Genomic DNA, 65685 nt, shown 5'->3' on the forward strand with positions numbered 1-65685 from the left:
CAATATATTAGACTGTTCTTTTGATAATGAAATCAATTATCTCTGTTTGTAGTTTATCCAGATTCCCTATGGTTAATTCTGAATCGATCGCCGAATGACGAGGGCGACGCCATGTTTGTTTATAAACAGTGAAAGTAGTCCCTACTTGACCTTTCATATTTGCATCTCTATCCGCGTATGGCCCCAACGGATATCATTTTTATCCGTTGGCTTTATCCTGCCGAGAAACCTTCCCATTATATGATAAATATGCATATATGTTTTATAATATATAAATTAACCAAGTCATCCACACGGCATCGTTGACGTCATTCGAATCGTATTGTGATGTGAGGTCGAAATGACGTCACACTAGAAACGACGTCAGAGCTGAGGATTGTCGGTATCATTCGACAATTGTGGTTCTTTAGACGGCGGTGGTGATCAGTACACTTTTCTGAAGGGGAGCTCAAAGGGATTAAGAAATAGTGTGACATAGATAACTTATTACATACTGAAAGTCGTGTCATCCGAAAGTCGTATAAGAATTCATGTATTCATGCATTACGATTCATTTCGAAAATCAGTATGACGCATATGCCCGTGTAATGATCTATATACATCATATCCCAGTGTGTATTTGGTCTATTGCTGGAGCAGGTATTAAGACACAATTTCTGTAACACATGAAGAAACGTGACACACACTGATTGTGTCTAGACAGATGTTTAAAGACACCACGTCGGGATCAGAGCACACGCGACACTGTTCCTCTACTGTGAGCTCCGTATAGGGCACCCTGACCCAGCATTGTGAATATCTTCTTAAGAGGACATCACATATATGTACATACAGGACGCCCTGACCCAGCAATGTGAATGACTGTTGAGAGGACATCACATGTATATGTTTAACGTAAAAGCACGACACACCCAGAGAAGATCTCTAAAGGAAATATACATCTATGTATTCGAGCAAATAGGATGAATAATAAATATCTTCATCAAATGCACCCCAACATGAGCAGTTAAAATCGCCGAGGCGTGCAATGGGCATTTTTATACTTGTACTCAAACAGGCGAACACAAACCCGACAGACTTGAGAAACGTGTTTGTCAAGGAGTAGATCACTGCAGATGGCGAAGAAAACATTATATGGGACATGACATTGCAGAGTTCATAGAACAGAGAAGAGGGGAAGACATGCTACTGTGGCGAGGCTGACACGCTGTCCTAGGGAGGCAGACACGCTGTCCTAGGGAGGCTGACACGCTATTCTGGGGAGGCTGACACACTATTCTGGGGAGGCTGACATGCTATTGTTGGGAGGCTGACACGCTATTCTTCGGAGGCTGACAGGCTATTCTTGGGAGGCTGACACGCTATTCTGGGGAAGCTGACACGCTACTGTGACGAGGCTGACACGCTATTCTGGGGAGGCTGACACGTAACTCATGGGAGGCTGACACGCTACTGTGACGAGGCTGACACGCTATTGTTTGGAGGCTGACACGCTTTTCTGGGGAGGCAGACACGCTATTCTGGGGAGGCTGACACGCAACTCATGGGAGGCTGACACGCTATTGTTTGGAGGCTGACACGCTTTTCTGGGGAGGCAGACACGCTTTTCTGGGGAGGCAGACACGCTATTCTGGGGAGGCTGACACGCTACTGTGACCAGGCTGACACGCTATTCTGGGGAGGCTGACACGTAACTCTTGGGAGGCTGACACGCTACTGTGACGAGGCTGACACGCTATTGTTTGGAGGCTGACACGCTTTTCTTGGGAGGCAGACACGCTATTCTGGCGAGGCTGACACGCTACTGTGGTGAGACTGACACGCTATTCTGGGGAGGCTGACACGCTACTGTGGCGAGGCTGACAAGCTATTCTGGGGAGGCTGACACTCTACTGTGGCGAGGCTGACACGCTATTCTGGGGAGGCTGACACGCTACTGTGGCGAGGCTGACACGCTATTGTTTGGAGGCTGACACGCTACTGTCGCGAGGCTGACACGTTATTCTGGGGAGGCTGACACGCTACTGTGGCGAGGCTTACACGCTATTCTGGGGAGGCTGACACGCTGTTCTGGCGAGGCTGACACGCTATTCTGGGGAGGCTGACACTCTACTGTGGCGAGGCTGACACGCTGTAGACTGCCTGAACTAAGTATGATTGTATGGACGAACGTTGTGTTTATCCTCGGCCTGTGCACAAGCCTGTCACTGGGTGAGTAGTAGAGGCATCTAACATGTTGCTTGTAGAAACTATCGAGGGTAGATGTTGCTGTTGCAAGTAGCTGTACGGTACAGATGCAGGATGTCGGTGTAGTTATGAGTGTCAAATGTAACGAATACACTCGTTTGTTGTTAATTTAGTCTCCAGTACTCGTATCAGCTGTGAAGGTGTTGCAAACTATTTTTTTTATCTATACAATCCTAGTTGACTGGTTTCGTCTGTCGGTGTCTTCACTAATCGATACGCCCATGCTATCAATGACATCAACACGATGTACACGTCGTCAACAAGCGGTGTGTAAACTACATCAGACCCAGGAGGTATTATCCGGGAATACAGCATATCAGGACAAACACAACTAATGTAAACAATCCATCAACAAAGGGTAGACCTGGTAGTTATCATCCCTTCCTACAACCACGTTCACAGTACTTTCATGTGAATACATAAGACGGTATCAGTAGGGCTGTCATGTGAATACATAGGTGCAGTATCAGTTGGTCTTTCATGTGAATACATAGGTGCAGTATCAGTTGGTCTTTCATGTGAATACATAGGTGCAGTATCAGTTGGTCTTTCATGTGAATACATAGGGGCGGTATCAGTTGGTCTTTCATGTGAATACATAGGGGCGGTATCAGTAGGTCTGTCATGTGAATACATAGGTGCAGTATCAGTTGGTCTTTCATGGGAATACATAGGGGCAGTGTCAGTAGGGCTTTCATGTGAATATATAGGGAGGATATCAGAATGGCTGCCATGTGAATACACAAGGACGGTATCAGTAGGATGTTTATGCGAATACATAGGGGCGGTATCAGTAGGGCTTTCATGTGAATACCAAGGAATGGTATCAGTAGGACTTTCTTGTGAATACATAGGGATTGTATATGAAGGATGTTCATGTGAATACACAGGGACGGTATCAGTAGGGCTTTCATGTGAATACATGGGGGCAGTGTCACTAGGACTTTCATGTGAATACATAGGGACGGTATCAGTAGGGCTTTCATGTAAATATATAAGGATTGTATCCGTAGGATGTTCATGTGAATACACAGGGTCGGTATCAGTAGGGCTTTAATGTGAATACATGTGGGCGTATCAGTAGGGCTTTCATGTGAATACATTGGGGCTGTATTGGAAGGGCTTTCATGTGAATACATAGGGGCGATATCAGTACGGCTTTCATGTGAATACCTACGGGCAGTATCAGTAGGAATTTAATGTGAATACATTAGGGCGGTATCAGTAGGGCTGTCATGTGAATACAATGGGGGCAGTATCTGTAGGTCTTTAATGTGAATATATAGGGGCAATATCAGTTTCGGCTTTCATGTGAATATATAGTGACATTATCAGTAGGGCTAGCATGTGAATAAATAGAGGCGATATCAGCAGGACTTTTAAGTGAATACATAGGCGCGGAATCAGTATGGCGTTCGTGGGAATATACACGGTAGTATCAGTTAGGCTTTTATGTGAATACACAAGGACGGTATCAGTTGGACTTTTATGCGAATACATAGGGGCAGTATCAGTAAGGCTTTCCTGTGAATACCTAGGAGTGGTATCAGTAGGAATTTCATGTGAATAAACGAGGACGGTATCAGTTGGACTTTTATGCGAATACATAGGGGCAGTATCAGTAGGGCTTTCATATGAATACATAGGGATTGTAACAGTAGGTCTTTTATGCGAATACAAACGGGCGGTATCAGTAGGGCTTTCATGTGAATATATAAGGACGGTATCAGTAGGGCTTTCATGGGAATACATAGGGACGATATCAGTAGTGCTTTTATTTGAATGCATAGTGACGGTATCAGTAGGACGTTCATGTGAATACATACGGGCGATATCAGTAGGGCTTTCATGTGAATACGTAGAGGCAGTATCAGTAGGGTTTTAATGTGAATACATAGGGGCACTATCAGTAGAGCTTTCCTGGAAATACATAGGGGGCGGTATCAGTAGGACTTTCATGTGAATACATAAGGACGGTATAAGTAGGGCTTTCATGGGAATACATAAGGGCAGAATCAGTAGAGCTTTCATATGAATAGAAAAGGACGATATCAGTAGGGCTTTCATGTGAGTACATAGGGTAAGTATGAGTTGGACTTGCATGCGAATACATAGGGCAGTATCAGTAGGGCTTTCATGTGAATACATAGGTGTGGTATCGGTAGGGCTTGCATGTGATTACATACGAGCGATATCAGTTGGGCTTCCATGTGAAAACATAGAGGCAGTATCAGTTGGGCCTTTATGTGAATACATAGGGGTAGTATCAGTAGTGCTTTCATGTGAATGCATAAGGGCAATACCAGTAGGGTTTCATGTAAATACATAGGGGCAGTATCAGTAGGGCTTGCATGCGAATTCATAAGGACGGTATCAGTACTGCTTTTATGGGAATATATAAGGGCGGTATAAGTAGGACTTTCATGTGAATACATAGGGGCTATATCAGTAGGGCTTTTATGTTAGTACATAAGACAGTATCAGTAGGGCTTTCATGTGAATTCATAGGGTTGGTATCAGTAGGGCTTTCATGTGAATACATAAGGACGATATCAGTACGGCTTTCATGGGAATACATAAGGGCAGTATCAGTAGTGCTTTTATTTGAATACATAGGGACGGTATCAAGAGGACTTTACTTGGAATACATAGGAACGGTATCATTAGGACGTTCATGTGGATACGTAGAGGCAGTATCAGTAAGGTTTTAATGTGAATATATAGGGGCACTATCAGTAGGGCTTGCATGTGAATTCATAAGGACGGTATCAGTACTGCTTTTATGGGAATACATAAGGACAGTATCAGTAGGGCTTTCATGTGAATTCATAAGGACGGTATCAGTAGGGCTTTCAAGGGAATACATACGGGCGATATCAGTAGGGCTTTCATGTGAATACGTAGAGGCAGTATCAGTAGGGTTTTAATGTGAATACATAGGGGCACTATCAGTAGAGCTTTCCTAGAAATACAAAGGGGCGGTATCAGTAGGACTTTTATGTGAATACATAAGGACGGTATCAGTAGGGCTTTCATGGGAATACATAAGGGCAGAATCAGTAGGGCTTTCATGTGAATAGATAAGGACGATATCAGTAGGGCTTTCATGTGAATACATAGGGTAAGTATGAGTTGGACTTGCATGCGAATACATAGGGGCAGTATCAGTAGGGCTTTCATCTGAATACATAAGTGTGGTATTGGTAGGGCTTGCATGTGATTACATACGGGCGATATCAATAGGGCTTTCATGTGAAAACATAGAGGCAGTATCAGTTGGGCCTTTATGTGAATACATAGTGGTAGTATCAGTAGTGCTTTCATGTGAATACATAAGGGCGATACCAGTAGGGTTTCATGTAAATACATAGGGGCAGTATCAGTAGGGCTTGCATGTGAATTCATAAGGACGGTATCAGTACTGCTTTTATGGGAATACATAAGGGCGGTATCAGTAGGGCTTTCATGTGAATACGTAGAGGCAGTATCAGTAGGGTTTTAATGTGAATACATAGGGGCACTATCAGTAGAGCTTTCCTGGGAATATATAAAGGGGTGGTATCGGTAGGGCTTTCATGGGAATACATAAGGGCAGTATCAGTAGGGCTTTCATGTGAATACATAGGGGCGGTATCAGTAGGGCTTTCATGGGAATACATAAGGGCAGTATCAGTAGGGCTTTCATGGGAATACATAAGGGCAGTATCAGTAGGGCTTTCATGTGAATACGTAGAGGCAGTATCAGTAGGGTTTTAATTTGAATACATAGGGGCACTATCAGTAGAGCTTTCCTGGAAATACATAGGTGGCGGTATCAGTAGGACTTTCATGTGAATACATAAGGACTGTATAAGTAGGGCTTTCATTGGAATACACAAGGGCAGAATCAGTAGGGCTCTCATGTGAATAGATAAGGACAGTATCAGTAGGGCTTTCATGTGAATACATTGGGTTAGAATGAGTTGGACTTGCATGCGAATACATAGGGCAGTATCAGTAGGGCTTTCATGTGAATACATAGGGGTGGTATCAGTAGGGCTTACATGTGAAAACATAGGGGCTGTATCAGTTGGGCCTTTATATGAATACATAGGAGTAGTATCAGCAGTGTTTGTCATTTTAATACATAAGGGCGATACCAGCAGGGTTTTATGTGAATACATAGGGGCAGTATCAGTAGGGCTTGCATGTGAATTCATAAGGACGGTATCAGTACTGCTTTTATGGGAATACATAAGGGCTGTATCAGTTTGACTTTCATGTGAATACATAGGGGCTATATCAGTAGGGCTTTTATGTGAGTACCTAAGACAGTATCAGTAGGGCTTTCATGTGAATTCATAGGGTTAGTATCAGTAGGGCTTTCATGTGAATACATAAGGACAGTATCAGTAGGGCTTTCATGGGAAAACAGTGGGGCGGTATCAGTATGGCGTTCATTGGAATACATAGGGGCGGTATATATAGGACTTTCATGGGAATACATAGGGACGGTATCAGTAGGACGTTCATGTGAATACGTAGAGGCAGTATCAGTAGGGTTTTAATGTGAATACATAGGGGCACTATCAGTAGAGCTTTCATGGGAATACATAAGGGCAGTATCAGTAGGGCTTTCATGTGAATACATACGGGCGATATCAGTAGGGCTTTCATGTGAATACGTTGAGGAAGTATCAGTAGGGTTTTAATGTGAATACATAGGGGCGATATCAGCTGAGCTTTCCTGGGAATACATAGGGGCGGTATCATTAGAGCTTTCCTGGGATTACATAGGTGTGGTATCAGTAGAGCTTTCCTGGGAATACATAGGGGCGGTATCAGTATGGCGTTCATGGGAATACATAGGGGTGGTATCAGTAGGGCTTTTATATGAGTACCTAAGACAGTATCGGTAGGGCTTTCATGTGAATTCGTAGGGTTAGTATCAGTAGGGCTTTCATGTGAATACATAAGGACGGTATCAGTAGGGCTTTCATGGGAAAACATAAGGGCTGTATCAGTTTGACTTTCATGTGAATACATAGGGGCTATATCAGTAGGGCTTTTATGTGAGTACCTAAGACAGTATCAGTAGGGCTTTCATGTGAATACATAAGGACGGTATCATGTGAATACATAGGGGCGGTATCAGTAGGGCTTTCATGGGAATACATAAGGGCAGTATCAGTAGGGCTTTCATGGGAATACATAAGGGCAGTATCAGTAGGGCTTTCATGTGAATACGTAGAGGCAGTATCAGTAGCGTTTTAATTTGAATACATAGGGGCGGTATCAGTAGGGCTTTCATGGGATTACATAAGGGCAGTATCAGTAGGGCTTTCATGTGAATACATACGGGCGATATCAGTAGGGCTTTCATGTGAATACGTTGAGGAAGTATCAGTAGGGTTTTAATGTGAATACATAGGGGCGATATCAGCTGAGCTTTCCTGGGAATACATAGGGGCGGTATCATTAGAGCTTTCCTGGGATTACATAGGTGTGGTATCAGTAGAGCTTTCCTGGGAATACATAGGGGCGGTATCAGTATGGCGTTCATGGGAATACATAGGGGTGGTATCAGTAGGGCTTTTATATGAGTACCTAAGACAGTATCAGTAGGGCTTTCATGTGAATTCGTAGGGTTAGTATCAGTAGGGCTTTCATGTGAATACATAAGGACGGTATCAGTAGGGCTTTCATGGGAAAACATAAGGGCTGTATCAGTTTGACTTTCATGTGAATACATAGGGGCTATATCAGTAGGGCTTTTATGTGAGTACCTAAGACAGTATCAGTAGGGCTTTCATGTGAATACATAAGGACGGTATCAGTAGGGCTTTCATGGGAAAACAGTGGGGCGGTATCAGTATGGCGTTCATGGGAATACATAGGGGCGGTATCAATAGGACTTTCATGGGAATACATAGGGACGGTATCAGTAGGACGTTCATGTGAATACATACTTGCGATATCAGTAGGGCTTTCATGTGAATACGTAGAGGCAGTAATAGTAGGGTTTTAATGTGAATACATAGGGGCACTATCAGTAGAGCTTTCCTGGGAATATATAAAGGGGTGGTATCGGTAGGGCTTTCATGGGAATACATAAGGGCAGTATCAGTAGGGCTTTCATGTGAATACATAGGGGCGGTATCAGTAGGGCTTTCATGGGAATACATAAGGGCAGTATCAGTAGGGCTTTCATGGGAATACATAAGGGCAGTATCAGTAGGGCTTTCATGTGAATACGTAGAGGCAGTATCAGTAGCGTTTTAATTTGAATACATAGGGGCACTATCAGTAGAGCTTTCCTGGAAATACATAGGTGGCGGTATCAGTAGGACTTTCATGTGAATAGATAAGGACAGTATCAGTAGGGCTTTCATGTGAATACATTGGGTTAGAATGAGTTGGACTTGCATGCGAATACATAGGGCAGTATCAGTAGGGCTTTCATGTGAATACATAGGGGTGGTATCAGTAGGGCTTACATGTGAAAACATAGGGGCAGTATCAGTTGGGCCTTTATATGAATACATAGGAGTAGTATCAGCAGTGTTTGTCACGTGAATACATAAGGGCTATACCAGTAGGGTTTTATGTAAATACATATTGGCAGTATCAGTAGGGCTTGCATGTGAATTCATAAGGACGGTATCAGTACTGCTTTTATGGGAATACATAAGGGCTGTATCAGTTTGACTTTCATGTGAATACATAGGGGCTATATCAGTAGGGCTTTTATGTGAGTACCTAAGACAGTATCAGTAGGGCTTTCATGTGAATTCATAGGGTTAGTATCAGTAGGGCTTTCATGTGAATACATAAGGACAGTATCAGTAGGGCTTTCATGGGAAAACAGTGGGGCGGTATCAGTATGGCGTTCATTGGAATACATAGGGGCGGTATATATAGGACTTTCATGGGAATACATAGGGACGGTATCAGTAGGGCTTTCATGGGAATACATAAGGGCAGTATCAGTAGGGCTTTCATGTGAATACATAAGGACAATATCAGTAGGGCTTTCAGAGGAATACATATGGTTGGTATCAGTAGGGCTTTCATTTGAATGTATATGTACGGTATCAGGAGGACTTTCATGTGAATACATAAGGGCGATATCAGTAGGACTTCCATGTGAATACATGCGGGCAATATCAGTAGGACTTTCAGGTGAATACATGGAGGCAGTATCAGTAGGGTTTTAATGTGAATACATAGGGGCACTATCAGTAGAGCTTTCCTGGGAATACATAAAGGGGTGGTATCAGTAGAGGTTTCCTGGGAATACATATGGGCGGTATCAGTATGGCGTTCATGGGAATACATAGGGGCAGTATCAGTAGGGCTTTCATGGGATTACATAAGGGCAGTATCAGTAGGGCTTTCATGTGAATACGTAGAGGCAGTATCAGTAGGGTTTTAATTTGAATACATAGGGGCACTATCAGTAGAGCTTTCCTGGAAATACATAGGGGGCGGTATCAGTAGGACTTTCATGTGAATACATAAGGACGGTATCAGTAGGGCGTTCATGGGAATACATAAGGGCAGTATCAGTAGGGCTTTCATGTGAATACATAAGGACAATATCAGTAGGGCTTTCATAGGAATACATATGGTTGGTATCAGTAGGGCTTTCATTTGAATGTATATGTACGGTATCAGGAGGACTTTCATGTGAATACATAAGGGCGATATCAGTAGGACTTCCATGTGAATACATGCGGGCGATATCAGTAGGACTTTCATGTGAATACATGGAGGCAGTATCAGTAGGGTTTTAATGTGAATACATAGGGGCACTATCAGTAGAGCTTTCCTGGGAATACATAAAGGGGTGGTATCAGTAGAGCTTTCCTGAGAATACATATGGGCGGTATCAGTATGGCGTTCATGGGAATACATAGGGGCGGTATCAGTAGGGCTTTCATGGGATTACATAAGGGCAGTATCAGTAGGGCTTTCATGTGAATACATACGGGCGATATCAGTAGGGCTTTCATGTGAATACGTAGAGGAAGTATCAGTAGGATTTTAATGTGAATACATAGGGGCACTATCAGCTGAGCTTTCCTGGGAATACATAGGGGCGGTATCAGTATGGCGTTCATGGGAATACTTAGGGGCGGTATCAGTAGGGCTTTCATGTGAATAACTAGGAGTGGTATCAGTAGGGCTTTCGTGTGGATACATAGGGAGCGGTATCAGTAGGACTTTCATGTGAATACATAAGGATGGTATCAGTAGGCCTTTCTTGGGAATATATTGGGGCAGTATTAGTTGGACTTGCATGTGAATACAAAGGGTAGTATCAGTAGGGTTTGCGTGGGAATACAGGGGGACGGTATCAGTATGGCGTTCATGGGGATACATAGGGGCGGTATCAGTAGGGCTTTCATGGGATTACATAAGGGCAGTATCAGTAGGGCTTTCATGTGAATACATACCGGCGATATCAGTAGGGCTTTCATGTGAATACATAAGGATGGTATCAGTAGGGCTTTCATGGGAATACATTGGGGCAGTATTAGTTGGACTTGCATGCGAATACATAGGGGTAGTATCAGTAGGGCTTGCATGGGAATACAGAAGGACGGTATCAGTTGGGCTTTCATGTGAATACATAAGACAATATCAATAGGACTTTCATGTGAATACATAGGGGCAGTATCAGTTGGGCTTTCATGTGAACATATAGTGACGTTATCAGTAGGGCTAGCATGTGAATAAATAGAGGCGATATCAGCAGGACTTTTATGTGAATACATAGGCGCGGAATCAGTATGGCGTTCGTGGGAATACACACGGTAGAATCAGTGGGGCTTGCAAGTAAGTACATAAGGGCACTTTCAGTAGGGCTTTCATGTGAATACACAAGGACGGTATCAGTTGGACTTTTATGCGAATACATAGGGACAGTATCAGTAGGGCTTTCATGTGAATACACAAGGGCGGTATCAGTTGGACTTTCATGCGAATACATAGGGGCAGTATCAGTAGGGCTTTCCCGTGAATACCTAGGAGTGGTATCAGTAGGAATTTCATGTGAATACACGAGGACGGTATCAGTAGGACTTTTATGCGAATACATAGGGGCAGTATCAGTAGGGCTTTCAAGTGAATACACAAGAACGGTATCAGTAGGACTTTCATGTGAATACACAAGGACGGTATCAGTAGGACTTTTATGCGAATACATAGGAGCAGAATCAGTAGGGCTTTCATGTGAATACATAGGGGTGGTATCGGTAGGGCTCTGCATGTGATTACATACGGGCGATATCAGTTGGGCTTTCATGTGAAAACATATGGGCAGTATCAGTTAGGTCTTTATGTGAATACATAGGGGTAGTATCAGTAGTGCTTTCATTTGAATTCATAGGGTTAGTATCAGTAGGGTTTCATGTAAATACATATGGGCAGTTTCAGTAGGGCTTGCATGTGAATTCATAAGGACGGTATCAGTACTGCTTTTATTTGATTACAAACGGGCGATACCAGTAGGGTTTCATGTGAATTCATAAGGACGGTATCAGTACTGCGTTTATGGGAATACATAAGGGCGGTATCAGTAGGACTTTTATGTGAATACATAGGGGCTATATCAGTAGGGCTGTTACGTCAATACATAAGAAAGTATCAGTAGGGCTTTCATTTGAATTCATAGGGTTAGTATCAGTAGGGCTTTCATGTGAACACATAAGGACGGTATCAGTAGGGCTTTCATGGTAATACATAGGGACGATATCAGTAGTGTTTTTATTTGAATACATAGGGACGGTATCAATAGGACTTTCATGGGAATACATACGGGCGATATCAGTAGGGCTTTCATGTGAATACGTAGAGGCAGTATCAGTAGGGTTTTAATGTGAATACATAGGGGCAGTACTCATTTATTTGATTACAAACGGGCAATATCAGTTGGGCTTCCATGTGAAAACATAGGGGCTATATCAGTAGTGCTTTCATGTGAAAACATAGGGGCAGTATCAGTTGGGTCTTTATGTGAATACATAGGGGTAGAATCAGTAGTGCTTTTATTTGAATACATACGGGCGATACCAGTAGGGTTTCATGTGAATTCATAAGGACGGTATCAGTACTGCGTTTATGGGAATACATAAGGGCGGTATCAGTAGGACTTTCATGTGAATACATAGGGGCTATATCAGTAGGGCTGTTATGTCAATACATAAGGAAGTATCAGTAGGGCTGTCATTTGAATTCATAGGGTTAGTATCAGTAGGGCTTTCATGTGAATACATAAGGACAGTATCAGTAGGGCTTTCATGGGAATACATAGGGACGATATCAGTAAGGCTTTTATTTGAATACATAGGGACGGTATCAATAGGACTTTCATGGGAATACATACGGGCGATATCAGTAGGGCTTTCATGTGAATACGTAGAGGCAGTATCAGTAGGGTTTTAATGTGAATACATAGGGGCACTATCAGTAGAGCTTTCCTGGGAATACATAAAGGGGTGGTATCAGTAGAGCTTTCCTGGGAATACATATGGGCGGTATCAGTATGGCGTTCATGGGAATACATAGGGGCGGTATCAGTAGGGCTTTCAATCTCTCTCAACAACAACAACGGAGGAGGAGGAAAAGAGAGAGATATCTCTCTCAACAACAACAACGGAGGAGGAGGAAAAGAGAGAGATATATCAGTAGGGCTTGCATAGGAATACATAGGGACGATATCAGTAGGGCTTTCATTTGAATATATATGGACGGTATCAGGAGGACTTTCATGTGAATACATAAGGGCAGTATCAGGAGGCATGGTATCTCAGTGGGATAGCACTCTAACATCCGCATAAGTCTGGTACAAGGAGCCACAGATACACATACATATATACACACATACACACGCACTCACGCACGCACGCACGCACGCACGCACGCACGCACGCACGCATGCACGCACACAGACACACACACGTGCGTGCACGTCACTATATGAGTGCAACAAAACGATTTCGATATCATAAGAAACCTCGTCCTGATGCAGAGTCAGTTGTGCGATTCCTCCGACTTTACCCTAAGCATGTGTACACGAATCTCTATCAAATAGTGATGATACCAACTATCCGCGATAAAGTGAGTAAATCGCGCCCCACCTGTAGCACTGGTCACAAACACATGCAAAGGCAAGTCAGTTGTTCATCTGAAAGATGAACCGCGCTAAATTTAACATTTGAAACCTCACGCTGCGCGTTCGGTTCCAAATTCAATTTAGTGGGGTTAAATCTACAGGTGACCTAGCTCTACATTGAAAACACAGTATGTTGATCACCTAAATATAATATATGTATGATTAACATAGGACATGCATACAGTGAATTGGTGATCTCGTGCAACGCGATGCCTTTTAATAGAGTAGAATATTCACAATTGATTACATTTATGATTTAGTTTCTACGATCGCGTTACCTTTCTATCAACAAGCGTACCATAAAGAAAGCAGATAGATAAGGGTACAAATCTGTAAAAGATATAAATGGCATCAATATGAATTGATGTTTAGTCGAGGGAGCAAGATGGTCTTCACTCGGCTGTACATGTGGCGTGACAAAAAGTGACATTTGAAAGCGTCCACCTCACACCCCGGGTATGTGCACGAGACACTGCTGGTCAGACAACCAGGAGTAGGAATGAGAGAAGAAGAGTACGTAAAAGGACAGAGAGCGCTAAGTCATGGAAAAATACGTGTTTTAAATGTATACCCGGCGACACTTATGTTACTTCTTGGGCAAATTCCCTTGCGATTTGGATCCGAGCAGAAATTCTGATTCTTGAGCATTAAGAAACAGATCAGCAAGAAAGGGAGCGCCATTGGTGTCCACGGGGATGCCGGCGTCTTGCCTGTGTGCCTCACCCCTCATGTTTGTATAGATGTTACTACACTTTATAACATTAGTGTATATCAGTTTGAGTGAGTGAGTATGGTTTTACGCCGCGTTTAGCAATATTCCAGCAATATCAAGGCGGGGGGCACAAGAAAGGGGCTTCACACATTGTACCCATGTCGGGAATCGAACCCGTGTCTTCGAGCGAACTCTTTAACCACTAGGCTACCCGACCGCCCCGTATATCAGTTTGACAACACCTAGACAGTGATACCGATACATATTTGTATTTTAGTGGACTCAACAAACAAACTCAAATCGACTCCACTGTGTTTCAGGTGAACTGGTATCCAGACATGTATGTAGCAATCAGTCCGAGACGTCCACGAGTCTGGAGTGTGAGCACCCTGGCAGGATCCACCTGGTCCGTGTCCTGTACAGGAAGACGTCACCAGGATGTGTCACACAGGACGACACGTGTGAATACCTGCAGGAGACTCAGAAACAAGGGCTGCGGACTGACTGCCAAGGGGCTTCATCCTGCCTGCAGGGAATCTCGAGTTTCTGGTTGACTGACACGTGTGGACCCACAACGTCATATATCGTGACACTGTCATATGAGTGCGTGACGGGTACGTGTGTTTCACGGTGTGACTGGCTGCTTGACGTTTCTTGTGACAGCACTGCAGTAAACAGACGGCTGTAGACCTGACACAATCAGACGGAACACTTGAACCACCGGGTCTCCCATCCCTTGCTGTACACAGACCAGGGCATTTGTCTCAATTATGATACGTTCTTTCATTTGATGTAAGGAGTAACATTGTCAAAGTCACAGATGTTTCATTATCAATGAATTCCTTTTCCTTTCCTCATTATTATTATTATTTACAGATTAAAATATAAAATTCAGAGGCTGAGGCTGTCAATGGGCCTATTCCAAAGAATTTTGTATTCATCATTTTCCATGATGCCCTCTACATATTCCGGGTCGTACCATGGATGGACCTCTGTGTCAAAACCACAAGCATGACGAAGACGGTAATAAAATGATCGAGCCACCCCGTCATGTGGCTTAAGATATTCTGTCTGTGCCAAAGCTGGACATCCACTGACAATGTGTTGGACAGTCTCATTTCATATTCATATTTTGATGCAAAATCACACATTGACGGTTTCGAGTAGGAAGTGACTGGTCCTGAGCAGCAAACAGAAAGCCTTCTGTTTCACTTTTCAGGCCAGACGACTTCATCTAAGCAAAGGACTCTGCAGGATTGCTGATCTTCTCAACCCACTGCACATGAACTTGATGCAGTGGTCGTTCAGATAGCCTGTCCTTTAAAACATGAGTCTGAGCCGACTTGATATGGCACTTCGCTTGGTTGACACTCATTATTATTATTAGTAGTAGTATTATTGTCTCCAATTCCAGATCCCTCTATAGATATCTGTAGCAACACCGCGGTTTCTTCTGGAGCTGGTTATACCCTGTACCTCGCAACTCCCAACTACCCACGTGGTGTTCTCAACACCAGCAACACGTGCGCCTGCCACGTCGTGGGCGCGGCCATGAACGTGTACATCCTGGGACTGTTCTTCAGGCACAGGGAGGGTGACAGAGCCACCATGACGTTAAGGGGAGAAAACTCTGTGTGGAACTCCCACCCTGATCGCTACTTTGTGTACAATACTCAAGCAATGGACAGCGTGGACAGTTTACACCTGAGACTTGCTGCTAACGTGAAAATAGGTCAACATGCCTGGATAAAGATAGAAAGTAGGTGAATGTGTATTTACTTTGTTACACTGTTCACTAGGTATAGTGACCCGTGATGATCCGGGGTGGAATAGGTCTTCAGCAACCAATGCTTGCCGTAAAAAAACGACTATGCTTGTCGTAAGGTGCGACTAACGGGATCGGGTGGTCAGGCTCGCTGACTTGGTTGATGCATGTCATCGTATACCAATTGCGTGGATAGATGCTCATGATGTCAATCACTGGATTGTCTGGTCGATTATTCACAGACCGCCTTCATATAGCTGGAATATTGCTGAGTGCGACGTTAAACAACAAACAAACAAACCTAGGTATAGTAGTGTAGAAACCTTTCTCTGACAAACAAACCTAACAATTCTTGTTCCGCACAATACATCACTGTGTTACATGCATAATATGCATTTATATGTACATTGCTACTTATGGCACGGCGATGGAAGGTACTGATATTCCTTGTTTTAGTATCCGTGGTTCACGGGTTCGAATCCCAAATTCTTTCCAATTATGATCCTTGGTCTGTCAGCACCATATCCATACTCGGGGATTTCACAAAAGAGTTAAGCGTCCGAGACAGACTGTGATGTAACATTTCTAGAACTTATGTAGTTGCATCACCTCTCTGTGTTGGGCAGATATGTGTTGACGTTTACAGCGCGTGGAATGGGAATTTCATGAAATCAGATTTTAGTTCTCGCTACCACTAAACGAAGATCTGAGGACATCCCATTACGGGTCACGTCAGACCGACCTTTCGCGAAGTTTGACCGACCAATGGAATGACTAACAAGAAGTCGACAATAGCCAATCAGAAGGCAGCTTAATCGAGCTCTACGGTACGAGTTTCAAACTGGCGACTGCGCTTTGACATATACTCTCACATTCTGGAATGGCAAACAGATGGTCTAGATTGTATGAATACAGACATAACTGTCGTTCGGAATACCCTGTGTGTGCTTTTTCGAGGTTATACGATAACAAATCACATTCCAATTGTCATTTTCATGATCTGATAAGCGATGCTCTGATTGGTCAGATGAAAGGTCGTTCTGACATGACCTGCAATGGGATGTCTTCAGATGTTGTTTTTTTTTGGCGATAGCGAGAACTAAGATCTGATGTTAATGAAACTGGAGGAATGCTTGATCAATACGTCATAACGATAGTAACTAATAAAACATTGACAGGTGCAGCGTCCATGACAGTCACGTGCAGTGGAGGTGCACCTGCACACACACCATCGTCTTTAAAACCACCTGCAAACGTCAAAGGTAGGTTCATAATAAACTTATTGTACTAAGATAAGTAAATATTCGAGTGAATGTTGTTTACCGCTGTCTATGATGATCGACCAAGCAAACCGGTCGACGATCAACGCCTTCAGTGAAAGATGACATACTATGAGGAGGTCAAACTCCCTAGTTTAGAACCTTCCTGTAACCAGCATCAGGCACCGGGGACTTCATCTCACTGGGGGTATCCCAGCAGAGCAGGTAGTGAATGATGACTAACGTGTAATATTAAATCTGTTGACAAACCGTTTAACATATTACGTTTGAAACGTCAATCAGATTTGACTACTCTCTCTCTCTCTCTCTCTCTCTCTCTCTCTCTCTCTCTCTCACTCACTCTCTCTCTCTCTCTCTCTCTCTCTCTCCTATCTCTCTCTCTCTCTCTCTCTCTCTCTCACTCACTCTCTCTCTCTCTCTCTCTCTCTCTCTCTCTCTCTCTCTCTCTCTCTCTCTCTCTCTCTCTATCTGTGTAGTAGATATGGTAACCCACACCCTGCCAGAGTATGTTGAAAATAACCGCTTTGATGTAGACAGTTGTGACGATTTCAGAAGACACTGCCGTGATAGTAGGAAGTGTCGTTGGAACAGTGGCTGTCATAGGCCTTCTCCTCCTGGTTGCAGCAGTCGTGTATTTGTAAGTAGCATACTCCAGGACGTAACGACATGTTTAGCTACTGAACGGTAACTGTCTATTAACATGCTCATGTGTGTCCCTTAGGGTACCAGAAATCTAGGATCGTGGGTTAGAATCCCGGTTCGACCTAAGTAGGTTTTAGGTTTGTGAGCACCATACAGGTGTTCGTGGGTTTCACAAAGCGGTAAAAGTCTAAGACCTGCATCACATCTGGTTTTTCCTCCCACATGAAGCTGACACGCCGTTATACAACTAGAACACGGGTCAAACAAGACTCACCACTTATTGACAACAATTATTGACAACCATTCGCTGGAAAACAATCATGTGTGACGTCTTAGAGTTTCTATTCCTTACTTCTGTTTCCAGATGCTGTTGTAACCGTAAGGCGACGGCAAGCATGCCTACAAACGAGCACACGTACACCCACTTTGATCACGTGATTGAACCACCTGACCAATCAGAAGTGCCAGTTCATGAACACATGCCAGAGGACTCTGACAGCAACACCTACCAGCGCCTGGACATCTGTGACAGTCAAGATGGCGACCATGACTACAGAAAGCTGGACGGGAATGCTAACTTTGAAGAACTGCTGACCAATCCTCACCAAAGTGACCAAACCTCGGAATTCAGGAATACCATACCTGAAAATATGTTTGTCTAGATGATAAGAATAATGTGCATATTTATAATGGGCCAAATCCACACCCTAAAGCATGTTCAAAGTGTGACATTATTACCGCGGTGAATGGATCAGTGTGCACTCAATTTTCATTCTCATCTCCCTGAGGAGAATACAACCTTTGAAGGTGAACAGTCACATTACATACTGTCGGGTGTTCATTCACTGTTTGGTGAACAGAGACATCTTCGAACAACGTTACTTGATGAATCGACGTTGTTGTACAGTTGAAACTCATACAAAATTAAAACATGACAAACCATTTACTACATGAATTATTTTACGTGGCTGACTTTAACTAACACGACTAAAGGCTTTTTGCAGTGACTAGAAAGACATACCGATGAGTAGGAGAAATTAGTTCTCAGTTAGATCGCGATTTTTACATAAAGCAGGTTAAAGAGAAGTGGAGTAATATCCTGATACACATGTTGTTGTCCTCTGCCGAGGTAAACATTGATTCAAGTGAGCGTATTCCTGAGGGGAGCCGTCTTTGTGTTCAGGGTCTGGCTTAAGCTGCGGCCTGATCACTGTGGCGTTGAAAGTGGGTCTCTACTGCTATGCTTGGTACACCCTTATATAACGTACAATAGGTAATCGCTCAGTCGTCTGGGAATACAGTGAATACAATACTAAAGTGTATAGAACCACCTTACAAAATGTGTCAGTATGGAGACACCGGGCTGTAATACAACACTCACAATACAAACCGTTCCCTATATACATCTTAACTATTCAATACCGCCTCCGTGGTCTAGTGGATAGAGCGTCTGTCAGGAGACAGCATATATGTGCAATAATCTTCAACGCGACGTCAAACCCCACCTCACCTCACTCCCAAACTGTTCAACGTCAGGTAACCAGAACGTGACCTAAAATACATTGTGTGAAACTCATTTCTGGTGTCCCTCGCCGTGATATTGCTGGAATATTGCTAAAAGCGGCGTAAAACCATACTCACTCATTCCCGCATGCGGGCCACTAGAGATGTTACTTGCGGTGCCACACTCTGCTACAAACGGTAGCCAACTGAAATGTTGGATAAAGACGTTCCTCCCAGGGCATTCCGTCCATGTGTGATGCTCAAACGTGAGAACCACAACCCTCCCATGCACGATCTGCTGGTTCTCCGCGGTGTCAGATGCGACTGTTTATGTCTGCAGCTGGACGGTCCTTCCTCCGGGGACTGACATGACCCTGCAGCTTGCCTCCTCAGACTAGCCACGTGGCGCCGGTACACAAGAGACGAAGACCACGTGCATATGTCACGTTACCGGAACTGAGATGAAGGTCACAGTCCTTCAATACTACTTCCGGTCAAGTGACCATCATGACACTGACTTCATGTCGTCATGACACTTGGATATGTACACCAAGCTCAGTGGATACAATGAAATGAACTAGTATAAGTTGAATTCTAGATTTTAGAAATACTTATGATCTTGTGTGTTGTTATATTTGAAACGAAGTTTTACGGGATCAGATTAATGAATGAAAGTATAACTGAAACTGCTACAGACCCCAGACACATTCACACATTCACACAATTAACTCGGGCGTAATGAAAAGTCGCAACCATATTGGAATATACAAAGGACATTGAAGTGTTACTCTAAAAAAGTTCCCACATTTTCTGAAACAGTAACACATCGAGATATTGAATAAACATTGTCATTTAGAAAGTTGTCAAATGTAACAAAAGGTGTATTGGGAATGACACTTTCTCCGTAAAGTACAGTTTACAGCACTTACGTTGAGTCCCACACTGCCGGAGTAGGCACCTAACCGCCAGCACACAAAGTCAGCGATCTTACCCACTCAGCCACCGAGGCTTCCACAAAATGAAAGTCTGATAACTGGAAGTCTAGATCACGTACTTTATTTACCCCTCTGTAAATTGGCACGGCTGAGTGAGGGATTAGATAAAATGTGCTGAAATAACTGTGTAATCGTTATAATGAATATGCTGAAGTACCAGTGTGATCGTTATCAGTATGCTGCAGTACCGGTGTGATTGTTATTGGTATGCTGAAGTACCGGTGTGATCTTTATTGGTATGCTGCAGTACCGGTGTGATCGTTATTGGTATGCTAAAGTACCAGTGTGATCGTTATTGGTATGCTAAAGTACCAGTGTGATCGTTATTGGTATGCTAAAGTACCAGTGTGATCGTTATCAGTATGATGCAGTACCGGTGTGATCGTTATTGGTATGCTGCCGTACCAGTGTGATCGTTATTGGTATGCTGCAGTACCGGTGTGATCGTTATTGGTATGCTGCAGTACCGGTGTGATCGTTATTGGTATGCTAAAGTACCAGTGTGATCGTTATCAGTATGCTGCAGTACCAGTGTGATCGTTTTTGGTATGCTTAAGTATCGGTGTGATCGTTATTGGTATGCTGCAGTACCGGTGTGATCGTTATTGGTATGCTGCAGTACCGGTGTGATCGTTATTGGTATGCTAAAGTACCAGTGTGATCGTTATCAGTATGATGCAGTACCGGTGTGATCGTTATTGGTATGCTAAAGTACCGGTGTGATCGTTATCAGTATGCTGCAGTACCGGTGTGATCGTTATTGGTATGCTAAAGTACCAGTGTGATCGTTATCAGTATGCTGCAGTACCGGTGTGAACGTTATTGGTATGCTAAAGTATCGGTGTGATCGTTATTGGTATGCTGCAGTACCGTTGTGATCGTTATTGGTATGCTAAAGTATCGGTGTGATCGTTATTGGTATGCTGCAGTACCGGTGTGATCGTTACTGGTATGCTAAAGTACCAGTGTGATCGTTATCAGTATGATGCAGTACCGGTGTGATCGTTATTGGTATGCTAAAGTACCGGTGTGATCGTTATTGGTATGCTAAAGTACCGGTGTGATCGTTATTGGTATGCTGCAGTACTGGTGTGATCGTTATTTGTATGCTAAAGTACCAGTGTGATCGTTATTGGTATGCTAAAGTACCAGTGTGATCGTTATAAGTATGCTGCAATACCGGTGTGATCGTTATTGGTATGCTGCCAGTACCAGTGTGATCGTTATCAATGTTACTATCTTCACTTGATTCTCTTCAGACCATTTATATGTCAACACATGGCGACTCACCAATAATGCATGTCAGAGTAAATCACTTGTCAAACACGCCAGTTTCAAACTAAAGTAAGCTACAAGTTTGGCGATGCTACAATTGACAGCTCGAACTCTGTCAAATATGTCGGTCAGTAATTTATCCTGTAAAGTAAGAGTCATGACGTGTTGCTCAAAAGCAAGAAGATCTGTTAATTCTTTACGATCCTCGGCCTTAACGAATCCGATCTCCACCCGGCTGTGTGTGTCAGTATATGGAATAGAATGATTCTCTCTACAAGCTTTTATGGGTGTGTATTGTTACCAGCCTTGTACGGTAAAGAACTTGAAATGGCTGAAGCTACACAACGCTACCTTGGTATGTAGTCAATGAATGGCTTCATAGATAAATGTAGATTACAATTATTAGGAAGGCTCTGCAATAACGATTTTAACTCAATAACAAAAGACCTATTTTGTGCTCACATTGCTACCAATGCTATTGTCAATATTAGCCGTCCAGTAAGCATATGCAGCATCCTTCTATATACTTCTGAAAAATATCATTTAGATAACTATATCAAAGAGCATACTGATTGGGGTTCATTCCCAAATAAAATAACTTGTCGAGGTCTTGGATTCAGACGTCTATCAGAGATTGAACAAAACATTTCACGAGAGAGACTAGCACAGGGACCAGATCTTTCACGGTACCATAACATTCCTAAACGGTTACAAAAGCATGTTCTTTATAATGTAATACATCTATATCAACATTTAAGACAACCCCTGCAACTTTGTATTGAAATCGCATCAAGAGCAAAAGTGTCGAAAGAATGTAACCATTGTAATAGACATTGCCATTACTATGATTGCCATATTATTTTACATCGTGAATATTTTTTGTCTGATAGCAATTGACATTTTGTCTCATGTCTGATTAATCAACTTGATGTTAATGTATATGTGAAAATAGATATGCTTGCATTCTTTATCGGGGCAGATGTTCATGACGTAACTTACGAAATTGATTATCATACGTGGTCTTTCGGCCACTATATATGGAATTTGAAGAAATACCTTATGTATATCTACTAGACACATACATGTATACCTTACTGCTCACAAATTGTATCTTGTAAATTGTGTATTCATGAGCACTGTATGACATGATTTCATTGTATATAGTTATGTAAACTGACGTCCAAAAGAAACTTTTCCAGAGTTTGAAATCAATCTTGCTCGAAAACAACAAAACATACTTGCATGAAGTAAAGTGTATTGAGAAGATCAATATATCAACATACCCAACACTGAAAATGACAATCATACCGCGACCGAGAATGACGTCAGAGCCCCCCAAAGTTGGGTGTGGTACAAAACTCGAGCATTCAGAATCATTGACAATAAGCAGAGTACATAAACAATCGCTCACGTTCAATAACAAGTCATTAGTAGCGTGTGTGACCACCAAATGCCTCAATACACGCAAAAACTCTTCGACGCACAGAAAAAGTCAGTCGTCTGAGGAGATCACGTGGGATTTGACGCCATTCTTCTTGGAGGGCCAAGATCAGTTCCTGACGGTTGGCTGGAGAATGTGGTCGTTGTCGAACACGACCATCCATCAAGTCCCAGAGGTGTTCTATGGGGGGACTTGTCGAGTGAGCGTGCAGGGCACGGCAGGACATTGACGTTGTTGACTGCGAGGAAGTTAGTGACAATTCTGGCTGTATGGGCTCTAGCGTTGTCATCCTGATAAATGACACCACGTGGCTGCTGTTGGAGAAATGTTAGGACAACTGGACGAAGAATGTTATCCATGTAACGCTGAGCTGTCACGTTTCCGTTAACGATGACCAGCGGTGTCCTCTCCTGCCCACAGATCCCTATCCCACACCATGACACTCCCTCCACCATATGGTACGACCTCCTGCACGCAACACGCCGCCGTTCGTTCACCCCTTCGACGGTTAACACGTTGTCTTCCATCAGCCCTATACATACAGAATCGACTTTCGTCAGTGAAGACAACCCTCTGCCAGTCACGTCGTTGCCAACGTTGTACAGTCCGGGCCCATCTCAATCGCAGACGACGATGTTGCGCCGTCAATAGCTGTCCTCTGTATGATCTAAAAGCCCTGATTCCATGAGCCCTGAGTCTCCTGTCGACTAACCCTGTGACGTAAGGCATTTGTCGACGATAACGTCACTGTCAGGAAGCGATTTCGGAGGTGCAAGGTACGCAAGTACCGGTCATCATGGGGCGTGGTCACCCTGGGTCTGCATGTTCTTGGCCTGTCAGCGGTCCGCCCTGTCTGTCAGTTACGTTGCATTTAGTTGGTAACGGCAACACGGGAGTAACCGAAAGTTCGTGCAATATGGGCGTGGTTGGCTCCCATCTGTACCATACCCAAGGCTGGTTCATGTTGTTCGACTGTGAGTCGTGGCATTTCTTTCGTGTTTTTTGTATCACTGTGGATGTCTGACTTGCAGTTGCAATCGTTTTATACCCTTACCCGCACGTGCATTTACAGTTGTCCGTGGTACACGTGTTTTTCACTTTTTCGCGTGTTATCTCTCAAACATGTAACAGACGATTAACATTTTCTGCATACTCTATTGTTGTATTTAGGTTATGTGTTTTAGATAGACTTCATCGAAAATTATACTTTGTCTGAAATTTATATTTTCAGTTGGTAAAGTTTCTTTTGGACGTCAGTTTAGTCAAAATAAAGTATTGTAAATAATGTATTTGCCTATGTAAGACCTTTGAATTCAACTCTTGGGGAAATAAAGAAATTGATTTATTCATATGATTCGAAATTACGCTGCCATCCCCAGGACTGTAGATTATCGGGTTCCATATGAGTGTGGATTTTACGCCGTACAGATACTATTATTTCAGCTTTATAATAACGGATACATAGAGAACACCTTCGAAATGTCTTCAAAATCTACAACAAGTACCCTGCTAGATTAGTAACCACGCCATCAAGGCCACCCTCAACCCTACAGAGAAGACCCCAAGCCAACAAACAGCTCCTTTCGTCATCAGCCGGCCAAACATAGCTGCAGCCAGCCACCCAGTCAGCCGACTTCTTAAACAACAAGCCAACATCGATGCAGTATTCCAGAGAGGGACAACCACTCTAAACATTCTCAAAGACAATGGCAGACCATCAACAGCACCAGCTGATCCTCCCGGTGCAGTGTACCACATCATATGTGAATGTGGTGACCCTTACGTCGGAGAAACACCAAGGGCTCTCCCAGTAAGAATTTAGGAACATCATATTTAATTCCATCCAGAACACATTATCTATTGGAACAACATCAAAGTACCAACCAGACATCATGATCAGGAAACTGCAAGAAACCACCAACATCAACAGACTCCAACCAGTCATCAACATCAACAGGCTCCAACCATCTACCAACATCAACAGACTCCAACCATCCACCAACATCAACAGACTCCAACCATCCATCTACATCAACAAACTCCAACCATCCACCAACATCAACAGACTCCAACCATCGACCAACATCAACAAACTCCAACCATCAACCCACATAAAACAATCACAAAACAAGTTTGACATCATTTCCGTTGTCCTTATATCTTAATCCTTCTCATCCTGATACTGGCTTCCATTCAACCTGTCCATATCACGCACTGTAAGATCACCAGTCTTCATTCCTCAACCTAAGCTGGAATATGAATATCAATCCATCATTATTCAGCCTTGAAAAAAATTAACTTCACATTTCTGTTCATCACATGCTTGATACCGGTGTTAGTATACACCGAAACGTCGGATTCATTGTAATAAAGAAGTTGTATATCCATAGAACTATCTCCGTTGTTGACGACTACATGCCTTGACAATCGACCTGTACGGGATATGTCTGCACTTTCACAGGGACATCGATATCTTACAGGTTAAACACTGCATTTAACTCTATGTTAGTCACACGAAGTTAATACAGTTTGTCCCTCAATACGTCAGTTGGGAGGTGGGTGCGGGGTGTGGCCGCTCAAGGAGTGGCTGGATTATTTTTTTTATTAATATAAGCGACAAATTCCTTTGCACTTTTAATAAGAAATCTTTGCTAAAAGCACATTCGATTGTACAATGCTGACTGTTAAACCTAATGCCCCATTATCATTTTCCGCTTTTCCTTTCAATATTCTCAATATTTCCTTCGTTAAGAAGTGGCTGGAATGGTTTTCTTTTAAATACAAGCAACAAATCCCTTTGTATATTCATAAGAAATATCTGCTAAAACCTAATTGCTTTATTATTTTTTCTACTATTTTTAAGAACAAATTATATTTCAATACAATCCCAGGTTATAGAATATCACGGGCTGACTGTACGACAACATGAAAACAAGTGTGACTTAGGCTTCAGGTATACTGAAGATCTGACATCATGAAAACAAGTGTGACTTAGGCTTCAGGTATATTGAAGATCTGACATCATTCTGTAATCTGAAATAGCCAATCGGTGGAATCGTTCGATTGACTCTGCTTTTAGTAGATTTTTCTAAGGATTATGGGTGGGAATTTGTCGCCTTTATTTGTCTTCGGTGTGTCGGTGTTGTAATAACTTACGCATTTAGACTGCAAATCAACTGCAACACATATGTTGTGTATCGGTAGGTTCACAGCACGCTTACTGTATACTATATTACAAGGAGATGAAACGTATTAAAAATGATTTATGAGTTATTCGATGGACGAGTTCTCTACGTCAGTGTACATGCTGTGTATATAATGAGTGAGAATCGAATCAAGACCTTGGCTCGTCGCCCATGTAAAGGTATAGTGCATATTAAACTGTGGCAGAATCACCGTGAATGACTGAAACTTCTGTGTTATGCTAATCACAACCTATTGACTGGGGTGTGTGCATTCTCTGTTAACGACACACGAAACACCTCTATTCAGATCATGGGAACAAATGGGTAGATGTGAATCAGCGGCGCTATGGGAGACTTTACACGTCCACCTTTCATGTCACAGCTCCAGTGAGAGCCACCCTGCTCGGCCCACTGAGACCTCCTCTGTAGTACGGACAAACTTGCAATGTAAACGCCAGCTGGACAGCCCAACATGCATCTACTGTGGGCGGCCCAGTGAGACCTCATCTGTAGTACGGACAAACTTGCAATGTAAACGCCAGCTGGACAGGCAAACATGCATCTACTGTGGGCGAAGACTATGTTCATCATGGGCTACATCAGATGTCTCGTGGCAGGTGAGATGCAGATTGACGAACAGGTGTCTTCAGTGTGATGTCATTGAATCTTTTATGGATGTCATTACAATTTGACATTAGTCTTCAGTGACCCAGAGTTGTGATAATATATAGAGAAAGTGCCAAACCTGTTATCGCAATTCAGCTCGAAGTTATGACATAGACCACTACGAATCGGTATGTATCTCGTGTTGATTAGTGACATAATATGCCACTTGTACAACACAGACGATGAGTTTCAGCATATTTCTCATGTAGACGCATTTCTGTACATACTCATGTATTACAATGGCTCATTAGTGAAATGTCAAGTAGAAGATTCGCTGAGTGCAACACCAGCCATGATATGCACAGTGATGGTATTTTACGCCGTATGTCACACATGGCTTGTGTTTTGAACGTTAGCCATCATATGAGTTTTCCACTCTGGTACTTGCCTCTTTACAATATTACGTTTAATTCTTTAAAAATACTGGTCTTTCTCGATTGAGAAATTAAAATGCTTGCACGTGTTCTTTCAATTTAGCATTACACTATATTGGAATCATAATATATACTGTATTAATTAATCTTATGTATCATATGCGCGTGCAATTATGTTGTTGCATCGCATCGTGCTGACAGCGTTAAGGTGTCCAAGTGAAGGAGGTCTATATAACCTAACTTCACATTGCAGGTGGGTCTGTCCAGGTGAAGGAGGTTTATATAACCCAACTTCACATTGTAGGTGGGTCTGTCCAGGTGAAGGAGGTTTATATAACCTCACTTCACATTGCAGGTGGATCTGTCCAGGTGAAGGAGGTTTATATAACCTAACTTCACATTGCAGGGGGGTCTGTCCAGCTGAAGAAGGTCTATATAACCTCACTTCACATTGCAGGTGGGTCTGTCCAGGTGAGGGAGGTCTATATAACCTCACTTCACATTGCAGGGGGGTCTGTCCAGGTGAAGGAGGTTTATATAACATAACTTCACATTGCAGTTGGATCTGTCCAGGTGAAGGAGGTTTATATAACATCACTTCACATTGCAGGTGGGTCGGTCCAGGTGAAGGAGGTTTATATAACCTAACTTCACATTGCAGTTGGATCTGTCCAGGTGAAGGAGGTCTATATAACCTAACTTCACATTGCCGGGGGTCTGTCCAGGTGAAGGAGATTTATATAACCTCACTTTAGATGGCAGGTGGGTCGGTCCAGGTGAAGGAGGTTTATATAACCTAACTTCACAATGCAGGTGGGTCTGTCCAGGTGAAGGAGGTCTATATAACCTAACTTCACATTGCCGGGGGTCTGTCCAGGTGAAGGAGATTTATATAACCTCACTTTAGATGGCAGGTGGGTCTGTCCAGGTGAAGGAGGTCTATATAACCCAACTTCACATTACCGGGGGTCTGTCCAGGTGAAGGAGATTTATATAACCTCACTTTAGATGGCAGGTGGGTCGGTCCAGGTGAAGGAGGTTTATATAACCTAACTTCCCATTGCAGGTGGGTCTGTCCAGGTGAAGGAGGTCTATATAACCTAACTTCACATTGAAGGTGGGTCTGTCCAGTTGAAGAAGGTCTATATAACCTCACTTCACATTGCAGTTGGATCTGTCCAGGTGAAGGAGGTTTATATAACCTGACTTCAGATTGCAGGTAGGCCTGTTCACGTGTAGCAGGTCTAAATAATCACAATTTACATTGCAGTTGGGTCTGTCCAGGTGAAGGAGGTCTGCAGCAACCTGCCCCGCGGGTCTGTTAGCCTGGAGTGCGGGCACCCTGGCAGGATCCACCTGGTCCGCGTCCTGTACAGGAAGACGTCACCAGGATGTGTCACACAAGATGACACGTGTGAATATCTGCAGGAGACTCAGAAACAAGGGCTGACAACAAACTGCGTCGGAGTGTCGGTCTGCCACCACGACATCTGGAGCTTCTGGCTGACTCACAAGTGTGGAAATACGACGTCATATACGGTGACATTATCATACCAGTGTATCAACGGTTGGTAGTTTTCAAACATCAATACACGAATAACCAAGATAAAATGTTTCATATGAGTGATACGTCACCATCCTATATCTATTGGGTGGGAATGGCGACCTCTTGGTCTAAAAGCGCCTCGAGTGTACGTGCTGATCTGAGTCTCATAATCTTTCCAGAATCCGTTGATGGTTGCTTCGTAAGATTCACACTTATTGAGATACTGGATCATATTCTTGTTAATTTTCTTTTCGACATCAGGCTCTCCTCCGTGGTCTAGTCTAGAGCGTCTGTCCGGAGAGTAGAAGGTCGGTAGTTCTATCCGCTAGTAATGTCATTCCAAAAGACGTTAATGGTACAGAACAAAGATGGTACTTGTTGTTACCTTGCTGGGTGTTCGGCATTAAGGAGATGAAACAAATACATGTCGGATTGGAGAAAACTTCATCTGGGTGGAGTATCCATGTTAGACTTCTGCATGGTATCTCAGTGGGGTAGCACTATTAAACCAGCCACACAGACGCACGTCGAAACTGAAAAAATGTTAAACCCCACCTCACCTCACCTCACCTCACCTCACCTCACCTCACCTCACCTCACCTCACCTCACCTCTCACATCAAACAGACATGCTGTGATAAATCTGAAATACTCTTCAACCTCTTCATTCCAATATTTAATGTCCATTATTTTTTGGAAATATTACAAATAACATGACACGTTGGTTTAGTTTGAATGAGATACGCTGATTGAAATCGACGTGTTGTATATTTACAGAATCGCCCATAGATATCTGCAGCAGCACCACAACCTCCTCCACGGAAGACTCTACTCTGTATCTTTCATCTTCCAATTACCCATACGAATCACAGAACACATATAACACGTGTCAGTGTGACGTGACAGGGACGTCAATGACGGTGACGATACTCGAACTGTTCTTCAGACATCGTGACGGCGTCAGAGCTAACATAACACTGAAGGGAGACAACTCTATCTGGCAATCTCTCTCACACAGATATTTTGTATACAATACGCCAGTGATGGAAAATGTTTCACATTTTACGGTGACGTTTCAAACATATGGGAAGCAAGGTCAACAGGTGTGGCTGAAGGTCAGAGGTATGTTCAGGTGTCTCGGAAAAAAAGATTTTTATGTTTTTTTCATTTCCCTTATAGCAGATACAAAGCATTGATTGCGCTGATTGATGTTCCAGGTGTGTCCAACCTGACAGTCACGTGCAACGGAGGTACAGGGCCGACATCACCGACATCACCTTCCCCCACTACGTCGTCCCCACACATTGCCCCCATACATACACAAGGTGCGAACAGTAGCATGGAGAGTCCCAAAAAAGACGATCCACATCTGAAGAATATTGTCTGATTGAAAAAACACTTTTCGTAATAATTATCCGCATCTGTATCTTTCAGGGAAGACCAAGATGACACTGATTGTGGCATGTGCTGTTGGTGCTGTTGTGTTTGTTCTGAGTGTAGTCACTGTCATTGTCTGTTGGTGAGTGATATCGTGATGTACTCACAACATCATACAAATACTGTCTTGAAACCGTCATTAGTCTCGTCCAGGAACAGGGACATAACAGCAAGTAGAAAGCACGACATATCAACATTATATCATATTTTCAACTTAGATGTTATTTATATGACATATTTATAATTCAAATGTCCAATATACGTCACATTTCAAAGATGTTGTCTTCTCTTTCAGCAAAATAGTAAAACGAAGAAGAAAAACTAACGGAGCTGAAACAGATGCCACTTATACTTACTATGATCACGGGGTGGACCATGTGCTGGAACCATGTGACATCTCCGAGTCATCGGACCCAGATGGGCGTCCTGACTCCGACACCAACATCTGCAACAACACTGTAAGCAACGCCGACAGCAACAACGGCGGTAACACCGGCAGTCACACCGGCAGCCACACTTACACCAATGGCAGCAACAACATCTACACCAACATCTCCGACCACCTGGAGGGGGGACATATGTACATACGCGGTAACACAGAATGTTGAGAAGCAATGCATCCACATCTGCACACTTTACCCAGCGATGGGGAGATAGGTTAAAAGATGTTTTTCTGACATTAAGTTTATGCAGATTTAAGACGTTGACCACTTGCTGGACCTTTACTAAAGATGACACGTCAGTTATATTCTGTGTCCTTGAAAGAAATCCAACAACTCCAGCAACCTTTGTTGGTGGGTGGGTCCACAAACAGTAAGGGCCAATAGTATCTACCAGGTGGAATAGTTCTTGATATTGTTTTGACACGTTTTGACAAACCAGAAACTGACTCCAATAAATCAAAGAAAGACCGCATGTTCTTGAATTTGAATTCGTGTTCAATTACAGGGAAGTCTGTTGCAGAACGCGGACTTGCCAGCTCATGGTGTAAATTCAACACTTTGAGGCTATCACGACTCCTCATTCCGTAATCAACCGTTTGGTCAAAAATCACCGGTGACGTCTCTATCAAGCCTGGACCAAGATATCGTGAGCAGCCTCCTACCAGTTGAGATCACAACATTCTAATCGAAATTATTACAGATGCTCTGGAGGCATATGCAAAAAAAGGAACAAAAGGGAAGAGGAACCTGTTGATGTTTTTGTGCGTGGATTAATTTACTGTGTGGTGTTGTTATTGGTAGAATGCACGAACAGAAAAAAGGACACAGAATTGGAATAAACCCATTCTTTTCCAGTCAGATGTCACCCTACAAGAAACGTGTTGCCGTTTTCAGTGACAAGACTTCAAATGTCGAGCAGTGTTCTGTAGCTCCAACATTGGTGGCTATAGTTCACATGTTACCATAGGTTTGTAACGGGTGCCATCAGGCGGCTAGGACACGCTCACCTTCTCGTGAACACCTGGTGTCATCGCTATTTGAAAGCGATTCCCAGTCAGATGCGCATGATACAGCCGTACAAAGGACTCTGCTTTTAGCAGAGACTTCCTGTGGCTGAGGAAAGGGGGTTTGTCAGATTAAACATCATCACCGTGATGCGCGATGCTATTCTGTTACCTTCACGTGGTGTTATCACATCTCCTTACTCCAGATCACTGGATCGTGTGGTCAGGGATGGTGACTTGGTGGACAGCGTAGCTTTCTTACCCGATGACGTGGATAGTGATCATTGGATTGTCTTCTCCTGACTCGATTGTTTACAGGCCACCGCCATATAGATCACTGTAGTACATTGACTGACACAGCAAAATACACGAACATCCCTCGTTACGGATGTGTATTTACCGTACACACGACGATGTAATCGATGTCTACCAGAAGTTGATAGTACTGGGTCAGATGCATGTATTCATCATGCTCTCTGTGTGTTTCTTGCTGTCCTTATAAATGGAGACTAAATTGTGCCCTTTCAAATCAGTCATCTAATACTTCTTTCGGTATCGGTTCCACTGAGTAAACCACCCACGTATGTTCCTGTAAAAGGGAGAATAGTATGGAAGAGAATTTGTGGATGTCAACGTCTTTATTATGAGGAACAAAACGTTTCGGAGTACATGCCTACTCCTTCATCAAGTGAATGAATGCCATGAGGCAGAGTGCATATATATGTACATGTAAGGACAACAAAATCAATAAGATAACAAAAGGTGGAAGCTAACAAGGGGTAGAAGCTAACAAGGGGTAGAAGCTAACAAGGGAAGCCAACAGATGATTGGTGCTGATAGATGATTAGGAATAGACAATGGAAGCCAACACTTTACAGTAATTAGCGCTGATGGTATGGAAGCCAGCGCTTAAGTTATCATTGATAGGTAATAGGCAAAAGGCAATGGACAATGGGTAAACGGGAGGCCGGGGGTAATTAGCGCTGATAGGTAAACAAGAGGCCGGGGGTAATTAGCACTGATAGGTAAACGGGAGGCCGGGGTTAATTAGCACTGATAGGTAAACAAGAGGCCGGGGGTAATTAGCACTGATAGGTAAACGGGAGGCCGGGGGTAATTAGCACTGATAGGTGAACGAGAGGCCGGGGGTAATTGGCACTGATAGGTAAACGGGAGGCCGGGGTTAATTAGCACTGATAGGTAAACAAGAGGCCGGGGGTAATTAGCACTGATAGGTAAACGGGAGGCCGGGGGTAATTAGCACTGATAGGTAAACGGGAGGCCGGGGGTAATTAGCACTGATAGGTGAACGAGAGGCCGGGGGTAATTAGCACTGATAGGTGAACGAGAGGCCGGGGGTAATTAGCACTGATAGGTGATCGAGAGGCCGGGGGTAATTAGCACTGATAGGTAAACGGGAGGCCGGGGGTAATTAGCACTGATAGGTAAACGGGAGGCCGGGGGTAATTAGCACTGATAGGTGAACGAGAGGCCGGGGGTAATTAGCACTGATAGGTAAACGTGAGGCCGGGGGTAATTAGCATTGATAGGTAAACGGGAGGTCGGGGGTAATTAGCACTGATAAGTGAATGAATGGAAATAGCAAAGGGCAAATGGAATCCAGATAGATCATAGGCACCGACACAGATCAAAGCAATAAGGTCCAAGCACAAGGCAGATTGTGTTCCTCATAATAAAGAAGCTGACATCCATAAATTCTCTTCCTATAGTGTATCATTTCTAAATGCCTTCAAAAGACTTAACAGAATAGTAGATTTACAATTTCTCTAATCCTTGTTTGATAGCGTTCCTTAGATGCCTAGTAATATTATAAACTTGTTTTACATAGAAGGAAATTTACACATTTATGTACGCAATTATATCCATGTCGCTACCGATGCTGGGAGATATCTGTGATGATTTCATTTACGTAAGATCTTTGTGTGAACTCCATCTAGAGTCTTGTTGCTTGTTGCACTCGTTTATTATTCGGTTTATCAGTTTAGAAGACAATACAGCCAAGTCCCGTTAACCCGACATGGTTAGTTGCTTATGATTATGTCGGATTAACGAGTATGTCGGACACACGAACTCGGACACCTACACGGTAGTTAGCGATACAAACACGTAATAAAAAAATGAAAAAAGAGTATTCATATTGTTATGTTACATTGTCAGCGGAATGTGTTTTCTAATCATGCAATCTCTTAAGATTAACACACAACAACTGTTACGTACTGTACGACCTCTTCAAATTACTTTAAAAAGCATAGTCTGGAATGTAAGTAGCCAGTTTGAAACTGGTACTACAAAGCTTAAGAAAGCTGATTTCTTAGTGTCTAAAGTCGACTTCCTGTTAGTCATTTCATTGGTCGGTCATAGTTTGTGAAGATTCTTCTACGTGACCTGTAAGGGGATGTCCTCGGCGATAGCCAGAACTTCTATCTGATTTTAATGTATGTTAACAAACAAAATAGCTTTAGACTTTCGAATTAACAACAATTGGTTTTCATGCTGTGAATGTAATTGGTACTGTTACGGAGTGAATAGGATACCATGTGTGTATGTTTTTACAACTCACTCACTCACTCACTCCAGTTCACCGAACCTCTTTAACTCCGCCTTTAACAGTATTCCAGTTATATCGCGGCGTGTCAGCTTAATGTGGGAGGAAAGCCCGAAGTGATGCAGATCTCAGGCGTTTACCACTTCGGTGAAACCCACGAGCACGGGTATGGTGTTGACAAACCTAGAAACATAATCGGGTCGAACCGGGATTCGAACCCACAATCATAGGTTTCTGGCGTGCCCAAGGGACACAACTCTGCACAGTGAATCGCGGCGCCTTAGACGACTGGGCCCCCCGTGCCCCCCTTGGTAAACTGGAATGGTATTGTGGATGTCATGTGATGGTGTGAGTAATATAGGAACTTTTATGTATTGTTAGTAACCTCCTGCAACACATTTCAATATCTGGTATTGCAAGATCTTTCTCATTGCTGATAAGGCAAACATTATAGGTAGGGTTTTCACAGGTATTCACGATGTGTTTATACTAATACCCCGTTCACATGCACAACATTTACTCACGCAAGTAATTTTGCACCTGTGTAACTGTATATACGTGTGTATATGTAAATTTACCATGCGTTCATGTGGAAATTAGCTCATGTGTGTAAATAAGGTAAGTAAATTGTGGAAGGCACACATATTCATCCGTCTGTTCACGTCTTTCAACATGAAAATGTTGTTTTACAATCACAGACGAATGAAAAGAGAGTTACAGAACTCTTCACAAGGACCAACATGTGTTAATCTGTATACAAATCTTTGACTCCTTGAAACCAAAATAAAACACTGTCCGCCCAGCTCTGGGTGTCCCCATCACAGTCGTTATTGCTGTGTACTGAATACAGAACTGAACTGTTGACAATTTGTATGGTGTTGGAAAATTAACAGATATATTAATTAGATCATCCTCTGACGCTGGCACAAACGTTCACATTACAACATATAGATACAGTGCAAATTTACATTTACATTTGCAACTGCTCCAGACATGATGTAAATGTGTTCCTGGTGTAAATATACACACATGAGTAAACATGTTCACATGACAAGTATACTCACGTATGTATATTTACACATGCAAGTATATGCAAATATACACACATATGTATAGAGGTGCATGTGGACGGGGTATGAGACAGCATGGATGTTACAGTCTCCCTGAAAAGTGTAGGCAACAAACGGGAGAGAACTCTTACAAAGGTATGGGCTCGTATTTCTAAATTATGCTATAAAACATCGTCATATACTTATTTCAGTAGCAATCGCCATGATGCTGCTTCAGGTGTTTGCAATCTGACCTGATGGATACAATGGAGCCAAGGGTTTCCTCACACAGGAATCCAGGACACAACACCAATCCTTCCAGGCAGTCACAACGTTAATTTAGACTGACAAGGAGCTCAGGTGTGACGTCTGTCAAGAATATTGTTGAACATTCTCTGCCAAGTCCTGCTGGTTGTGAGTCAACAGAATTGACCCGATTGTCATCTTTGATCATCCATGCTCTTATTTCACATCCAGGATCTGTGTCATGCGTCACTAGATTTTCAACATTAAGTTGATTATCCGGATTTACACTCAACTCAAAATAACAGATGGCATTGTATGCCTCACATTCCCTATTGGTTGATTGGCTGGTTTGTTGTTCAACGCCGAACTATTTGACTCCGGTCTGTAAACATAATCGACGCAATAGGGATACGATGACAGGCATCATCGAAGTCGGCCAGCCTGACCAACCTATCCCGTTAGTCGCCTTTTACAAGCATGGGCTGCTGAAGACCTATTCTAGCCCGGGTCTTCACATTCCCTAATGATTCAGAGATACAGCTGCTGATAATGTCGGTGAATTGCTGTTGTCGAATTTCTTCACGACTCAGATCAACTGTTTACCTTAGTCGTTAGACGAGTATATTGTTGTGGAGACGAAAGTGAGACATTTGATCACACATGCCTCAATTGAAAGTAGAAAGGGGGTGACCTAGGTGTATTTTAAGCTAGATTTGTCACGTTATTACCTTGTTGTTCAACCGTTCCTTCTGTTCACAGGAATTACTGTCAATAATCTTCCCTTGCTGTTGAACATCCTGCTTCCTTTTCCGTCAAATCAACACAACAATCTCTTTACTCCTTGCGGCGGCTGTTATAGTAGAGTTGCCTTAAAAGATACAACAACCTACTATCTGTACTAATTGTGTAATGCTTGTCGTAAGTGGCGACTAACGGGATCGGGTGGTAAGGCTCGCTGGCTTGGTTGATGATTGTCATCGTACCTCTAATACGTAGATCAATCCTCGTGATGTCAGGCACTGGATTGTCTGGTCTAGACTTGATAATTTACAGATCGCGTTATATAGCTCGAACATTGCTTCCTTAATGAAAAAACTAACTAATTCTGTCACTGTATTGGGGTATTCCCGGTCAGCAGAGGTCAGCAGAGGTCGCCAGGTCAGGCTGTTCGGATCTGTGGTAATGTACCATCGTACCAGATCGCCTACTCCACGGCGTGGATCGGTGGTGATGTCGACATCCACAGGTTGGTCTGGACCACACAACCAGTTTATTCACAACCAGTAGTAATGAAGCTGAAATAAGAACGCTCACTGACTCGGTCGTTCACTTCACTGCGCATGCACACTGTCATTAGCTTGGAGACAAAGTTGAGCTCCCAGGTTGATCCTCCGCTCGACTCTTACTGCTTCTGTTGTGTATGTGTTGTCAGTAATTTTTGTGGGTGAGTGAGTGAGTTTAGTTTTACGCCGCTTTTAGCAATATTACGGCAATATCACGGAGGGGAACGCCAGAAATGGGCTTCAAACATTGTATCGATGTGGGGAATCGAACCCGGGTCTTCGACGTGACGAGCGAATGCTTTGACCACTAGGCTACCCCACCGCCCAAGTATTATTACGTTTCCACATCGTGATACTAGTATCATGTCCCTGTTCCAAGGTCGACAATGTACGTACAGAAACGTCTCACCACTCGCCATGAGTACGCACCTTAACATAAAGGTTATTCTTCAAGAATTTCTAATACTGGAAATACTTTACGAATCAGGAAGTTGTTTCTGAAAGAAGGAAACTCTAAGTATGAATAGTTGGTCGTGAACTTCTCAGCAATGTTATGCCTGACATACACTTGAACAAATGTTTATAATCCCCTTCTATATTGCAATTAACATCCTTGTTAATGAAACGAATGCATATGCTCCATTCATTTGAGGTGTACAGAAGGACCCTGGACGGTGCCACGCTAGTACGGAGCTCAAGCCAGCCATGACGTGGTGGCTTAGTACAGCTGCACTGGGGTGTCTTCTACTCGCGGAGCAAGTCACCATGTCCTCGAAAAAAGGTTAGTTAATCGTAACCTTGTGTACAGTGCTCGTATAGATCCAGCTCCAGTGAAGCGAAACATGAGAGTAACTTGTATCGACACTTTATTCGCCTTTACCAAATAGTGAAGATCCAGATTAAAACAGGTCTTCAGCAACCCATGCTAGAGGCGACTTACAGGATCGGGTGATCAGGCCCGCTGACTTTCCTAATTGCGTAGATCCATGCACATGATCACTGTCTGGTCCAGGCTCAATTATTTACATACCGCCTTCATACAGCTGCAATATTGCCGAGTGCTGTGTTAAACAAGAAACAAACACTTTTTACCAATATAATGTAGTACGTGTTATTGTTGCCCAGTCATGAAGCATAACCTACATTAATATATTTTAAGATCTCACAACGAAAACTGAGGGGATCTGTACCAGCTCTCCTTCTTCATCCCTGAATCTGACGTGTGAGACAGGGGAGATGCTCCATGTGATCAGTGTACAGTACCAGAACATGACCCCGAGTTGCGAGTCTCCACCTGGTGCCAGCTGTGTGTTCCTTCAAGAGACTCAGGCTGACAGTCTGTACACAGACTGTAACGGGGTGGCCACGTGTGAGATGGAGGTGCAGAAGTTCTGGGTGGACACAGTCTGTGGAGAGACAGCAACCTACCACGCTGTGATATCCTATGAATGTGTGTCTGGTAGGTATTATACATTTGTACCTTTATGAGTGTCTCAAACATCCGTACCAAGAATCACGTTTCTCAAGAATGTATGTGAACCTCTAAATCAGGAACTATAACTAACTTAAAGCGTGAGTATAACATAACTGGACAAAACACATGGTACCTGTCGTTATGAATGTGGTTCCAGCTGATCCCATCAACATCTGTAACAACGTTAACGTCACTGATGCCGCGACAGATGCAGATGTAACAGTGTTCCTCGTGTCTCCCGGCTATCCACGTGGTTTGACCTCGGCCGCTAACACGTGCATATGTGACGTCACAGGGTCCGACATGAATGTGACCATACTTGAATACTACATCTACCCAGTGGCCAGTATGTCCCTGACAGGAGACAACGAGACCTGGGATTCTGTGACAGCGGGAAGCTTAACCTACAACACTTTAGTCCTTGAAAACACAGAGAGGTTAGGAGTTATGTTTGATGGTAACCAACCTCCAGGAAAGGCAAGAAGAGGTGTTTGGATGAAGGTACAGGGTGAGCTTCATTTCATGCTAATAGTATCTGAATAGTCAAGTCATTTATTCCGTATAAATGGCCATGAGGCCAACAGTAAAACATGTGTAAAATATGGGACAATATTATGATACGGCGCCACTAACATGATTCTATTTTCTTTCACAATACATTCATATAATTTCTTATTTTAAAGACTTTATCAAGGAAAATACAGAGCTTAAGTAACTTATCATAATCAACCATGTTCAACAAGTTGATAAATTTAATCCACGACATCTAATTTTCAAACGTTCATCGCGAATCTAAACTTCATATTCATGTAACGCTAACCAGACTGTCATTAACTGTAGTTATTCTGATGGTTTAGCCACACACATCCTGCAATTGTGTCTGTTCCTGAATAATATATATATACATATTGAATGTAGATGCGGTCTTCTTGATATGAGAAGCTTACGTGCAAACTCATAAGGTGTTCCCGTGTATGACGTGCATCATCAAATGTAGCAGCATCTGAAGCATTGTCTGTATGTTCTCTTCCCCAGGCTCGACCACCCTGACGTTGACGTGCAACGATGGCCCATCTCCAGTGTTGTCCTCCACCAGACTTACACGGGGTGTGTACCTCACCTAACCTTCTTCCATTGATACGACTTACGACATTGCTATAATGTCTGGTAATTATGTAGTCAATCGCGACACCCAACCGATGGATGGGATTCTTCAGCAAGACATGAATGTTTACTGTGCCTACTTCCAAACACCAAACTCCTGGGACTTCCCTGGATAGCCGACACGACGTTTTCATTGCAATGTCGTGATTCATGGTCAAGTTGAGAAGGTGTGATAGTTTGGTTGTAAATACATAATTACAAGAAGTCTAATTCTGTTATGTAGGCCATCAGCCAATGTACACAGTGGTTACAATATTATCACATACATAATGTGTGATCGCTTGTTGGTAAATACATAATTACAAGAAGTTTATTTCTGTATTGTAGACCGCCTATTCTATCATAGATATACATAATGTGTGATCGCTTGTTGGTAAATACATAATATGAAGTATGAAGGCCCAAAACGTCTCAATCATGTGTCGTGACAAGGCAGATTATTGTTCTGTTTCATCAGACTCACCAGCGACTATATCAGCTACGTCAAGAAGACCACTTCAAGAAGTGACAGGTATGTGTGTGAGATAATATTTCATAAATGCGTCCCTTCTTTTAGAAATTGTAAATCAAATACAATTTTCAACATGTGTACTGCTTATGTCGGCGTCAATACCATTTCGTGCGTCATGTCTTGCAGAGTGCAGGGACAGTGAGCGAACTTTGACCCTTGTGTCCAGTGTGTGTGGAGTGGCCATCCTAATCCTACTGGTTGCTATTGTAGCTATCATCGTCTACTTGTAAGTAACAGTTACCATTCCCGTTAACTGTCCTTAACTGAGGGATATTTGAGCAATAATTGTGCAAACTGTGACACCAGCATGTGACTTGGCACAGTGGTAAAGCAACATAAGCAGCTAGTGCCCGTATAATAGGTGTCACGTGACTAATCCCTTTGAACTTACGTAATTACGTATTACTTATGTAATATGTCAGGATGTGTCTTGGACGTTTTACACTTGTCTCCCGAATATATCATCTGTGACAATGCTTGTCTTATCTTAGTATATGCAAACCCGGAAAAGGATGTTGGATAGTATCCCTGATAGTAACACATCCGCAATAATACCCGAAGCACCGGGACAGATTCTGGATGGATCAACTTTCAGTTCTCTGCCAGGGTGGCACACGTACGCCAGTCAGGCCACAAACAACTGTCAGTTCTCTGCCAGGGTGGCACACGTCCGCCAGGCAGGCCACAAACAACTGTCAGTTCTCTGCCAGAGTGGCACACGTCCGCCAGGCAGGCCTTCTTGTCCACAAACAACTGTCAGTTCTCTGCCAGGGTGGCACACGTCCGCCATTCAGGCCTTCTTGTCCACAAACAACTGACAGTTCTCTGCCAGGGTGGCACACGTCTGCCAGTCAGGCCTTCTTGTCCACAAACAACTGTCAGTTCTCTGCCAGGGTGGCACACGTACGCCAGTCAGGCCTTCTTGTCCACAAACAACTGTCAGTTCTCTGCCAGAGTGGCACACGTCCGCCAGGCATGCCACAAACAACTGTCAGTTCTCTGCCAGAGTGGCACACGTCCGCCAGGCAGGCCTTCTTGTCCACAAACAACTGTCAGTTCTCTGCCAGGGTGGCACACGTCCGCCAGTCAGGCCTTCTTGTCCACAAACAACTGTCAGTTCTCTGCCAGAGTGGCACACGTCCGCCAGTCAGGCCTTCTTGTCCACAAACAACTGTCAGTTCTCTGCCAGAGTGGCACACGTCCGCCAGGCAGGCCACAAACAACTGTCAGTTCTCTGCCAGAGTGTCACACGTCCGCCAGGCAGGCCTTCTTGTCCACAAACAACTGTCAGTTCTCTGCCAGGGTGGCACACGTCCGCCAGTCAGGCCTTCTTGTCCACAAACAACTGACAGTTCTTTGCCAGAGTGGCACACGTCCGCCAGTCAGGCCTTCTTGTCCACAAACAACTGTCAGTTCTCTGCCAGGGTGGCACACGTCCGCCAGTCAGGCCTTCTTGTACACAAACAACTGTCAGTTCTCTGCCCGGGTGGCACACGTCCGCCAGGCAGGCGTTCTTGTCCACAAACAACTGTCAGTTCTCTGCCAGAGTGGCACACGTCCGCCAGGCAGGCCTTCTTGTCCACACACAACTGTCAGTTCTCTGCCAGGGTGGCACACGTCCGTCAGTTAGGCCTTCTTGTCCACAAACAACTGTCAGTTCTCTGCCAGAGTGTCATATGTCCGCCAGTCAGGCCTTCTCGTCCACGAACAACTGTCAGTTCTCTGCCTGGGTGGCACACGTCCGCCAGTCAGGCCACAAACAACTGTCAGTTCTCTGCCAGAGTGGCACACGTCCGCCAGTCAGGCCACAAACAACTGTCAGTTCTCTGCCAGAGTGGCACACGTCCGCCAGTCGGGCCTTCTTGTCCACAAACAACTGTCAGTTCTCTGCCAGAGTGGCACACGTCCGCCAGTCGGGCCTTCTTGTCCACAAACAACTGTCAGTTCTCTGCCAGAGTGGCACACGTCCGCCAGTCAGGCCACAAACAACTGTCAGTTCTCTGTCAGAGTGGCACACGTCCGCCAGGCAGGTGTTCTTGTCCACAAACAACTGTCAGTTCTCTGCCAGAGTGGCACACGTCCGCCAGTCAGGCCACAAACAACTGTCAGTTCTCTGCCAGAGTGGCACACGTCCGTCAGTCAGGCCTGCTTGTCCACAAACAACTGTCAGTTCTCTGCCAGGGTGGCACACGTCTGCCAGTCAGGCCTTCTTGTCCACAAACAACTGTCAGTTCTCTGCCAGAGTGGCACACGTCCGCCAGTCAGGCCACAAACAACTGTCAGTTCTCTGCCAGAGTGGCACACGTCCGCCAGTCAGGCCACAAACAACTGTCAGTTCTCTGCCAGAGTGGCAAATGTCCGCCAGTCAGGCCTTCTTGTCCACAAACAACTGTCAGTTCTCTGCCAGAGTGGCACACGTCCGTCAGTCAGGCCTTCTCGTCCACAAACAACTGTCAGTTCTCTGCCCGGGGGGCACACGTCCGCCAGTCAGGCCACAAACAACTGTCAGTTCTCTGCCAGAGTGGCATACGTCCGCCAGTCAGGCCACAAACAACTGTCAGTTCTCTGCCAGAGTGGCACATGTCCGCCAGTCAGGCCCTCTTGTCCACAAACAACTGTCAGTTCTCTGCCAGGGTGGCACACGTCCGCCAGTCAGGCCACAAACAACTGTCAGTTCTCTGCCAGAGTGGCACACGTCCGCCAGGCAGGCCTTCTTGTCCACAAACAACTGTCAGTTCTCTGCCAGAGTGGCACACGTCCGCCAGTCAGGCCACAAACAACTGTCAGTTCTCTGCCAGAGTGGCACACGTCCGCCAGTCAGGCCTTCTTGTCCACAAACAACTGTCAGTTTTCTGCCAGGTAGGCACACGTCTGCCAGTCAGGCCTTCTTGTCCACAAACAACTGTCAGTTCTCTGCCAGAGTGGCACAAGTCCGCCAGTCAGGCCACAAACAACTGTCAGTTCTCTGCCAGAGTGGCACACGTCCGCCAGTCAGGCCACAAACAACTGTCAGTTCTCTGCCAGAGTGGCACACGTCCGCCAGGCAGGCCTTCTTGTCCGCACACAACTGTCAGTTATCTGCCAGAGTGGCACACGTCCGTCAGTCAGGCCTTCTTGTCCACAAACAACTGTCAGTTCTCTGCCTGGGTGGCACACGTCCGCCAGTCAGGCCACCAACAACTGTCAGTTGTCTGCCAGAGTGGCACACGTCCGCCAGTCAGGCCTTCTTGTCCAAAAACAACTGTCAGTTCTCTGCCAGAGTGGCACACGTCCGCCAGTCAGGCCACAAACAACTGTCAGTTCTCTGCCAGAGTGTCACACGTCCGCCAGGCAGGCCACACACAACTGTCAGTTCTCTGCCAGAGTGGCACACGTCTGCCAGTCTGGCCACAAACAACTGTCAGTTCTCTGCCAGAGTGGCACACGTCCGCCAGTCAGGCCTTCTTGTCCACAAACAACTGTCAGTTCTCTGCCAGGGTGGCACACGTCCGTCAGTCAGGCCCTCTTGTCCACAAACAACTGTCAGTTCTCTGCCAGGGTGGCACACGTCCGCCAGTCAGGCCACAAACAACTGTCAGTTCTCTGCCAGAGTGGCACACGTCCGCCAGTCAGGCCTTCTTGTCCACAAACAACTGTCAGTTCTCTGCCAGGGTGGCACACGTCTGCCAGTCAGGCCACAAACAACTGTCAGTTCTCTGCCAGAGTGGCACACGTCCGCCAGGCAGGCCTTCTTGTCCACACACAACTGTCAGTTCTCTGCCAGGGTGGCACACGTCCGTCAGTCAGGCCTTCTTGTCCACAAACAACTGTCAGTTCTCTGCCAGAGTGTCATACGTCCGCCAGTCAGGCCTTCTCGTCCACAAACAGCTGTCAGTTCTCTGCCAGAGTGGCACACGTCTGCCAGGCAGGCCTTCTTGTCCACAAACAACTGTCAGTTCTCTGCCAGGGTGGCACACGTCCGCCAGTCAGGCCTTCTTGTCCACAAACAACTGTCAGTTCTCTGCCAGAGTGGCACACGTCCGCCAGTCAGGCCACAAACAACTGTCAGTTCTCTGCCAGAGTGGCACACGTCCGCCAGTCAGGCCACAAACAACTGTCAGTTCTCTGCCAGAGTGTCATACGTCCGCCAGTCAGGCCTTCTCGTCCACAAACAACTGTCAGTTCTCTGCCCGGGTGGCACACGTCCGCCAGTCAGGCCACAAACAACTGTCAGTTCTCTGCCAGAGTGGCACACGTCCGCCAGTCAGGCCTTCTTGTCCACAAACAACTGTCAGTTCTCTGCCAGGGTGGCACACGTCCGCCAGTCAGACCACAAACAACTGTCAGTTCTCTGCCAGAGTGGCACACGTCCGCCAGGCAGGTGTTCTTGTCAACAAAGAACTGTCAGTTCTCTGCCAGAGTGGCACACGTCCGCCAGTCAGGCCACAAACAACTGTCAGTTCTCTGCCAGAGTGGCACACGTCCGCCAGTCAGGCCTTCTTGTCCACAAACAACTGTCAGTTTTCTGCCAGGTAGGCACACGTCCGCCAGTCAGGCCTTCTTGTCCACAAACAACTGTCAGTTCTCTGCCAGAGTGGCACACGTCCGCCAGTCAGGCCACAAACAACTGTCAGTTCTCTGCCAGAGTGGCACACGTCCGCCAGTCAGGCCACAAACAACTGTCAGTTCTCTGCCAGAGTGGCACACGTCCGCCAGGCAGGCCTTCTTGTCCGCACACAACTGTCAGTTCTCTGCCAGGGTGGCACACGTCCGTCAGTCAGGCCTTCTTGTCCACAAACAACTGTCAGTTCTCTGCCAGAGTGGCACACGTCCGCCAGTCAGGCCTTCTTGTCCACAAACAACTGTCAGTTCTCTGCCCGGGTGCCACACGTCCGCCAGTCAGGCCACCAACAACTGTCAGTTCTCTGCCAGAGTGGCACACGTCCGCCAGTCACGCCTTCTTGTCCACAAACAACTGTCAGTTCTCTGCCAGGGTGGCACACGTCTGCCAGTCAGACCACAAACAACTGTCAGTTCTCTGCCAGAGTGTCACACGTCCGCCAGGCTGGCCTTCTTGTCCACACACAACTGTCAGTTCTCTGCAAGGGGGGCACTCGTCCGTCAGTCAGGCCTTCTTGTCCACAAACAACTGTCAGTTCTTTGCCAGAGTGTCATACGTCCGCCAGTCAGGCCTTCTCGTCCACAAACAACTGTCAGTTCTCTGCCCGGGTGGCACACGTCCGCCAGTCAGGCCACAAACAACTGTCAGTTCTCTGCCAGAGTGGCACACGTCCGCCAGTCAGGCCACAAACAACTGTCAGATCTCTGCCAGAGTGGCACACGTCCGCCAGTCGGGCCTTCATGTCCACAAACAACTGTCAGTTCTCTGCCAGAGTGGCACACGTCCGCCATTCGGGCCTTCTTGTCCACAAACAACTGTCAGTTCTCTGCCAGGGTGGCACACGTCCGCCAGTCAGGCCACAAACAACTGTCAGTTCTCTGTCAGAGTGGCACACGTCCGCCAGTCAGGCCTTCTTGTCCACAAACAACTGTCAGTTCTCTGCCAGGGTGGCAAACGTCCGCCAGTCAGGCCACAAACAACTGTCTGTTCTCTGCTAGAGTGGCACACGTCCGCCAGGCAGGCGTTCTTGTCCACAAACAACTGTCAGTTCTCTGCCAGAGCGGCACACGTCCGCCAGTCAGGCCACAAACAACTGTCAGTTCTCTGCCAGAGTGGCACACGTCCGCCAGTCAGGCCACAAACAGCTGTCAGTTCTCTGCCAGAGTGGCACACGTCCGCCAGTCAGGCCTTCTTGTCCACAAACAACTGTCAGTTCTCTGCCCGGGTGGCACACGTCCTCCAGTCAGGCCACAAACAACTGTCAGTTCTCTGCCAGAGTGGCACACGTCCGCCAGTCAGGCCTTCTTGTCCAAAAACAACTGTCAGTTCTCTGCCAGAGTGGCACACGTCCGCCAGTCAGGCCACAAACAACTGTCAGTTCTCTGCCAGAGTGGCACACGTCCGCCAGGCAGGCCACAAACAACTGTCAGTTCTCTGCCAGAGTGGCACACGTCTGCCAGTCAGGCCACAAACAACTGTCAGTTCTCTGCCAGAGTGGCACACGTCCGCCAGTCAGGCCTTCTTGTCCACAAGCAACTGTCAGTTCTCTGCCAGGGTGGCACACGTCCGTCAGTCAGGCCCTCTTGTCCACAAACAACTGTCAGTTCTCTGCCAGGGTGGCACACGTCCGCCAGGCAGGCCACAAACAACTGTCAGTTCTCTGCCAGAGTGGCACACGTCCGCCAGTCAGGCCTTCTTGTCCACAAACAACTGTCAGTTCTCTGCCAGGGTGGCACACGTCTGCCAGTCAGGCCACAAACAGCTGTCAGTTGTCTGCCACAGTGGGACACGTCCGCCAGGCAGGCCTTCTTGTCCACACACAACTGTCAGTTCTCTGCCAGGGTGGCACACGTCCGTCAGTCAGGCCTTCTTGTCCACACACAACTGTCAGTTCTCTGCCAGAGTGTCATACGTCCGCCAGTCAGGCCTTCTCGTCCACAAACAACTGTCAGTTCTCTGCCAGAGTGGCACACGTCCGCCAGTCAGGCCACAAACAACTGTCAGTTCTCTGCCAGAGTGGCACACGTCCGCCAGTCGGGCCTTCTTGTCCACAAACAACTGTCAGTTCTCTGCCAGAGTGGCACACGTCCGCCAGTCAGGCCTTCTTGTCCACAAAGAACTGTCAGTTCTCTGCCAGGGTGGCACACGTCCGCCAGGCAGGCCACAAACAACTGTCAGTTCTCTGTCAGAGTGGCACACGTCCGCCAGGCAGGCGTTCTTGTCCACAAACAACTGTCAGTTCTCTGCCAGAGTGGCACACGTCCGCCAGTCAGGCCTCCTTGTCCACAAACAACTGTCAGTTCTCTGCCAGGGTGGCACACGTCCGCCAGTCAGGCCTTCTTGTCCACAAACAACTGTCAGTTCTCTGCCAGGGTGGCACACGTCCGCCAGTCAGGCCACAAACAACTGTCAGTTCTCTGCCAGAGTGGCACACGTCCGCCAGGCAGGCGTTCTTGTCCACAAACAACTGTCAGTTCTCTGCCAGAGCGGCACACGTCCGCCAGTCAGGCCACAAACAACTGTCAGTTCTCTGCCAGAGTGGCACACGTCCGCCAGTCAGGCCACAAACAGCTGTCAGTTCTCTGCCAGAGTGGCACACGTCCGCCAGGCAGGCCTTCTTGTCCGCACACAACTGTCAGTTCTCTGCCAGGGTGGCACACGTCCGTCAGTCAGTCCACAAACAACTGTCAGTTCTCTGCCAGACTGGCACACGTCCGCCAGTCAGGCCTTCTTGTCCACAAACAACTGTCAGTTCTCTGCCAGAGTGGCACACGTCCTCCAGTCAGGCCACAAACAACTGTCAGTTCTCTGCCAGAGTGGCACACGTCCGCCAGTCAGGCCTTCTTGTCCAAAAACAACTGTCAGTTCTCTGCCAGAGTGGCACACGTCCGCCAGTCAGGCCACAAACAACTGTCAGTTCTCTGCCAGAGTGGCACACGTCCGCCAGGCAGGCCACAAACAACTGTCAGTTCTCTGCCAGAGTGGCACACGTCTGCCAGTCAGGCCACAAACAACTGTCAGTTCTCTGCCAGAATGGCACACGTCCGCCAGTCAGGCCTTCTTGTCCACAAGCAACTGTCAGTTCTCTGCCAGGGTGGCACACGTCCGTCAGTCAGGCCCTCTTGTCCACAAACAACTGTCAGTTCTCTGCCAGGGTGGCACACGTCCGCCAGGCAGGCCACAAACAACTGTCAGTTCTCTGCCAGAGTGGCACACGTCCGCCAGTCAGGGATTCTTGTCCACAAACAACTGTCAGTTCTCTGCCAGGGTGGCACACGTCTGCCAGTCAGGCCACAAACAGCTGTCAGTTGTCTGCCACAGTGGGACACGTCCGCCAGGCAGGCCATCTTGTCCACACACAACTGTCAGTTCTCTGCCAGGGTGGCACACGTCCGTCAGTCAGGCCTTCTTGTCCACACACAACTGTCAGTTCTCTGCCAGAGTGTCATACGTCCGCCAGTCAGGCCTTCTCGTCCACAAACAACTGTCAGTTCTCTGCCAGAGTGGCACACGTCCGCCAGTCAGGCCACAAACAACTGTCAGTTCTCTGCCAGAGTGGCACACGTCCGCCAGTCGGGCCTTCTTGTCCACAAACAACTGTCAGTTCTCTGCCAGAGTGGCACACGTTTGCCAGTCAGGCCTTCTTGTCCACAAAGAACTGTCAGTTCTCTGCCAGGGTGGCACACGTCCGCCAAGCAGGCCACAAACAACTGTCAGTTCTCTGTCAGAGTGGCACACGTCCGCCAGGCAGGCGTTCTTGTCCACAAACAACTGTCAGTTCTCTGCCAGAGTGGCACACGTCCGCCAGTCAGGCCTCCTTGTCCACAAACAACTGTCAGTTCTCTGCCAGGGTGGCACACGTCCGCCAGTCAGGCCTTCTTGTCCACAAACAACTGTCAGTTCTCTGCCAGGGTGGCACACGTCCGCCAGTCAGGCCACAAACAACTGTCAGTTCTCTGCCAGAGTGGCACACGTCCGCCAGTCAGGCCTTCTTGTCCAAAAACAACTGTCAGTTCTCTGCCCGGGTGGCACACGTCCGCTAGTCAGGCCACAAACAACTGTCAGTTCTCTGCCAGAGTGGCACACGTCCGCCAGTCAGGCCACAAACAACTGTCAGTTCTCTGCCAGGGTGGCACACGTCCGCCAGTCAGGCCTTCTTGTCCACAAACAACTGTCAGTTCTCTGCCCGGGTGCCACACGTCCGCCAGTCAGGCCACCAACAACTGTCAGTTCTCTGCCAGAGTGGCACACGTCCGCCAGTCACGCCTTCTTGTCCACAAACAACTGTCAGTTCTCTGCCAGGGTGGCACACGTCTGCCAGTCAGGCCACAAACAACTGTCAGTTCTCTGCCAGAGTGTCACACGTCCGCCAGGCTGGCCTTCTTGTCCACACACAACTGTCAGTTTTCTGCAAGGGGGGCACTCGTCCGTCAGTCAGGCCTTCTTGTCCACAAACAACTGTCAGTTCTTTGCCAGAGTGTCATACGTCCGCCAGTCAGGCCTTCTCGTCCACAAACAACTGTCAGTTCTCTGCCCGGGTGGCACACGTCCGCCAGTCAGGCCACAAACAACTGTCAGTTCTCTGCCAGAGTGGCACACGTCCGCCAGTCAGGCCACAAACAACTGTCAGATCTCTGCCAGAGTGGCACACGTCCGCCAGTCGGGCCTTCTTGTCCACAAACAACTGTCAGTTCTCTGCCAGAGTGGCACACGTCCGCCATTCGGGCCTTCTTGTCCACAAACAACTGTCAGTTCTCTGCCAGGGTGGCACACGTCCGCCAGTCAGGCCACAAACAACTGTCAGTTCTCTGTCAGAGTGGCACATGTCCGCCAGTCAGGCCTTCTTGTCCACAAACAACTGTCAGTTCTCTGCCAGGGTGGCACACGTCCGCCAGTCAGGCCACAAACAACTGTCTGTTCTCTGCTAGAGTGGCACACGTCCGCCAGTCAGGCGTTCTTGTCCACAAACAACTGTCAGTTCTCTGCCAGAGTGGCACACGTCCGCCAGTCAGGCCACAAACAACTGTCAGTTCTCTGCCAGAGTGGCACACGTCCGCCAGTCAGGCCACAAACAACTGTCAGTTCTCTGCCAGAGTGGCACACGTTCGCCAGGCAGGCCTTCTTGTCCGCACACAACTGTCAGTTCTCTGCCAGGGTGGCACACGTCCGTCAGTCAGGCCACAAACAACTGTCAGTTCTCTGCCAGACTGGCACATGTCCGCCAGTCAGGCCTTCTTGTCCACAAACAACTGTCAGTTCTCTGCCCGGGTGGCACACGTCCTCCAGTCAGGCCACAAACAACTGTCAGTTCTCTGCCAGAGTGGCACACGTCCGCCAGTCAGGCCTTCTTGTCCAAAAACAACTGTCAGTTCTCTGCCAGAGTGGCACACGTCCGCCAGTCAGGCCACAAACAACTGTCAGTTCTCTGCCAGAGTGGCACACGTCCGCCAGGCAGGCCACAAACAACTGTCAGTTCTCTGCCAGAGTGGCACACGTCTGCCAGTCAGGCCACAAACAACTGTCAGTTCTCTGCCAGAGTGGCACACGTCCGCCAGTCAGGCCTTCTTGTCCACAAGCAACTGTCAGTTCTCTGCCAGGGTGGCACACGTCTGCCAGTCAGGCCACAAACAACTGTCAGTTGTCTGCCACAGTGGGACACGTCCGCCAGGCAGGCCTTCTTGTCCACACACAACTGTCAGTTCTCTGCCAGGGTGGCACACGTCTGCCAGTCAGGCCACAAACAACTGTCAGTTGTCTGCCACAGTGGGACACGTCCGCCAGGCAGGCCTTCTTGTCCACACACAACTGTCAGTTCTCTGCCAGGGTGGCACACGTCCGTCAGTCAGGCCTTCTTGTCCACACACAACTGTCAGTTCTCTGCCAGAGTGTCATACGTCCGCCAGTCAGGCCTTCTCGTCCACAAACAACTGTCAGTTCTCTGCCAGAGTGGCACACGTCCGCCAGTCAGGCCACAAACAACTGTCAGTTCTCTGCCAGAGTGGCACACGTCCGCCAGTCGGGCCTTCTTGTCCACAAACAACTGTCAGTTCTCTGCCAGGGTGGCACACGTCCGCCAGTCAGGCCTTCTTGTCCACAAACAACTGTCAGTTCTCTGCCAGGGTGGCACACGTCCGCCAGTCAGGCCACAAACAACTGTCAGTTCTCTGCCAGAGTGGCACACGTCCGCCAGTCAGGCCTTCTTGTCCACAAACAACTGTCAGTTCTCTGCCCGGGTGGCACACGTCCGCTAGTCAGGCCACAAACAACTGTCAGTTCTCTGCCAGAGTGGCACACGTCCGCCAGTCAGGCCACAAACAACTGCCAGTTCTCTGCCAGGGTGGCACACGTCCGCCAGTCAGGCCTTCTTGTCCACAAACAACTGTCAGTTCTCTGCCAGGGTGGCACACGTCCTCCAGTCAGGCCACAAACAACTGTCAGTTCTCTGCCAGAGTGGTACACGTCTGCCAGTCTGGCCACAAACAACTGTCAGTTCTCTGCCAGAGTGGCACACGTCCGCCAGGCAGGCCACAAACAAATGTCAGTTCTCTGCCAGAGTGGTACACGTCTGCCAGTCTGGCCACAAACAACTGTCAGTTCTCTGCCAGAGTGGCACACGTCCGCCACTCAGGCCTTCTTGTCCACAAACAACTGTCAGTTCTCTGCCAGGGTGGCACACGTCCGTCAGTCAGGCCCTCTTGTCCACAAACAACTGTCAGTTCTCTGCCAGGGTGGCACACGTCCGCCAGTCAGGCCTTCTTGTCCACAAACAACTGTCAGTTCTCTGCCAGGGTGGCACACGTCTGCCAGTCAGGCCACAAACAACTGTCAGTTCTCTGCCACAGTGGGACACGTCCGCCAGGCAGGCCTTCTTGTCCACACACAACTGTCAGTTCTCTGCCAGGGTGGCACACGTCCGTCAGTCAGGCCTTCTTGTCCACACACAACTGTCAGTTCTCTGCCAGAGTGTCATACGTCCGCCAGTCAGGCCTTCTCGTCCACAAACAACTGTCAGTTCTCTGCCAGAGTGGCACACGTCCGCCAGTCAGGCCACAAACAACTGTCAGTTCTCTGCCAGAGTGGCACACGTCCGCCAGTCGTGCCTTCTTGTCCACAAACAACTATCAGTTCTCTGCCAGAGTGGCACACGTCCGCCAGTCAGGCCTTCTTGTCCACAAAGAACTGTCAGTTCTCTGCCAGGGTGGCACACGTCCGCCAGGTAGGCCACAAACAACTGTCAGTTCTCTGTCAGAGTGGCACACGTCCGCCAGGCAGGCGTTCTTGTCCACAAACAACTGTCAGTTCTCTGCCAGAGTGGCACACATCCGCCAGTCAGGCCACAAACAACTGTCAGTTCTCTGCCAGAGTGGCACACGTCCGCCAGTCAGGCCTTCTTGTCCACAAACAACTGTCAGTTCTCTGCCAGAGTGGCACACGTCCGCCAGTCAAGCCACAAACAACTGTCAGTTCTCTGCCAGAGTGGCACACGTCCGCCAGTCAGGCCACAAACAGCTGTCAGTTCTCTGCCAGAGTGGCACACGTCCGCCAGGGAGGCCTTCTTGTCCGCACAAAACTGTCAGTTCTCTGCCAGGGTGGCATACGTCCGTCAGTCAGGCCTCCTTGTCCACAAACAACTGTCAGTTCTCTGCCAGGGTGGCACACGTCCGCCAGTCAGGCCTTCTTGTCCACAAACAACTGTCAGTTCTCTGCCCGGGTGGCACACGTCCGCCAGTCAGGCCACAAACAACTGTCAGTTCTCTGCCAGAGTGGCACACTTCCGCCAGTCAGGCCTTCTTGTCCAAAAACAACTGTCAGTTCTCTGCCCGGGTGGCACACGTCCGCCAGTCAGGCCACAAACAACTGTCAGTTCTCTGCCAGAGTGGCACACGTCCGCCAGTCAGGCCACAAACAACTGTCAGTTCTCTGTCAGAGTGGCACACGTCCGCCAGTCAGGCCTTCTTGTCCACAAACAACTGTCAGTTCTCTGCCAGGGTGGCACACGTCCGCCAGTCAGGCCACAAACAACTGTCTGTTCTCTGCTAGAGTGGCACACGTCCGCCAGGCAGGCGTTCTTGTCCACAAACAACTGTCAGTTCTCTGCCAGAGCGGCACACGTCCGCCAGTCAGGCCACAAACAACTGTCAGTTCTCTGCCAGAGTGGCACACGTCCGCCAGTCAGGCCACAAACAGCTGTCAGTTCTCTGCCAGAGTGGCACACGTCCGCCAGGCAGGCTTTCTTGTCCGCACACAACTGTCAGTTCTCTGCCAGGGTGGCACACGTCCGTCAGTCAGGCCACAAACAACTGTCAGTTCTCTGCCAGACTGGCACACGTCCGCCAGTCAGGCCTTCTTGTCCACAAACAACTGTCAGTTCTCTGCCCGGGTGGCACACGTCCTCCAGTCAGGCCACAAACAACTGTCAGTTCTCTGCCAGAGTGGCACACGTCCGCCAGTCAGGCCTTCTTGTCCAAAAACAACTGTCAGTTCTCTGCCAGAGTGGCACACGTCCGCCAGTCAGGCCACAAACAACTGTCAGTTCTCTGCCAGAGTGGCACACGTCCGCCAGGCAGGCCACAAACAACTGTCAGTTCTCTGCCAGAGTGGCACACGTCTGCCAGTCAGGCCACAAACAACTGTCAGTTCTCTGCCAGAGTGTCACACGTCCGCCAGGCTGGCCTTCTTGTCCACAAGCAACTGTCAGTTCTCTGCCAGGGTGGCACACGTCCGTCAGTCAGGCCCTCTTGTCCACAAACAACTGTCAGTATTCTGCCAGGGTGGCACACGTCCGCCAGGCAGGCCACAAACAACTGTCAGTTCTCTGCCAGAGTGGCACACGTCCGCCAGTCAGGCCTTCTTGTCCACAAACAACTGTCAGTTCTCTGCCAGGGTGGCACACGTCTGCCAGTCAGGCCACAAACAACTGTCAGTTCTCTGCCACAGTGGGACACGTCCGCCAGGCAGGCCTTCTTGTCCACACACAACTGTCAGTTCTCTGCCAGGGTGGCACACGTCCGTCAGTCAGGCCTTCTTGTCCACACACAACTGTCAGTTCTCTGCCAGAGTGTCATACGTCCGCCAGTCAGGCCTTCTCGTCCACAAACAACTGTCAGTTCTCTGCCAGAGTGGCACACGTCCGCCAGTCAGGCCACAAACAACTGTCAGTTCTCTGCCAGAGTGGCACACGTCCGCCAGTCGGGCCTTCTTGTCCACAAACAACTGTCAGTTCTCTGCCAGAGTGGCACACGTCCGCCAGTCAGGCCTTCTTGTCCACAAAGAACTGTCAGTTCTCTGCCAGGGTGGCACACGTCCGCCAGGCAGGCCACAAACAACTGTCAGTTCTCTGTCAGAGTGGCACACGTCCGCCAGGCAGGCGTTCTTGTCCACAAACAACTGTCAGTTCTCTGCCAGAGTGGCACACGTCCGCCAGTCAGGCCTCCTTGTCCACAAACAACTGTCAGTTCTCTGCCAGGGTGGCACACGTCCGCCAGTCAGGCCTTCTTGTCCACAAACAACTGTCAGTTCTCTGCCAGAGTGGCACACGTCCGCCAGTCAGGCCTTCTTGTCCAAAAACAACTGTCAGTTCTCTGCCCGGGTGGCACACGTCCGCTAGTCAGGCCACAAACAACTGTCAGTTCTCTGCCAGAGTGGCACACGTCCGCCAGTCAGGCCACAAACAACTGTCAGTTCTCTGCCAGGGTGGCACACGTCCGCCAGTCAGGCCTTCTTGTCCACAAACAACTGTCAGTTCTCTGCCAGGGTGGCACACGTCCTCCAGTCAGGCCACAAACAACTGTCAGTTCTCTGCCAGAGTGGCACACGTCCGCCAGGCAGGCCACAAACAACTGTCAGTTCTCTGCCAGAGTGGTACACGTCTGCCAGTCTGGCCACAAACAACTGTCAGTTCTCTGCCAGAGTGGCATACGTCCGCCACTCTGGCCTTCTTGTCCACAAACAACTGTCAGTTCTCTGCCAGGGTGGCACACGTCCGTCAGTCAGGCCCTCTTGTCCACAAACAACTGTCAGTTCTCTGCCAGGGTGGCACACGTCCGCCAGTCAGGCCTTCTTGTCCACAAACAACTGTCAGTTCTCTGCCAGGGTGGCACACGTCTGCCAGTCAGGCCACAAACAACTGTCAGTTCTCTGCCACAGTGGGACACGTCCGCCAGGCAGGCCTTCTTGTCCACACACAACTGTCAGTTCTCTGCCAGGGTGGCACACGTCCGTCAGTCAGGCCTTCTTGTCCACACACAACTGTCAGTTCTCTGCCAGAGTGTCATACGTCCGCCAGTCAGGCCTTCTCGTCCACAAACAACTGTCAGTTCTCTGCCAGAGTGGCACACGTCCGCCAGTCAGGCCACAAACAACTGTCAGTTCTCTGCCAGAGTGGCACACGTCCGCCAGTCGGGCCTTCTTGTCCACAAACAACTGTCAGTTCTCTGCCAGAGTGGCACACGTCCGCCAGTCAGGCCTTCTTGTCCACAAAGAACTGTCAGTTCTCTGCCAGGGTGGCACACGTCCGCCAGGTAGGCCACAAACAACTGTCAGTTCTCTGTCAGAGTGGCACACGTCCGCCAGGCAGGCGTTCTTGTCCACAAACAACTGTCAGTTCTCTGCCAGAGTGGCACACATCCGCCAGTCAGGCCACAAACAACTGTCAGTTCTCTGCCAGAGTGGCACACGTCCGCCAGTCAGGCCTTCTTGTCCACAAACAACTGTCAGTTCTCTGCCAGAGTGGCACACGTCCGCCAGTCAGGCCACAAACAACTGTCAGTTCTCTGCCAGAGTGGCACACGTCCGCCAGTCAGGCCACAAACAGCTGTCAGTTCTCTGCCAGAGTGGCACACGTCCGCCAGGGAGGCCTTCTTGTCCGCACAAAACTGTCAGTTCTCTGCCAGGGTGGCACACGTCCGTCAGTCAGGCCTCCTTGTCCACAAACAACTGTCAGTTCTCTGCCAGGGTGGCACACGTCCGCCAGTCAGGCCTTCTTGTCCACAAACAACTGTCAGTTCTCTGCCCGGGTGGCACACGTCCGCCAGTCAGGCCACAAACAACTGTCAGTTCTCTGCCAGAGTGGCACACTTCCGCCAGTCAGGCCTTCTTGTCCAAAAACAACTGTCAGTTCTCTGCCCGGGTGGCACACGTCCGCCAGTCAGGCCACAAACAACTGTCAGTTCTCTGCCAGAGTGGCACACGTCCGCCAGTCAGGCCACAAACAACTGTCAGTTCTCTGTCAGAGTGGCACACGTCCGCCAGTCAGGCCTTCTTGTCCACAAACAACTGTCAGTTCTCTGCCAGGGTGGCACACGTCCGCCAGTCAGGCCACAAACAACTGTCTGTTCTCTGCTAGAGTGGCACACGTCCGCCAGGCAGGCGTTCTTGTCCACAAACAACTGTCAGTTCTCTGCCAGAGCGGCACACGTCCGCCAGTCAGGCCACAAACAACTGTCAGTTCTCTGCCAGAGTGGCACACGTCCGCCAGTCAGGCCACAAACAGCTGTCAGTTCTCTGCCAGAGTGGCACACGTCCGCCAGGCAGGCCTTCTTGTCCGCACACAACTGTCAGTTCTCTGCCAGGGTGGCACACGTCCGTCAGTCAGGCCACAAACAACTGTCAGTTCTCTGCCAGACTGGCACACGTCCGCCAGTCAGGCCTTCTTGTCCACAAACAACTGTCAGTTCTCTGCCCGGGTGGCACACGTCCTCCAGTCAGGCCACAAACAACTGTCAGTTCTCTGCCAGAGTGGCACACGTCCGCCAGTCAGGCCTTCTTGTCCAAAAACAACTGTCAGTTCTCTGCCAGAGTGGCACACGTCCGCCAGTCAGGCCACAAACAACTGTCAGTTCTCTGCCAGAGTGGCACACGTCCGCCAGGCAGGCCACAAACAACTGTCAGTTCTCTGCCAGAGTGGCACACGTCTGCCAGTCAGGCCACAAACAACTGTCAGTTCTCTGCCAGAGTGTCACACGTCCGCCAGGCTGGCCTTCTTGTCCACAAGCAACTGTCAGTTCTCTGCCAGGGTGGCACACGTCCGTCAGTCAGGCCTTCTTGTCCACAAACAACTGTCAGTTCTCTGCCAGGGTGGCACACGTCTGCCAGTCAGGCCACAAACAACTGTCAGTTCTCTGCCACAGTGGGACACGTCCGCCAGGCAGGCCTTCTTGTCCACACACAACTGTCAGTTCTCTGCCAGGGTGGCACACGTCCGTCAGTCAGGCCTTCTTGTCCACACACAACTGTCAGTTCTCTGCCAGAGTGGCACACGTCCGCCAGTCAGGCCACAAACAACTGTCAGTTCTCTGCCAGAGTGGCACACGTCCGCCAGTCGGGCCTTCTTGTCCACAAACAACTGTCAGTTCTCTGCCAGAGTGGCACACGTCCGCCAGTCAGGCCTTCTTGTCCACAAAGAACTGTCAGTTCTCTGCCAGGGTGGCACACGTCCGCCAGGCAGGCCACAAACAACTGTCAGTTCTCTGTCAGAGTGGCACACGTCCGCCAGGCAGGCGTTCTTGTCCACAAACAACTGTCAGTTCTCTGCCAGAGTGGCACACGTCCGCCAGTCAGGCCTCCTTGTCCACAAACAACTGTCAGTTCTCTGCCAGGGTGGCACACGTCCGCCAGTCAGGCCTTCTTGTCCACAAACAACTGTCAGTTCTCTGCCAGGGTGGCACACGTCCGCCAGTCAGGCCACAAACAACTGTCAGTTCTCTGCCAGAGTGGCACACGTCCGCCAGTCAGGCCTTCTTGTCCAAAAACAACTGTCAGTTCTCTGCCCGGGTGGCACACGTCCGCTAGTCAGGCCACAAACAACTGTCAGTTCTCTGCCAGAGTGGCACACGTCCGCCAGTCAGGCCACAAACAACTGTCAGTTCTCTGCCAGGGTGGCACACGTCCGCCAATCAGGCCTTCTTGTCCACAAACAACTGTCAGTTCTCTGCCAGGGTGGCACACGTCCTCCAGTCAGGCCACAAACAACTGTCAGTTCTCTGCCAGAGTGGCACACGTCCGCCAGGCAGGCCACAAACAACTGTCAGTTCTCTGCCAGAGTGGTACACGTCTGCCAGTCTGGCCACAAACAACTGTCAGTTCTCTGCCAGAGTGGCATACGTCCGCCACTCAGGCCTTCTTGTCCACAAACAACTGTCAGTTCTCTGCCAGGGTGGCACACGTCCGTCAGTCAGGCCCTCTTGTCCACAAACAACTGTCAGTTCTCTGCCAGGGTGGCACACGTCCGCCAGTCAGGCCTTCTTGTCCACAAACAACTGTCAGTTCTCTGCCAGAGTGGCACACGTCCGCCAGTCAGGCCTTCTTGTCCACAAACAACTGTCAGTTCTCTGCCCGGGTGGCACACGTCCGCCAGTCAGGCCACAAACAACTGTCAGTTCTCTGCCAGAGTGGCACACGTCCGCCAGTCAGGCCTTCTTGTCCACAAACAACTGTCAGTTCTCTGCCAGAGTGGCACACGTCCGCCAGTCAGGCCACAAACAACTGTCAGTTCTCTGCCAGAGTGGCACACGTCCGCCAGGCAGGCCACAAACAACTGTCAGTTCTCTGCCAGAGTGGCACACGTCTGCCAGTCAGGCCACAAACAACTGTCAGTTCTCTGCCAGAGTGGCACACGTCCGCCAGTCAGGCGTTCTTGTCCACAAACAACTGTCAGTTCTCTGCCAGGGTGGCACACGTCCGTCAGTCAGGCCCTCTTGTCAACAAACAACTGTCAGTTCTCTGCCAGGGTGGCACACATCCGCCAGGCAGGCCACAAACAACTGTCAGTTCTCTGCCAGAGTGGCACACGTCCGCCAGTCAGGCCTTCTTGTCCACAAACAACTGTCAGTTCTCTGCCAGGGTGGCACACGTCTGCCAGTCAGGCCACAAACAACTGTCAGTTCTCTGCCAGAGTGGCACACGTCCGCCAGGCAGGCCTACTTGTCCACACACAACTGTCAGTTCTCTGCCAGAGTGGCACACGTCCGTCAGTCAGGCCTTCTTGTCCACAAACAACTGTCAGTTCTCTGCCAGGGTGGCACACGTCCGCCAGTGAGGCCACAAACAACTGTCAGTTCTCTGCCAGAGTTGCACACGTCCGCCAGTCAGGCCTTCTCGTCCACAAACAACTGTCAGTTCTCTGCCCGGGTTGCACACGTCCGCCAGTCAGGCCACAAACAACTGTAAGTTCTCTGCCAGAGTGGCACACGTCCGCCAGTCAGGCCACAAACAACTGTCAGTTCTCTGCCAGAGTGGCACACGTCCGCCAATCGGGCCCTCTTGTCCACAAACAACTGTCAGTTCTCTGCCAGAGTAGCACACGTCCGCCAGTCAGTCCTTCTTGTCCACAAACAACTGTCAGTTCTCTGCCAGGGTGGCACACGTCCGCCAGTCAGGCCACAAACCACTGTCAGTTCTCTGCCAGAGTGGCACACGTCCGCCAGGCAGGCGTTCTTGTCCACAAACAACTGTCAGTTCTCTGCCAGAGTGGCACACGTCTGCCAGTCAGGCCTTCTTGTCCACAAACAACTGTCACTTCTCTGCCAGGGTGGCACACGTCCGCCAGTCAGGCCACAAATAACTGTCAGTTCTCTGCCAGAGTGTCACACGTCCGCCAGTCAGGCCACAAACAACTGTCAGTTCTCTGCCAGAGTGGCACACGTCTGCCAGTCAGGCCTTCTTGTCCACAAACAACTGTCAGTTCTCTGCCAGAGTGGCACCCGTCTGCCAGTCAGGCCTTCTTGTCCACAAACAACTGTCAGTTCTCTGCCAGGGTGGCACACGTACGCCAGTCAGCCCTTCTCGTCCACAAACAACTGTCAGTATCCCGGACACGAACAATGTCATTGATCCGATTAAAGAAATATTTCCCTGGGTTAACAGTACAGAAAGAATTATGTTTGAAGAGAATTGTACATCATACCAAAAGACGTTTTAAGATGGTACTTATTGTTACCCTGTCTGGCGTTCGCGGTAAGGGGCTAAAAGAAGGACTGGTCGGATCGGAGTCAGTATACTGTGTCATGAGTGGGGTATTCATGTTAAACTGCGGCATGGTAACTCAGTGAGCTAGCACTATAAATCGGCATCAGTCCGGACTAGTACAATCAGCCACACAAACACACACACGTTCATGCACGTCGCTATATAAGTGCAATAATCTTGGACGCGACGTTATACCCCATTTCACCTCACCTCATATTGTTGTAGTTGTAAGCTCATAAAGTACAGCTATAAGAGTTTTCTCCTTTAAAAGTTATATGTTTTATTTCAGCAAGTCAATTAAACCATCCAGGAATACCGCAGTGGTACCTGATCAGACAGACGAGGAGCCTACGTACTCACAACTAGGTCACGTGGGGCAGTCAGGTGATCACACCGAGTCTGCGAGGCCTTACAGCGGTTTAATGGACACGACATATAGCACTGTCTTCAGCACTGAACAAAGTCTTGTTGTCTTCTCGGACCATGTCCACTATACCAGCATACAGGATGTCCACGGGTATGCGAAGGTCAATATAAACTCGTAGCGGCTTCACTGAACTGACAGGTGTCCGTAAGCACCAATGCCATAACGTGTGAAGCCCATTTCTGGTGTCGACCGCCGTGATATTGCTGGAATATTGCTAAAAGCGGCGTAAAACCACTCACTCACTCACTCACTCACTCACTCACTCAACGCAACAACAAAACCAGGATAAACAGACTTCACAACAACCATGAACAAGGGGAAGTTACTCGTGTGACATACACATGGATGAAGTAGATTAGCATTGATCACTGCACGCTGCCTGAGACAAACGTGTCTGTCTGTGTTCCTGCCTATATGCTTTATATCATGTTGTCAAATACCACGTTACACGGGACTAACTGCACGCTGTCACGTGGTCAAGACAATAGTTACTAAGAACAGAATCACAGTACCTATACGTTGTGTCAACAGAGACAAGGATCAACCTGGAAATATGGAAATAATATGCTCGCTGTGATATGGTTGCTACCACACAATAGTGAGAAGTGATTTGCCCATACTTATGTGTTGAGTTGAATGGTAATGTTATGTGACCTTCAGCTAGTTGTATGTCCCGGCAATGTATTGTATGTAATGAAGCGTTTACGATGTGGTGTACAACAATGCTGTAAGGCAGTTGTATGTCCCGGCAATGTATTGTATGTAATGAAGCATTTACGATGTGGTGTACAACAATGCTGTAAGGCAGTTGTATGTCCCGGCAATCTATTGTATGTAATGAAGCATTTACGATGTGGTGTACAACAATGCTGTAAGGCAGTTGTATGTCCCGGCAATGTATTGTATGTAATGAAGCGTTTATGATGGGGTGTACAACAATGCTGTAAGGCAGTTGTATGTCCCGGCAATGTATTGTATGTAATGAAGCGTTTACGATGTGGTGTACAACAATGCTGTAAGGCAGTTGTATGTCCCGGCAATGTATTGTATGTAATGAAGCATTTACGATGTGGTGTACAACAATGCTGTAAGGCAGTTGTATGTCCCGGCAATCTATTGTATGTAATGAAGCATTTACGTTGTGGTGTACAACAATGCTGTAAGGCAGTTGTATGTCCCGGCAATGTATTGTATGTAATGAAGCGTTTACGTTGTGGTGTACAACAATGATGTAAGGCAGTTGTATGTCCCGGCAATGTATTGTATGTAATGAAGCGTTTACGTTGTGGTGTACAACAATGATGTAAGGCAGTTGTATGTCCCGGCAATGTATTGTATGTAATGAAGCGTTTACGTTGTGGTGTACAACAATGCTGTAAGGCAGTTGTATGTCCCGGGTGTGTAATGTATGTAATGAAGCGTTTTCGATGTGGTGTGCAACAATGCTGTAAGGCTGCCCAGAGTTGAGTCCCTGGGGTGAGTTCGAATCCCAGGTGTTTCGAGGTTTGTCAGCACCACACCAGTATTTGTGGTAGTGTTTAGGCTGACAAGCCGTGATATAACTGAAAACTTTCCCCTCATGTCGAGCAGCTCAAGCTGGCGTCCCGGATCATAGCTTTTGAGATACAATCGAGCATGCTCTGTCTACGAAGATTTCAAAAACATAATATCTTTCTCGAAAGTTGCTTGTGCATTGATACTCCATTGATGGACTTAGAAACGTTTTTTACAAGTCCTATGGAGGAGGACATTTCCTAGTCTGACGCGTCGATGACCAAGCTGATGATCTATGCACTTCCCTGTTTTGACCATACGTTCCCGTGTTTGCATGTGTTTGTGATGGAAGCAACCGGTGGGGCAGGATGTGCTTACCATTTCGGAAACACCTAACAGAGTCACTATTTCATAGGGAATTATAAAGGCACGCTCATGATTAGTCGGAACAGCCGTACAATGGACTCTAATTTAAGCAGATATTTCTCACGATGATGGAAATGTTTTTTTCGCTTTTATTTACAAAACACATTCCTCTGAAACAAGAATAAACTCACACATTCAGATGTTATTGTCTTTTTTGTGATTTATCTGGCAAGAACATTTCAGAAGAAACCAAGCTCCCAAACTCAATATTGTGACAGTCAAGAAGCACGTGACATCGGGGATATGCCAGATTTACCGTCGGCACTCGGTGACTCGGTAACTCAGTGACTCGGTTGTGATCAGAAACATATTGTATTCTCAGAACCAAACGCTCAAAGATACTTTGTTTAAACCACACAAATTACCCCACAGAGGTTACACTGCAAAATATTTCAGAATTAGTACAATGACTGTACCCTTCATTATGATGGATTGGCGTTTTCGAATAAGTCTTTTAAATTTGACCCAAACCATCACGTAAAAACGCCGTAAAGGCTTGTTCCTGTCTCATTTATGCATCCTTATTTGGAGAACATTCTCATGCTCACACACTTTTTATTGGTGGGGGTTGACCTTCGACCATAAGGGACGCCTGAAGTTGTCATTAACTTTACAAGATGTCACTCGACGCTAATTATGGAGAAACTGTGGTAAAAACAATTGTAAATGAAACCTTTTCCTCATGATTTTTGCTTTTGCTTTTCAGTGGGTCCATTCTTATAATTGTTACAGCGATTTTCCCCTTAACGTCGAATTTTAATCTGTCTCCGAGGATATTCTGGACTGGTTATTCTCTTGCATTGACAATATAAATATTTTTGCCTACATATTATTTTTAATTACCTTTCTTCTATTTGTTTCTGTGTGCAGTAAAGATCCCTCTATCATCAGTATCTGATACATCTTCACATGACATTAGAAGTGCCGATGGAAAGTATGTACCACATCCAACAGGAATACTGATATCGTAATGGAAAATGGATTGTAAAAGGACTCATGTAACTTGCTGTAGTATACCAAAAGTGTAGGGATATTGGCCACTACACCGAGTAAGTGTAGTGATACCTGACTTATACCCCACTTCCGGTCGAGTGAAGTTATTAGTTTGATCATTTTTATTTTAATTACATCATAAAACCATATTTTGAAATATTCAGTTAAATATGTATTTAATGTTGGTGCCCCCTCAGTCTGCAGCCTCATGTACCCTCTTCCCGGGGGCAAATTTCTCATGAGCCACACGTGCGAAAGCAGGTATTTAGTGCGTGCACAGAACACCATGCGCTGGCAAAAGCGTTTGAAAGTTTGAATGTCGCCATGTCGGACGACGAGTGGAAGGTTGCCGTGCGAGCGTTTGAGAAGCTGTTTAAGAAATTATCATCATACAGGACATCATAGTGGCCATTCTGACAAGGTAAATATATTTACATTGACATCTCATCTGACCGTTGTACTGCTGAAATAATCTTTAGTGCGACGTAAAACTCCAACTCCTCCTCCACTCCTCCGTTGAATACATTTTACTCTGAATTTAATAAGAGAAAAGCCTTCAGCATGACAAGGACTAAAAATGTATTTGTATGATCGTATTATATAGCGCCATAAATGCGTATCTGTCCATTTTTCACAGATATCGCTGATATCACTACACTTTTGGGAATGTATCGGGAAATGAACCTACAGTTTGAACAAAAGAAACCATGGCAACGAGACCGGAAGTGGGGTATGAGTAATTTGAATTTGCACCATGTAGTTCTCCAACCCAAAGGAAGGCAAAAGGTCATGTAACACATGCTCGCAAATAGTTTGGCTTCAAAGCCTGCGGTGAACACTGATTACAGGGCCACGACTAGCTGCTGAATAGCGTAGTGGTGCCCTCACATCAAAGGTACTGTATCTATTGAATTTCGCATGCACAAAACAGCTTCCTGGTCATAAAATGGCTGGTAGGACCCCCCATACATGCAAGTTCCAAGTTGATAGTTAAGTGGGTAGCACTATTAAAGCAGCTTTAGCCAGGATCCGTACAAGCAGCCATACACGGGGACAGGGGACCACTGTTGCAGCAAGTTATTTTCAGAAGTGAATCCCTGAAATGAACCAATTGCTCGATCAGATGCTTTCCTGGCCTTAGCTGAAGAAAATACATCTAGTAGTCGTTGAGCTTCTGCATCAATGTCTCCCAAACTGAATCTTGGATGACAGTTCCTTCAAGCCGCCTTAACTGATGTAAATGAAAGCAAGAGACAATGGCTGCCAAGGATCTGTCTAACTCTAATCAATAAATTGAGTTTAAGATATCAACAAACATGCGAAGCAAAACCATACCTAGATCACTTTTGATCATGATCATTGACTTATGACTATATAACTTCTAAATCGAAATTTTAACATGTCCCTGTGCTTTAGTCAGGTGATCACTTGATTTGCCGTTGCATGTGTTTGTGCATCGATGGGCCAGAATACCATTTCGTATACTATTGGTGTCTTAATTAGATGATAGTGATTCCTAAACATATGCTTATGATATAGTCAAACTTTTGCAACTGAACTCTGTTTGATTCGATAGTCGAACTTGGCTATAGGGGCGAAAGACTTATTGAACCACTTAGCAGCTAGTTCCCTCCGAAGTTGCCCTCAGGATAGATGGCGCTCGTCAAGCAGTTTTATCCGGTAATGCGAATGATTGTTATGGAAATGTGTTTTAGACCGGCAGCCCAGAGCACTTTGGTCAAACGAACAAGGTACCAATATCCGAACACATGAACATTTACTGTGTTACCCAACATATTCATATATGGATGTCTGCCGGGGAGCCCCTGCTGCGTGTGGCCCTTGGCCTCCCAAAAGAAGGGGCCATTCAAGGGCTGGATCAAACATTGGAGGTACCACATGAAAGTAAGCGTAAATGAACTGGTTCATCTCACAGAGTACAGAATGGGCCACGCAGACAAATCTTCCACTGCAAAAGGCCTGCCAGACACCCCCAAAGAGGGTCCCAAAATTTGGGCTGGGTTAAACATTGGAGGTACCACATGAAATCAACATAAAATGAACTATTTCACTCTACTAAGAATAAAAAAAAAACATTGCCAGATAAATCGTCTGCTGTATAAGGCCCGCCAGACACCCCCAAATGTTGACCCTTAATGCACTCAGTGAACACTCTGGTAAAATTTGACTAGACTATACATTCAAAGTACCAGATGAGAGTAAGTTTAGATGAGCAGGTACATGCTACTGAGTACAACACGGCCCATACCTGACAAATTGTCCTCTGCATAAGGTCCGCCAGACCCCCCAGAGAGGGTCCCAAAATTTGGGCTGGGTTAAACATTGGAGGTACCACATGAAACCAACATAAAATGAACAATTGCACTCTACTTATTGCACAATACCCATTGCCAGACAAATCATCTTCTGCATAAGGCCCGCCAGACACCCACAAAAAGTTGACCCTTCAGGTATACACGGGTAAAACTGGTCTGGAATATATATCGATTGTACCACATTAAGGTACGTTTGAATGAACAGGTTCATATCACAGAGTACAGGATGGGCCACACCAGACAACTCTTCCTCTGCATAAGGCTTAAACATTGGAGGTATCACATGGAACCAACATAAAATGAACTATTACACTCTACTTATTACAAAATACCCATTGCCAGACAAACCCTTTTCTGCATAAGGCCCGCCAGACAAACCCTCACCCCACCCCACACAATTGCCCCTCTGTAATCCCAGTGTGCATAATGAAACATTGGACATCAGCTCTTAGAGTCAACAGATGGTCAAATTTATGTTTT

The 65685-nt window shown here is 47.0% G+C and overlaps 3 protein-coding genes across 3 annotated transcripts; all 3 read left to right on the forward strand.

Moving 5' to 3' along the window:
- Positions 1-1068: 1068 nt before the first annotated feature.
- Positions 1069-18748, forward strand: LOC139474023 (uncharacterized). The gene is made up of 6 exons (XM_071256881.1): positions 1069-2211; positions 14438-14731; positions 15532-15876; positions 17061-17144; positions 17715-17799; positions 18169-18748. Exons 1-6 carry the CDS (start codon positions 2154-2156, stop codon positions 18464-18466), a joined length of 1164 nt encoding a protein of 387 aa, XP_071112982.1. The 5' UTR covers positions 1069-2153; the 3' UTR covers positions 18467-18748.
- Positions 18749-26620: 7872 nt separating this feature from the next.
- LOC139474500 (uncharacterized) lies at positions 26621-32669 on the forward strand. The gene is made up of 6 exons (XM_071257544.1): positions 26621-26820; positions 28514-28810; positions 29566-29910; positions 30006-30113; positions 30223-30307; positions 30521-32669. Exons 1-6 carry the CDS (start codon positions 26760-26762, stop codon positions 30831-30833), a joined length of 1209 nt encoding a protein of 402 aa, XP_071113645.1. The 5' UTR covers positions 26621-26759; the 3' UTR covers positions 30834-32669.
- A 5335-nt stretch (positions 32670-38004) lies between these two features.
- Positions 38005-60074, forward strand: LOC139476096 (uncharacterized). Its single transcript, XM_071259346.1, has 6 exons — positions 38005-38275; positions 38448-38798; positions 39326-39397; positions 39912-39965; positions 40092-40191; positions 59819-60074. Exons 1-6 carry the CDS (start codon positions 38053-38055, stop codon positions 60072-60074), a joined length of 1056 nt encoding a protein of 351 aa, XP_071115447.1. The 5' UTR covers positions 38005-38052.
- The last annotated feature ends 5611 nt before the right edge of the window (positions 60075-65685 follow it).

Source organism: Haliotis cracherodii, unplaced genomic scaffold (assembly GCF_022045235.1).
Source record: "Haliotis cracherodii isolate W230 unplaced genomic scaffold, xgHalCrac1.p SCAF_3, whole genome shotgun sequence".
Lineage (NCBI taxonomy): Eukaryota > Metazoa > Mollusca > Gastropoda > Lepetellida > Haliotidae > Haliotis > Haliotis cracherodii.

What these genes read in the sequence shown, in the direction of transcription:
- LOC139474023 (XM_071256881.1), top strand. Translation starts at nt 2,154, where the DNA reads ATGATTGTATGGACGAACGTTGTGTTTATCCTCGGCCTGTGCACAAGC. An exon ending in TGCCTGGATAAAGATAGAAA is followed by an intron (nt 15,877 to 17,060) that starts GTAGGTGAATGT and finishes AAACATTGACAG; the next exon opens with GTGCAGCGTCCATGACAGTC. An exon ending in ACCACCTGCAAACGTCAAAG is followed by an intron (nt 17,145 to 17,714) that starts GTAGGTTCATAA and finishes TGACGATTTCAG; the next exon opens with AAGACACTGCCGTGATAGTA.
- LOC139476096 (XM_071259346.1), top strand. Translation starts at nt 38,053, where the DNA reads ATGCTCCATGTGATCAGTGTACAGTACCAGAACATGACCCCGAGTTGC. An exon ending in ACCACTTCAAGAAGTGACAG is followed by an intron (nt 39,966 to 40,091) that starts GTATGTGTGTGA and finishes CATGTCTTGCAG; the next exon opens with AGTGCAGGGACAGTGAGCGA. An exon ending in GTAGCTATCATCGTCTACTT is followed by an intron (nt 40,192 to 59,818) that starts GTAAGTAACAGT and finishes GTTTTATTTCAG; the next exon opens with CAAGTCAATTAAACCATCCA.
- LOC139474500 (XM_071257544.1), top strand. Translation starts at nt 26,760, where the DNA reads ATGCATCTACTGTGGGCGAAGACTATGTTCATCATGGGCTACATCAGA. An exon ending in CATCAGATGTCTCGTGGCAG is followed by an intron (nt 26,821 to 28,513) that starts GTGAGATGCAGA and finishes TTTACATTGCAG; the next exon opens with TTGGGTCTGTCCAGGTGAAG. An exon ending in GTCACTGTCATTGTCTGTTG is followed by an intron (nt 30,308 to 30,520) that starts GTGAGTGATATC and finishes CTTCTCTTTCAG; the next exon opens with CAAAATAGTAAAACGAAGAA.